The sequence below is a fragment of the Tamandua tetradactyla genome, chromosome 23 (genome assembly GCF_023851605.1).
Source record: "Tamandua tetradactyla isolate mTamTet1 chromosome 23, mTamTet1.pri, whole genome shotgun sequence".
In the NCBI taxonomy this organism is placed as follows: Eukaryota; Metazoa; Chordata; class Mammalia; order Pilosa; family Myrmecophagidae; genus Tamandua; species Tamandua tetradactyla.
This window is the reverse complement of record NC_135349.1, coordinates 19,417,601-19,489,689: the sequence shown is the minus strand read 5'-3', so window position 1 is coordinate 19,489,689 and position 72,089 is coordinate 19,417,601. Positions and strand designations below refer to the sequence as shown.

Below are 72,089 nucleotides of genomic sequence, written 5' to 3'. Positions count from 1 at the left end.
GGGGAAAAATTTTTCCATAATCTTCTTGACTACGACCTGGGCCGTTTCTCTCTTAGTTGGGTAGGCTTTAACCTATCCTGAAAAGGTGTCTATAAAAACTAGTAAGTATTTAAGTCCATATTTTGCAGGTTTAATTTCAGTAAAGTCGACTTCCCAGAACTGCCCAGGTCGAGTTCCCCTTAGTCTTTTTTTTTTTTTTTTTTTTTTTTTTTTAGGAGCTTTGGTGGGGTAGGCATTTACGATTTGACACGCCTGACACTCTCTGGCTACGTGATCTGCCAGTTCGTTCCTTTTTGAGGCTGCCAGAGGGTACAATTCCCTCTGGTTTTGCAGGAGCTGCTGTAGTTTCCCTGTCCCCAGGTGAGTGAGCTGGTGGACCTGCTGTATGTAAGCTAGGGCTTCCGACTCTCCTTGGGGTGTAACCTCAGATAGTGTCTCAGGGGGTTGCTGGTTTCCTTTGGTTATTAGGACCAAGTTTATAGGGTCCCTTAATGCTACCGCTTTTGCTTCTTTATCTGCTCGCCTATTACCCATGGTTACTGGTTCTGAGCCTCTTTGGTGGCTAGCACAGTGGACAATGGCTAGTTCTTTGTTTCAGCCCTGGCGGCCATGTTGCATGTTTCCGGCATCGCTGAGGGTGGATTTTATACATGCTATTTTAATTGTCCCCAACATTTCCTCCCTTTGTTTTTTTTTTTTTTTTTAAAGGATGGAGGAAGAATGCTGATCCAGCATTCTTTTGGCATTAACCTTTGCTGGGGGAAGTAGAGGCCTCATCCCCCAGGTTGTTTGTGGCTCTGTTTTTCTGGGGAGAGGAATTTTTGCAGAGTGAACCTCTATGCAAGATGAGGCATACTTCTCAAGGAGCTCGAAAATGGCCTTTAATTGTTTTGGCCCTCCTTTGCAGTGCTTTGCCTTGCACCCAGCGGTACCAATCATAGCATAAGCTAGAAGCATACTTTCGAGTTGTATGCTGCTCCCGTAGGAGTGGGGATTCTTACCCGAGAGGGTGGGTAGCAGTCAGATATTTTGGTTTCATACCTTGGTTAGCAAGATGAAGCCGGTGATAATGCACTTGAATGGGCCTGCTTAGGGCAGAATTAATTTGGTCCTTAATTAGCTGTATTATTCTTTTTTCTCTATTTTTTCCTCTATCTCTCTTTCTCTCCTTTGTTCTTTTTCCTCCTCTGTTTCTCTCTTATAAAACACTTTTTTAGCTTCTTTGACTAAATCTCACAAGGCTAGGTCCTGCAACCCGTCTAAGCACTGCAGCTTGCGTCTAATGTCTGGAGCTGATTGGCCGATAAAGGCCATGGCCACTGAGGCTCTTTGATCCTCTGATTGAGGGTCAAAGGGAGTATACCTACGGTATGCTTCCATTAGTTTTTTTTTTTAAAAAGACTGAGGGCGATTCGTCCGCTCCCTGAATAACCTCTCTTACCTTGGCCAAATTGGTGGGCCGGCGTGCGGCTGCTCGGAGACCCACTACTAGAGTCTGGCAATAGATGGACAGATGCTCCCTACCTTCAGAAGTGTTCGGGTCCCAATTAGGGTGGCGCAGCAGGAACCGATCGTTGATGACATGCTGGAGTTGGGTGGGTCTCCCGTCTTGTCCAGGAACTTGCTTCCTGGCTTCCAGTAGGATCCGATCTCGCTCCTCCATGGTGAAGAGAGTCCCCAGGAGTTGTTGACAGTCATCCCAAGTGGGCTGGTGAGAGAACATAAGGGATTCCACCAATCCAGTCAGCCTAGTGGGAGCCTCGGAAAAAGGAGGGTTATTATTTTTCCAGTTATAAGTCAGAGGAGGAAAAAGGGCCAGTATTGCAGAGAGGGCATTTCTCCTCCGTGTCTATCATCCACTGGAGGCCCGTACGGTCTGAGGGGGAGAGTGACCGCCACATCAGATGGGCTTTGTGCTCGTCTGCTTCGTGTAATATGTGCCGGTCCTGGTTCATCTGGGATCATCTGTTGGTGAACCTGAATGTAAGAGGGCGGAGAGAGAGAACTAGAGGAGGGAGAAGGTGAGCTAAGAGAAGGGGGGTCCTGTACTGGAGCTGAAGGGTAGGGAGGAGGGGAAGAAGGACCTGTGTCGAAGAGGAGTAGATCCAATTGGGATTCTGGTAAGACTGCAGGAGGCAAAGAAGGATAGAGTTTTGGAGCTTGAGAAGGACCCGGCTCCTTGATTGGAAGTACAGAGGGAGAGTCATGTTGACCAAGAGGAGTAAGAAACGGCTTTACCCATGGAGGTGGGTTTTCACACAGGTCCTACCACACCATGATGTAGGGCTGCTGGTCCGGGTGGCCATACGGGTCAGGGCAGAAGATGACTGACTTGACGGCCCAAATCAAGGGTAGATGAAAAGCTCCTTCACGAGGCCATTCCATGTTAAAAGAGGGCCACTCAGCCGAGCAGAAGGTCTGCCATTTGCCTTTTTTTACAATAAGAGATAGATTCTGACCTCTTTCCCTGACCTCAGACCAGTGTCTTAAGGTCAGAGAAAGTGGAGTCGACGTTCCCTGACCCATCTTTGGTAAAACAAAAACAATTCCTAACACACGAATACAGACAGACACACACAGAGCCGGCACACCATGTTTACACAGTTTCAGACACAGCTCAGACTGGCCTGATGACTTTGATCGAGTCTCCCCCCGTCAGAAGGGAAACAGAATCAGAGTCGGCCCTGTAGGAAGCCTCCAGGCGTCCCCGGAGGTCCCCCAATCCCGAGGCGTCCCTCGGGAGAGTGACCTGCAACCCCTGGACACGTCTGCCGGTTGCGGTCGGGGAGTGCTCACGCGACTCTCCGACAGTCACTGCCAGTCTGACAGACTAAGCGATCGCACCTCAGACAAAAAGGCCTCACTTACCCCGAGAGAAAGAGCTGTTGGAGCCTCCCCTTATGAAGAGCTGATCTCGGTGGAACCTCCAAATGTAAGAATGCGAGAATTCGAGAGTTTTGCCACGCAAAGGAAGACTCCAAGAGACGTTCTCTCATGCAACACGCAAGGGGTTTATTTACCACACATGCGTGGGGCTCACTGAACACGCAGGAACAGAGAGCCCCAAACCTGGGTTTTGGGAAGCCTTTTGAGGGCCAGGATAAGGGTGTGGGGTTTGAGGGTTGAACATTAGTTACAGGTTCTGCTTTATGCAGGAAGTAGATAACGAACATTTTGCAAGAAGCAGATAACAAACATTTTTCGCGCATGAGTCATGGGAGCTGCTTCTTGCAAGAAGCAGCTGTCTCGTGCAAAACTCCCTTACTCAACCTTCTCAGTTGCATTCTTAGATAAACTTTCTCCGGCAGTTACAACCTTGCATAACCAAGGCAGCAGAAAACCTTGCATAACAAAGGCAGCAGATAACCACCCCTGGGAAGTCCCGGGTTGTTTTAGCCTGATGGGGCCCATAACTCTTTTCTTTATAAAATCCTTCTTTACATAAGAAAAGTTAGCTACTGTTAAGTTTTATAAAATCCTTCTTTACAGAACAAAACAGATTCCACAAGTATATTTTTTCCTTGCATTCAGCCCTCAAATCTGATTTGCTCCCAAAATAAGCAGATTTATCAAAAATAAATGTAGTTTATATATATGTAGTTTATATAAGCACTGGGCAAAGCATTAAGATATTCGGCTTAAAGAAATTTAGGTATTTATATGATTTGAATATCATTTAGCTAGTAATAGAATTTTATCACAGATAATTACCAGCAAAGTTAAATTTGTTAGAATAATGTTAAATACTTAAAATACTTTAGTTAATGCATATTTGAAACATCAATATATAGTTTTTAACAAGAATTTTCAGTTTTAAAGTTCTGAAAATGTGTGTGTATATATATATATATAATATGAATAGGAGCTAAACTCATGGCCAGTTTCCAAATTGCTGTCTGTTAAGGATCTAATTTAACAAAAGGAGATGGGGTTGCCATTCCCATTCTGTGTCACAAGATTTTATTTGTAGCATTGGTATAAATTTCAATAGAATAATTTATTTTCTGACTCAGGTGTATATGAATTTTTATATAAAGATAGCTCATTAAGAACAAGCTCAGAAATTAATTTTTCTTTATCTTGCTCTGCTGAAGGTATGGTAAAGAAGCAATTTTTTAAATCAATTATAATAACAGAGCAGTTTTTAGGAATTATAACTGGTGTGGGCAAGCCAGATCGTATTGGCTCTATGGGTTGAATTACAGCATTAACTTTTATCAAATCAGTTAACATTCTCCACTGTCCTGATTTCTTTTTTATAATAAATACTGGAGAATTCCAGGGACTTGTAGTGGATGTCCCTGGAGTGTCTCCTCACTTTATGCTTTAAGAGTTCCCTTATTAAGTCCCTGTAGGGGAATTTCCCATGACTCTGACTCCAAAGCTTCCAGAAAGTTTTTTATTTTTTATTTTTTTATTTTATTTTTTGCATGGGTAGGCTACCTTCATTTTTAGCAGAGTCTTTTTTTTTTTATTTTATTTTTATTTTTATTTTTTATTAATGGAAAAAAAAAAAAGAAATTAACACAACATTTAGAAATCATACCATTCTACATATGCACTCAGTAATTCTTAACATCATCACATAGATGCATGATCATTGTTTCTTAGTACATTTGCATCGGTTTAGAGGAACTAGCAACACAACAGAAAAAGATATAAAATGTTAATATAAAGAAAAGAAATAAAAGTAGTAGTAATAGTAAAAAACAACAACAACAAACAAACCAACAAGCAAACAAAAACAAAAAAAAACCCTATAGCTCAGATGCAGCTTCATTCAGTATTTTAACATGATTACTTTACAATTAGGTATTATTGTGCTGTCCATTTTTGAGTTTTTGTATCTAGTCCTGTTGCACAGTCTGTATCCCTTCAGCTTCAATTACCCATTGTCTTACCCTGTTTCTAACTCCTGCTGAACTCTGTTACCAATGACATATTTCAAGTTTATTCTCGAATGTCTGTTCACATCAGTGGGACCATACAGCATTTGTCCTTTAGTTTTTGGCTGGATTCACTCAGCATAATATTCTCTAGGTCCATCCATGTTATTACATGGTTCATAAGTTTATCTTGTCTTAAAGCTGCATAATATTCCATCGTATGTATATACCACAGTTTGTTTAGCCACTCTTCTGTTGATGGAGATTTTGGCTGTTTCCATCTCTTTGCAATTGCAAACAACGCTGCTATAAACATTGGTGTGCAAATGGCCGTTTGTGTCTTTGCCCTTAAGTCCTTTGAGTAGATACCTAGCAATGGTATTGCTGGGTCGTATGGCAATTCTATATTCAGCTTTTTGAGGAACCGCCAAACTGCCTTCCACAGTGGTTGCACCCTTTGACATTCCCACCAACAGTGGATAAGTGTGCCTCTTTCTCCGCATCCTCTCCAGCACTTGTCATTTTCTGTTTTGTTGATAATGGCCATTCTGGTGGGTGTGAGATGATATCTCATTGTGGTTTTGATTTGCATTTCTCTAATGGCCAGGGACATTGAGCATCTCTTCATGTGCCTCTTGGCCATCCGTATTTCTTCTTCTCGTAGGTGTCTGTTTAAGTCTTTTTCCCATTTTGTAATTGGGTTGGCTGTCTTTTTGTTGTTGAGTTGAATAATCTCTTTATAAATTCTGGATACTAGACCTTTATCTGATATGTCATTTCCAAATATTGTCTCCCATTGTGTAGGCTGTCTTTCTACTTTCTTGATGAAGTTCTCTGATGCACAAAAGTGTTTAATTTTGAGGAGCTCCCATTTATTTATTTCCTTCTTCAGTGCTCTTGCTTTAGGTTTAAGGTCCATAAAACCACCTCCAGTTGTAAGATCCATAAGATATCTCCCAACATTTTCCTCTATCTGTTTTATGGTCTTAGACCTAATGTTTAGATCTTTGATCCATTTTGAGTTAACTTTTGTATAGGGTGTGAGAGATGGGTCTTTTTTCATTCTTTTGCATATGGATATCCAGTTCTCTAGGCACCATTTATTGAAGAGACTGCTCTGTCCCAGGTGAGTTGGCTTGACTGCCTTATCAAAGATCAAATGTCCATAGATGAGAGGGTCTATATCTGAGCACTCTATTAGATTCCATTGGTCGATATATCTATCTTTATGCCAATACCATGCTGTTTTGACCACTGTGGCTTCATAGTATGCCTTAAAGTCAGGCAGCGCGAGACCTCCAGCTTCGTTTTTTTTCCTCAAGATGTTTTTAGCAATTCGGGGCACCCTGCCCTTCCAGATAAATTTGCTTATTGGTTTTTCTATTTCTGAAAAATAAGTTGTTGGGATTTTGATTGGTATTGCATTGAATCTGTAAATCAATTTAGGTAGGATTGACATCTTAACTATATTTAGTCTTCCAATCCATGAACACGGTATGCCCTTCCATCTATTTAGGTCTTCTGTGATTTCTTTTAACAGTTTTTTGTAGTTTTCTTTATATAGGTTTTTTGTCTCTTTGGTTAAATTTATTCCTAGGTATTTTATTCTTTTAGTTGCGATTGTAAATGGGACTCGTTTCTTGATTTCCGCCTCAGCTTGCTCATTACTAGTGTATAGAAAAGCTACAGATTTTTGAATGTTGATCTTGTAGCCTGCTACTTTGCTGTACTCATTTATTAGCTCTAGTAATTTTGTTGTGGATTTTTCTGGGTTTTCTACATATAGTATCATATCGTCTGCAAACAGTGATAGTTTTACTTCTTCCTTTCCTATTTTGATGCCTTGTATTTCTTTTTCTTGCCTAATTGCTCTGGCTAGAACTTCCAACACAATGTTGAATAATAGTGGTGATAGTGGACATCCTTGTCTTGTTCCTGATCTTAGGGGGAAAGTTTTCAATTTTTCCCCATTGAGGATGATATTAGCTGTGGGTTTTTCATATATTCCCTCTATCATTTTAAGGAAGTTCCCTTGTATTCCTATCTTTTGAAGTGTTTTCAGCAGGAAAGGATGTTGAATCTTGTCAAATGCCTTCTCTGCATCAATTGAGATGATCATGTGATTTTTCTGCTTTGATTTGTTGATATGGTGTATTACATTAATTGATTTTCTTATGTTGAACCATCCTTGCATACCTGGGATGAATCCTACTTGGTCATGATGTATAATTCTTTTAATGTGTTGTTGGATACGATTTGCTAGAATTTTATTGAGGATTTTTGCATCTGTATTCATTAGAGAGATTGGTCTGTAGTTTTCTTTTTTTGTAATATCTTTGCCTGGTTTTGGTATGAGGGTGATGTTGGCTTCATAGAATGAATTAGGTAGTTTTCCCTCCACTTCGATTATGTTGAAGAGTTTGAGGAGAGTAGGTACTAATTCTTTCTGGAATGTTTGATAGAATTCACATGTGAAGCCGTCTGGTCCTGAACTTTTCTTTTTAGGGAGCTTTTGAATAACTAATTCAATCTCTTTACTTGTGATTGGTTTGTTGAGGTCGTCTATTTCTTCTTGAGTCAAAGTTGGTTGTTCATGTCTTTCCAGGAACCTGTCCATTTCTTCTAAATTGTTGTATTTATTAGCGTAAAGTTGTTCATAGTATCCTGTTATTACCTCCTTTATTTCTGTGAGGTCAGTAGTTATGTCTCCTCTTTCATTTCTAATCTTATTTATTTGCATCCTCTCTCTTCTTCTTTTTGTCAATCTTGCTAAGGGCCCATCAATCTTGTTGATTTTCTCATAGAACCAACTTCTGGTCTTATTGATTTTCTCTATTGTTTTCATGTTTTCAATTTCATTTATTTCTGCTCTAACCTTTGTTATTTCTTTCCTTTTGCTTGCTTTGGGATTAGTTTGCTGTTCTTTCTCCAGTTCTTCCAAGTGGACAGTTAATTCCTGCATTTTTGCCTTTTCTTCTTTTCTGATAAAGGCATTTAGGGCAATAAATTTCCCTCTTAGCACTGCCTTTGCTGCGTCCCATAAGTTTTGATATGTTGTATCTTCATTTTCATTTGCCTCTAGGTATTTACTAATTTCTCTTGCAATTTCTTCTTTGACCCACTTGTTGTTTAAGAGTGTGTTGTTGAGCCTCCATGTATTTATGAATTTTCTGGCCCTCCGCCTATTATTGATTTCCAACTTCATTCCTTTATGATCCGAGAAAGTGTTGTGTATGATTTCAATATTTTTAAATTTGTTAAGACTTGCTTTGTGACCCAGCATATGGTCTATCTTTGAGAATGATCCATGAGCACTTGAAAAAAAGGTGTATCCTGCTGTTGTGGGATGTAATGTCCTATAAATGTCTGTTAAGTCAAGTTCATTTATAGTAATATTCAGGTTCTCTATTTCTTTATTGATCCTCTGTGTAGATGTTCTGTCCATTGATGAGAGTGGTGAATTGAAGTCTCCAACTATTATGGTATATGTGTCTATTTCCCTCTTCAGTGTTTGCAGTGTATTCCTCACGTATTTTGGGGCATTCTGGTTCGGTGCGTAAATATTTATGATTGTTATGTCTTCTTGCTTAATTGTTCCTTTTAATAGTATATAGTGTCCTTCTTTGTCTCTTTTAACTGTTTTGCATTTGAAGTCTAATTTGTTGGATATTAGTATAGCCACTCCTGCTATTTTCTGGTTGTTGTTTGCATGAAATATCTTTTCCCAACCTTTCACTTTCAACCTATATTTATCTTTGGGTCTAAGATGTGTTTCCTGTAGACAGCATATAGAAGGATCCTGTTTTTTAATCCATTCTGCCAGTCTATGTCTTTTAATTGGGGAATTCAGTCCATTGACATTTAGAGTTATTACTGTTTGGATAATATTTTCCTCTACCATTTTGCCTTTTGTATTATATATATCATATCTCACTTTCCTTCTTTCTACACTTTTCTCCATGTCTCTCTCTTCTGTCTTTTTGTATCTGACTCTAGTGCTTCCTTTAGTATTTCTTGCAGAGCTGGTCTCTTGGTCACAAATTCTCTTAGTGACTTTTTGTCTGAGAATGTTTTAATTTCTCCCTCATTTTTGAAGGACAATTTTGCTGGATATAGGAGTCTTGGCTGGCAGTTTTTCTCTTTTAGTAACTTAAATATATCATCCCACTGTCTTCTAGCTTCCATGGTTTCTGCTGAGAAATCTACACATAGTCTTATTGGGTTTCCCTTGTATGTGACGGATTGTTTTTCTCTCACTGCCTTCAAGATCCTCTCTTTCTCTTTGACCTCTGACATTCTAACTAGTAAGTGTCTTGGGGAACGCCTATTTGTGTCTAATCTCTTTGGGGTGCACTGCACTTCTTGGATCTGTAATTTTAGGTCTTTCATAAGAGTTGGGAAATTTTCAGTGATAATTTCTTCCATTAGTTTTTCTCCTCCTTTTCCCTTCTCTTCTCCTTCTGGGATACCCACTACACGTATATTTGTATGGTTCACATTGTCCTTGAGTTCCCTGATACCTTGTTCAAATTTTTCCATTCTTTTCCGGATAGTTTCTGTTTCTTTTTGGAATTCAGATGTTTCATCCTCCAAATCACTAATTCTATCTTCTGTTTCTTTAAATCTGTCATTGTAGGTATCCATTGTTTTTTCCATCTTTTCTACTTTATCTTTCACTTCCATAAGTTCTGTGATTTGTTTTTTCAGTTTTTCTATTTCTTCTTTATGTTCAGCCCATGTCTTCTTCATGTCCTCCCTCAATTTATCGATTTCATTTTTGAAGAGGTTTTCCATTTCTGTTCGTATATTCAGCATTAGTTGTTTCAGATCCTGTATCTCATTTGAACTATTGGTTTCTTCGTTTGACTGGGCCATATGTTCAATTTTCTGAGCGTGATCCATTATCTTCTGCTGGCGTCTGGGCATTTAGTCAGATTTCCCCGGGTGTTCGACCCCACAGCTTGAAAGATTTTTCTGCGCAATCTCTGGGTTCTGTTCTTCCTATCCTGCCCAGTAGGTGGCGCTCGTGGCACACGCCTGTCTGTGGGTTCCACCAGCGAAAGTTGCTGTGGGTCCCTCAACTCTGGAAAACTCTCGCCGTAGGGGAGGTTCGGCAACCTAAGCGTCTTGGAAGAATGCCAGCCGGCCCGGGGTTCCAAACGTGGGGAGGGTCGCCGGCCGTCGCAGCACAGGAGAGCGTCCGGCCAAATTAGCCAGTCGGCGCGGGGCACCAAGCGTGGCGGGAGGGCACCAGCTGTCGCAGCCCGGGAGAGTACACTGTTCCCAGCCGACGGGGGAGTCACGTGTTTGGAAGGGATCCCCCGGTCACTGTTCTCCGCAGTCTGGGGGTTTCCGACCCAACTATCTCAGTTGTTCCGGGGGGCCTCGTGTGGTGGGGGCACCAGCCGCCGCGGCCTAAGGGGACCGCCTGTCCAATTCTACCAGCTGGCCCAGGAAGGTGGAAGGGAGGGACTCCGGTCGCTTGTCGTCCCACCCAGGAAAGCCCGTGCCCCTTGGTGATCTCACCGGAGTTGGTTCTCCCAGATAGTCAGCCATTCCAGGATGGGGTCCGCTGTCCCTTTGATCTCTGTCGTGGCTCCGGGAGCTGCTCTGTATTATCTCCACTCCCCCAGTAGCTGTTCTGGAGGAGGAAAGGTGAGGGCAGCAAGGCTGTCGAGGCTGGTGGTGGAGGAGCACGGTGAGGGCGGGGGAAGAGGGCACCGTGGTGGTTGGAGAGCAGCCAGAGCAGGAGGGGGAAGAGAGGGGAGAAGGAGGTCGGGCGACTCGGCTGCTGCGGGGCTTGGGCGCCGCGTGGCGGCCGGCGGAGAAAAAGAGGGGAGAAGGAGGTCGGGCGGCTCGGCTGCTGCGGGGCTTGGGCGCCACGTGGCGGGCCAGCGGAGAAAGAGAGGGGAGAAGGAGGTCGGGCGGCTCGGCTGCTGCGGGACTTGGGCACCGCGCGGCGGGTCGGCGGAGAAAGAGAGGGGAGAAGGAGGTCGGGTGGCTCGGCTGCTGCGGGGCGTGGGCGCCGCGCGGCGGGCCGGCGGAGAAAGAGAGGGGAGAAGGAGGTCGGGCGGCTCGGCTGCTGCGGGGCGTGGGCGCCGCGCGGCGGGCCGGCGGAGAAAAAAAAAAGAGCTTCCAGAAAGTTTTGTGTACTACTGTACTGTCCAATTTCCCTTTGGGTCCACTCCTTCCTAGTACTCACCTCGAGCCCCATGTTGGGCCCCATTTGTTGTGTTTCAATGTTCATCACAGAGCAAGGATGAGACCAGCGAGATGGATGCATAAAAGGAGTACAGAGGGCTACCACTCGCCCAGGCAAATAGCAGCCTCACTGTTAACTCCATGACCTTTTATTTTGGTTTCTTATACAAACAACAGCTGTGAGTACAAGCACAGAAACAAATGAGCCTTGAGACTTATTTTGTTACATTCTTTAAGCAAAATAGTCAGCCTTATTTACAGCCCAGTATGCAGAATTCCCTATTCTCAAGCAGTTCAAGGAACTATTTGCAGTTCCTTTACCTGAGGCACCTGCTTGCAGGTCATCCTCAGGTCAAGTTTGTCCTACTCTTAATTCCTTAACCCTTCAGGGTCTCTGGCATGACAGGTGAGAACACTGCCACTGAACTACCATTGCCCACCCTGTTGTCAAAGGCATTTTAAATGCAAAAATTCAGGATGCAAAATCAGAAGGAAAATTTCAAAAAGACACATGCAAAAAAAAAAGCTACCTTATTTTCTATAACTTTGGTGACATTAGTTTTCATACATACCCAAACACAGGAGGGTTGAGAGTTTCATTCAACTGTTATTCATAGCTGCCCATTGTACTTAACTCTTTCTTCTTCTTAAACTTTTATTCTAACATTGATTTTACAAGGTCTGACATCAAAGAGTAGTTCTAACAAAAACCTGGATTCTTTACTGTAATAAAAAATTATCAAAGATTTATTATCAGTTGAAGTTAATAAGGAAAAAAAACCTCAGAATTAGCTTTTTTATGACATAGTATTTTACTCATATGAGTCCCCAACAAAGCCTGTAACTTCTTTTTAGATATGAAATTAAGCAATCATTACTTGTGCCCTGGAGTCCCAGGCAGGGCTGTGATAAAATAATTTTCCCAACTACCTGACTCTTTCTATACTATATTATATATATATATATATTTTTTTTTCCTTTTGGAAAATATTTATTGAGTGACAACTTTCTGCTCATCTTCAATTTAAGTGCTGGGAACAAAGTAGCTAACAAGATGCACCAGGGGGTGACTTGCAAGGAGCTCTTGTTTCAGTGGTGAAAATGTACAACAAACAGAGTTTAAAAATTAGAACTTCATACAGAGTGAAAAATGATGATGGTGACATCACAGGAAGAAGAGATAGAGCACAAGGATGCTCAGAGAGGACTACTTCTTATGCTCTTTGTCCTTCCTTACATTGGTGCCCACTGAGGCTGGCAATGTTTCAGAGGCAGTCTTCATTTTATAAAAATCTATAATCTCTTCTTCTAAGTGTCTTCTCTCTTCCTCAAGCCTCATTGTCTCCTCTTGTTGGACTATTTTAAGGTGCTCAAAGTTGTCCCGGAGCTATGAAACAAATATGCAGTATGACTTAAAGCTAAGTGTGAAGCCAGAGGGACATGCTTTTATTTATTTATTTATTTATTTGGTTATTAAACAATCCTAGATAAACACAGCAGAGCTTGGTCTTAGTAACAGCCTCAAAAATTCATGTTTAGAAGCAAACAAACAAACAAAAAACCAAACAAAAATTCAACAGTTGGTGCTGTAATAAGGGGACACTTAAACGGAAAAAAGAATGAAATGTGACCCCTGCCTTACAGCATACAAAGAAAAAAAAAATCATGTTCAAAGTAAAAATGCAGATGCAGAGTTTCTTTGGTGATTTTATTTTAAATGAGTTCCCATCAAATTGTAGGCAATAAAACCTACAGCTGTGAACAAAACACGAATTTTAAAATATTTCCATTTTCCTAATGAGGTATATTTTCCCACATCACATTTTCTCAACCAAGTCTCTTCAAATTACGTTTGTTAATCCATTCCCACTAGAAATACATTCACGAAAACATTGCATGGATTATGAAAAGTTCTTGAGCTCTTAATTGGTAAAGACCTTTGAAAGTAAGTCTGACTTTTTTCTTAAGTGAAATTAGCAGAAAGAAATGAAACATTTCAGCGACCCTACTTGGTTACTAAAAATACAGATAGAGTAATTGTGTTTCTGTGTGCACAGGTCTCTCTTGATCTGTGTGTGCACAGGTGGGAGAGTATTCAGTGTGGTAGTACAGAAACTCTGACTATGAAAATGGCCATAGCTTCTTTAATAAAGTGGAGAGTGACCTATGCATAATTAATATTACCAAATTGATTATGTTTCAGAGGCCAATCATGGGGTGGATTACAAACTTGAGTAAAGTTGGAAACCAAAAACCTTTAGTAAAATAGCATAATGTGATTGTAACTTTATCTGTTTCACAGATTTTGATAACAATCTATATTCACTCCACCCAACAGTCAGTTAGTTTAAATGTATTGTCAGATACCCGATCAATTAATAAGCCATGTATCCTAGGGGTGTTAATAACTAATCTTTGCTCCTAAGGACACATACTAACTGACATGGTACCTGCTGCAACTTTGGTTGGTAGTGTTTTTGACGATATTATATGTACTGTTGTTCAATGACACTTTCTAATAAATCTATTTTTAGAGATTAGAAAGTAACCATAGGAGAAAATGCTTTTCTTTTTGTAAATAGATGACCTTAATCTGATAATGAGATCCCTGTGTCTTGTGCTTTCTCTTCTTGCCTGTACTGCCTAAAGGTCTGACTATAAGTTTTCTCATGTGGAGAAGTCAACTCAAAACAAGGCCCCCTGGGGCACCTCGGGGGAAGCCAGCTCCCATCGTTGTGGGTTACATGGCTCCTATCCTGTTCTTTCTGTTTGAATGGCTTGAATGCAGCAATATTTTTATTCTAAATTTCCTAGAATACATTTCAGAAGCAGGAAGGAGTTAGATATTGAATGAATAATTGATAGTCTTACATATAATGGAGACATTTTCATGCCTTAAAGATATGGTTTATTTGAGGAATAAATATATCTTCAATTTTCCTTATGTAAGATGGTATGTAAGAAACCTAAGTGCCACTTATGCCTTATTAACTCATCTAAAAAATATTAATAAAGGCATACAAAACACTGAATCATATTTAAACAATATTTCTTAGTATTTAGTTATTTAATCAGATAATATTTTCTCTATATAGATAGATTCATACATAAGAGAAAGTAAGGGATGTATACTTGCTCCACAAAAATATTAGCAAGTGTATTTTACATATCACAGCACTCATATAGAATTTTGTAATGTTTTGTGTTTGCAAAAATACCTTCATATTAGTGACTTTCAGTATTATACTGTCATTACTGTCTTTAAAATGTCATCATGCCTCTGTATGACACACTAGTTTTAAAGTCATCATCCTCATAGCCATTTCCTTACAACTACCTTCTCCAATATCTACATTAAAAATAACTAAAATTAGTTATTTTTATTAATTATCCTTTATTAATAGAGAATAAAGAGACATAATAACCCATTGTTTTATGTGATCTGTTATATCCTTATTTAAGGCCAAAAAGATGAAAATGACAACTTGGTTTCATTGGGGAATTTGATGTCTATAGGATATTAAATTATATTATGGAATTGCTATTATTTTTTTTACATGTGCTATAGATGTTGTGGGCATGTAGAAGATTGTCCTTGGCTGATAAACATGGAAGTACCTATGGATAAAGTGTCATACCACCTGCATCTTATTGTGCAATGATGCAGGAAAAAGAAGCTCCTGTGTATCATTGTGCTTCCACACACACAGATACATAAACAGGCACATACACAAATGCACATACGTAGAGACAGAGTAAATAAACCAAAATATTAATTCTTTTCTTTGGGGGGGGTGCACAGTCCAAAAATCGAACCCAGATCTCCTGCATGAAAGGTGAGCATTCTATCACTGAACCACCCCGTGCACCCAAAATATTAATTCTTGAATCTAGATGGAGAAATAGAGGTGTGCGCTCTACTCACACATTTTCTGCTTGAAAAATGAAAACTTGGAAAAAAGAGAGAGAACCAACCAATGCATGTGTGTAATTCTTGAGATATTGTTAGCATGCAGGAAAAGATAAAATCATATAAGCCTTGGAAGCCTAAAATGAAGACACTTATTTAGCTGAATAGTGCTTAGCTTTTATGTGTGTAAATAGAATTCCTTTTTCACAATTTGTCTGCAGTGTGTGTCCTGGAGAGATTCTAAATTAAAATCTGTATGCAAAGAACAATTTCCTTGTCTTCTTGTTTCCTGACTCTCTGTAATGGAGTTATAAAAGTCAGGAAAGTGCCTTGGGAAGGCTCAACATAGACACATCCTTTTTGAAGAGTTCCTAGCTCAGCCAATAAATCTTTCCTACAATTCTGGGAAGATCCTTTTACCTTCTGAGTCTCAGTTTCCTCTCCTGTTAAATGAAGGCATGGTATAGAAGAAAAATATCTTAATTTGCTAAAATGATCCACCAGACCACATCATACTTCATGATGAGATACTACAAATATTTCTAGTAAAGTCAATAAATAAATTAAAAAGCTTGTTGCCAATCCCCTTGGAAGTAACAATCTATGCAACAGGAACAGAAATGAAAAGATAAATATTGGTTACAAAAATATAGATGTGTCAGTAAATTGTAAACAATAGATTTATTGAAGCCAAAGAGATGAGATAATTGAAAACTGTTAGAACAAATAAAACTAAAAATGTTTTTAATCCCCTAAAATAACCAATTTTAATATACAAAGGAAAAACTTGTCCCATTTGTAATAGCAAGGATAATTTTTAAAATGGCAAGGATAAGCTTAGCAATACAAAAGTAAGATCTGTATGTATTCTAAGGAATTTGCTGAGGAACATAAAAATATATCCTGAGTAAACAGAGATAAGTACCATCTTCCTGGGGGGTAATTCACAATATTTGCAAAGGTGTAAATTCTCCCAAAATGCACCTATAAAGTCAGTACAATTTCAATAAAACCTCAACAGAACTTTTAGGGACCTTGATAATAGATCTAAACTTTATTTACAATATATGAAAGATGATAGTAACAATGAAAATTTGGCAACATTGGGGGATGGAAGGAGAGACTTGCCTTAACAAACTGTGTAACAAAATAAACTTCATAAAGCTATGGCTATTAAAACCCAGAAACACTGGAACAGAAAGAGAAAATACCATGAAACAGAATAGAGAATCCATTAATAAACCACCTATGGGAATTTAATATGGTTATATGATAAAATCACATTTCAATTCCACAGAAGAGATTGGACTCCTCAAAAAATATTTGTATGCTTGGCTATATTTTTTTAAGAAAATAGACAAAAGTAAATTCCATATAGTTAATGTAAAAAAAAAACCTATAAGTGTATCAGAAGAAAAAATAGGAATAAACATAACCTCCAGGTAAGGATGGCCTTCTGAGAGTAATACATAAAAAACTACAAAGGTTGTAAGGGACAGGATAATACAAGATAGTAAATTAGACTATACTATTTTGTTCCACAAAAGATGTTGTAAATAAAGCTAGAAGGCAGGAGACGAATTAGGAGAAATATTGCAAATATTTATAAAACAAAATAACACTCCATAAAAATTTAAAAATTACAAATTAATGTGAGGTCTAAAAGGAAAATACCATGAACAAATAGGCAATTCTCTGAAAAGAAATACAAGTGATAGGTTAAAATATAAACATAAAAAAATATCAATTTTCAAATATTTGAAAATTTTAAAGATTTAAGTTTGAATTTTGACTGATCCATCTGCTATCTGTGCTTGGAAAGTTTACTTTGTGAGCCTTTCCTTTCCTAGTCAGGCAGTCACAGTTGTTGTTTACTTACCACATTAAAAGCATTAAGTTGTTCTTTTTCTGAGCAAGTGTTCCCCCATGACCTTGTTCTATGTGGATGCCCTTAAAATTCTACTGGAATTGCAACTGCTTCTTTCTACAGGCATTATTAAAGCCTGTATAAGAATCTCTGCTACTCATCAATTTGCACAATCAATTTTAGGCTTTTGTTGGTTCTTCCTGAGGTTGTATGTATTTGAGGAATACAAAAACAAACAAACAAACAAAAAAACAACCTGATCTTCAGAAAGAGAAAATGAAGCAGATGACCACAGATTATAAAATGAGGTGGGGTAGGTTTCTTTTGTTTCTGGTTGTTTCCTAGCTTGGATTTATGTCATTATGAGACCCAGCTATACTTCCTATTCTTGGATGTCATGAGATACTCTTGCATAATTCTAAACTTACCATGAGATACTCAAGTATAATTCCAAACTTTTCCCTTCACATATAAGCTAATGGAATTCCTATTACTTAATGGTTCAACCACCCCTGACTGAGGTATCTGTTCCACAACACCTAATCAACACCGTGTTTCTATAGAAAAGCAAGTCCATGTTTCAATTTCCCTACTGTTTTGGTAGAATTATGTTTCCCCCAAAAGATACATTGAAGTTCTGATCCCCAGTACCTCAGAAATTGATCTTATTTGGAAAGCAGGTCATTACAGATGGAACTAGTTAAAGTGAGATCACACTAGAGTGGGTTGGGTCCTTAGTCTAATATGATGGAAGTCTTTGTAAAAAGATGAGTAGAGACACAGACAGACACAGAGAGAGAAGACAGCCATGTGAAGGCAGCGGCAGAGACTGAGTTGTGACACCACCCAGAACACCAGTGATCACCAGAAGCCAGGAGAGACATGGAATAGATTTCTCCCTATGCACTTCAGAACAAGCACAGCTCTTCTGATACCTGATTTCGGACTTCTGTTCTCCAGACCTGTGAGATGGTAAATTCTATTGGTTTAAACCACCCAGTTTTTGGTTCTTTGTTATGGTAGACTTAGGGAACTAAAGTACCTACTAAAACTAAAATTTTTTAAAACTAAAAACTGTGTATACTCAAGAGAGAAATTTATGTCCCAAATATATCTCCCCACCAAAACCTTATTTATGGCAAATAATTGAAAATACCAAAAGTCCTCTTTTTCCATTTTTTTGGGAAACAGAATGGAATGAAGTGAACAAGGAATTCACTTAATCCACCAACTAGAAGCCCTCTAATTAACCAAGACTTGTATTAGTCAATATTTACATAATTTTTGTAAAAGTGAAAGAAGTTTTCTAATGTAGTAGGGCATAACAGAGAGGAAATGGCTCTTCACAGAAGTTGATAGCTTGAGTTTGTTGCAAATTAAACCTTATGCATAAATTTCAAATTATAAAGGTGACAAAAGTAAGCACACTTTGTAAAAATGATTTTTACAAGTCACAAATTCTACAAGTGCTATAGAAAAAATAAAATTATAGACTATTTTTTTAAGCTTTTTTTTATTAATTAAAAAAAGAATTAACAAAACAATTAGAAATCATTCCAATCTACATGTACAATCAGTAATTCTTAATAACATCACATAGTTGCTTATTCATCATTTCTTAGTACATTTGCATCGATTTAGAAAAAGAAATAAAAAGACAACAGAATAAGAATTAAAACAATAATAGAAAGAAAAAAAACAAAAAAAACAAAAACAAAAAACCTATACCTCACATGCAGTTTCATTCAGTGTTTTAACATAATTGCATTACAATTGGGTAGTATTGTGCTGTCCATTTCTGAGTTTTTATATCCAGTCCCGTTGTACAGTCTGTATCCCTTCATCTCCAATTATCCCTTCTCTTTTTTTTTTTTTTTTTAATTAATGGAGAAAAAGAAATTAACCCAACATTTAGAGATCATACCATTCTACACATGCAATCATTAATTCTTAACATCATCACATAGATGCATGATCATCATTTCTTAGTACATTTGCATTGGTTTAGAAGAACTAGCAACATAACCGAAAAAGATATAGAATGTTAATATAGAGAAAAAAATAAAAGTAATAATAGTAAAATCAAAACAAAACAACACAAAACAAAACAAAAACCTATAGCTCAGATGCAGCTTCATTCAGTGTTTTAACATGATTACTTTACAATTAGGTATTATTGTGCTGTCCATTTTTGAGTTTTTGTATCTAGTCCTGTTGCACAGTCTGTATCCCTTCAGCTTCAATTACCCATTGTCTTACCCTGTTTCTAACTCCTGCTGAACTCTGTTACCAATGACATATTTCAAGTTTATTCTCGAATGTCCGTTCACATCAGTGGGACCATACAGTATTTGTCCTTTAGTTTTTGGCTGGATTCACTCAGCATAATATTCTCTAGGTCCATCCATGTTATTACATGGTTCATAAGTTTATCTTGTCTTAAAGCTGCATAATATTCCATCGTATGTATATACCACAGTTTGTTTAGCGACTCTTCTGTTGATGGAGATTTTGGCTGTTTCCATCTCTTTGCAATTGTAAATAATGCTGCTATAAACATTGGTGTGCAAATGTCCGTTTGTGTCTTTGCCCTTAAGTCCTTTGAGTAGATACCTAGCAATGGTATTGCTGGGTCGTATGGCAATTCTATATTCAGCTTTTTGAGGAACCGCCAAACTGCCTTCCACAGTGGTTGCACCCTTTGACATTCCCACCAACAGTGGATAAGTGTGCCTCTTTCTCCGCATCCTCTCCAGCACTTGTCATTTTCTGTTTTGTTGATAATGGCCATTCTGGTGGGTGTGAGATGATATCTCATTGTGGTTTTGATTTGCATTTCTCTAATGGCCAGGGACATTGAGCATCTCTTCATGTGCCTCTTGGCCATCCGTATTTCCTCTTCTGAGAGGTGTCTGTTCAAGTCTTTTTCCCATTTTGTAATTGGGTTGGCTGTCTTTTTGTTGTTGAGATGAACAATCTCTTTATAAATTCTGGATACTAGACCTTTATCTGATATATCATTTCCAAATATTGTCTCCCATTGTGAAGGCTGTCTTTCTACTTTCTTGATGAAGTTCTTTGATGCACAAAAGTGTTTAATTTTGAGGAGTTCCCATTTATTTATTTCCTTCTTCAGTGCTCTTGCTTTAGGTTTAAGGTCCATAAAACCGCCTCCAGTTGTAAGATCCATAAGATATCTCCCAACATTTTCCTCTAACTGTTTTATGGTCTTAGACCTAATGTTTAGATCTTTGATCCATTTTGAGTTAACTTTTGTATAGGGTGTGAGAGATGGGTCTTCTTTCATTCTTTTGCATATGGATATCCAGTTCTCTAGGCACCATTTATTGAAGAGACTGCTCTGTCCCAGGTGAGTTGGCTTGACTGCCTTATCAAAGATCAAATGTCCATAGATGAGAGGGTCTATATCTGAGCACTCTATTCGATTCCATTGGTCGATATATCTATCTTTATGCCAATACCATGCTGTTTGGACCACTGTGGCTTCATAATATGCCTTAAAGTCAGGCAGCGCGAGACCTCCAGCTTCGTTTTTTTTCCTCAAGATGTTTTTAGCAATTCGGGGCACCCTGCCCTTCCAGATAAATTTGCTTATTGGTTTTTCTATTTCTGAAAAATAAGTTGTTGGGATTTTGATTGGTATTGCATTGAATCTGTAAATCAATTTAGGTAGGATTGACATCTTAACTATATTTAGTCTTCCAATCCATGAACACGGTATGCCCTTCCATCTATTTAGGTCTTCTGTGATTTCTTTTAGCAGTTTTTTGTAGTTTTCTTTATATAGGTTTTTTGTCTCTTTAGTTAAATTTATTCCTAGGTATTTTATTCTTTTAGTTGCAATTGTAAATGGGATTCGTTTCTTGATTTCCCCCTCAGCTTGTTCATTACTAGTGTATAGAAATGCTACCGATTTTTGAATGTTGATCTTGTAACCTGCTACTTTGCTGTACTCATTTATTAGCTCTAGTAGTTTTGTTGTGGATTTTTCCGGGTTTTCGACGTATAGTATCATATCGTCTGCAAACAGTGATAGTTTTACTTCTTCCTTTCCAATTTTGATGCCTTGTATTTCTTTTTCTTGTCTAATTGCTCTGGCTAGAACCTCCAACACAATGTTGAATAATAGTGGTGATAGTGGACATCCTTGTCTTGTTCCTGATCTTAGGGGGAAAGTTTTCAATTTTTCCCCATTGAGGATGATATTAGCTGTGGGTTTTTCATATATTCCCTCTATCATTTTAAGGAAGTTCCCTTGTATTCCTATCTTTTGAAGTGTTTTCAACAGGAAAGGATGTTGAATCTTGTCGAATGCCTTCTCTGCATCAATTGAGATGATCATGTGATTTTTCTGCTTTGATTTGTTGATATGGTGTATTACATTAATTGATTTTCTTATGTTGAACCATCCTTGCATACCTGGGATGAATCCTACTTGGTCATGATGTATAATTCTTTTAATGTGTTGTTGGATACGATTTGCTAGAATTTTATTGAGGATTTTTGCATCTGTATTCATTAGAGAGATTGGTCTGTAGTTTTCTTTTTTTGTAATATCTTTGCCTGGTTTTGGTATGAGGGTGATGTTGGCTTCATAGAATGAATTAGGTAGTTTTCCCTCCACTTCGATTTTTTTGAAGAGTTTGAAGAGAATTGGTACTAATTCTTTCTGGAACGTTTGGTAGAATTCACATGTGAAGCCATCTGGTCCTGGACTTTTCTTTTTAGGAAGCTTTTGAATGACTAATTCAATTTCTTTACTTGTGATTGGTTTGTTGAGGTCATCTATGTCTTCTTGAGTCAAAGTTGGTTGTTCATGTCTTTCCAGGAACCCGTCCATTTCCTCTAAATTGTTGTATTTATTAGCGTAAAGTTGTTCATAGTATCCTGTTATTACCTCCTTTATTTCTGTGAGGTCAGTAGTTATGTCTCCTCTTCCATTTCTGATCTTATTTATTTGCATCCTCTCTCTTCTTCTTTTTGTCAATCTTGCTAAGGGCCCATCAATCTTATTGATTTTCTCATAGAACCAACTTCTGGCCTTATTGATTTTCTCTATTGTTTTCATGTTTTCAATTTCATTTATTTGTGCTCTAATCTTTGTTATTTCTTTCCTTTTGCTTGCTTTGGGGTTAGCTTGCTGTTCTTTCTCCAGTTCTTCCAAATGGATAGTTAATTCCTGAATTTTTGCCTTTTCTTCTTTTCTGATATAGGCATTTAGAGCAATAAATTTCCCTCTTAGCACTGCCTTTGCTGCGTCCCATAAGTTTTGATATGTTGTGTTTTCATTTTCATTCGCCTCGAGGTATTTGCTAATTTCTCTTGCAATTTCTTCTTTGACCCAGTCGTTGTTTAGGAGTGTGTTGTTGAGCCTCCACGTATTTGTGAATTTTCTGGCACTCTGCCTATTATTGATTTCCAACATCATTCCTTTATGGTCCGAGAAAGTGTTGTGTAAGATTTCAACCTTTTTAAATTTGTTAAGACTTGCTTTGTGACCCAGCATATGGTCTATCTTTGAGAATGATCCATGAGCACTTGAGAAAAAGGTGTATCCTGCTGTTGTGGGATGTAATGTCCTATAAATGTCTATTAAGTCTAGTTCATTTATAGTAATATTCAGATTCTCTATTTCTTTGTTGATCCTCTGTCTAGATGTTCTGTCCCTTGATGAGAGCGGTGAGTTGAAGTCTCCAACTATTATGGTATATGAGTCTATTTCCCTTTTCAGTGTTTGCAGTATATTCCTCACGTATTTTGGGGCATTCTGATTCGGTGCGTAAATATTTATGATTGTTATGTCTTCTTGTTTAATTGTTCCTTTTATTAGTAGATAGTGTCCTTCTTTGTCTCTTTTAACTGTTTTACATTTGAAGTCTAATTTGTTGGATATTAGTATAGCCACTCCTGCTCTTTTCTGGTTGTTATTTGCATGAAATATCTTTTCCCAACCTTTCACTTTCAACCTATGTTTATCTTTGGGTCTAAGATGTGTTTCCTGTAGACAGCATATAGAAGGATCCTGTTTTTTAATCCATTCTGCCAATCTATGTCTTTTGATTGGGGAATTCAGTCCATTGACATTTAGTGTTATTACTGTTTGGATAATATTTTCCTCTAACATTTTGCCTTTTGTATTATATATATCATATCTGATTTTCCTTCTTTCTACACTCTTTTCCATATCTCTCTCTTCTGTCTTTTTGTATCTGACTCTAGTGCTCCCTTTAGTATTTCTTGCAGAGCTGGTCTCTTGGTCACAAATTCTTTCAGTGACTTTTTGTCTGAGAATGTTTTAATTTCTCCCTCATTTTTGAAGGATAATTTTGCTGGATATAGGAGTCTTGGTTGGCAGTTTTTCTCTTTTAGTATTTTAAATATATCATCCCACTGTCTTCTAGCTTCCATGGTTTCTGCTGAGAAATCTACACAAAGTCTTATTGGGTTTCCCTTGTATGTAATGGATTGTTTTTCTCTTGCTGCTTTCAAGATCTTCTCTTTCTCTTTGACCTCTGACATTCTAACTAGTAAGTGTCTTGGAGAACGCCTATTTGGGTCTAATCTCTTTGGGGTGCGCTGCACTTCTTGGATCTGTAATTTTAGGTCTTTCATAAGAGTTGGGAAATTTTCAGTGATAATTTCTTCCATTAGTTTTTCTCCTCCTTTTCCCTTCTCTTCTCCTTCTGGGACACCCACAACACGTATATTTGTGCGGTTCATATTGTCCTTGAGTTCCCTGATACCCTGTTCAAATTTTTCCATTCTTTTCCCTATAGTTTCTGTTTCTTTTTGGAATTCAGATGTTCCATCCTCCAAATCACTAATTCTATCTTCTGTCTCTTTAAATCTATCATTGTAGCTATCCATTATTTTTTCTATGTTTGCTACTTTATCCTTCACTTCCATAAGTTCTGCGATTTGTTTTTTCAGTTTTTCTATTTCTTCTTTATGTTCAGCCCATGTCCTCTTCATGTCCTCCCTCAATTTATCGATTTCATTTTTGAAGAGGTTTTCCATTTCTGTTCGTATATTCAGCATTAGTTGTCTCAGCTCTTGTGTCTCATTTGAGCTATTGGTTTGTTCCTTTGACTGAGCCATATTCTCAATCTTTTGAGCGTGGACAGTTATCTTCTGCTGCTGGCGTCTGGGCATTTATTCAGATTTCTCTTGGTGTTGGACCCAGCAAGGTTGTAATATTTTTCTGTGAAATCTCTGGGTTCTGTTTTTCTTATCCTGCCCAGTAGGTGGCGCTCGTGGCACCCGTTTGTCTGCGGGTCCCACCAGTAAAAGGTGCTGTGGGATCTTAAACTTTGGAAAACTCTCGCCGTCCTGGGGGTTCGCTAGCCGAAGCGGCTTGAGCCGGCCCGGGGTCCGAATGCAGGGAGGGTTGCTGGTCGCCGCAGCCAGGGAAAGAGCCCGTCCGAATTTCCTAGTCGGCCCTGGGCAACAAGCGTGGCGGGAGGGCGCCAGCGGCAGCGGCCCGCCCGAGAGAGTGCACGTTCCCCGGGAGTCACGGGTTTGGAAGGGGCCTCCCCCACCCGTCACCGTTCTCCGCGGCCTGGGGGTTTCCGATCCAGTTCTCTCAGCTGGTCCGGGGGCTGCGCGTGGTGTGGGCGCCAGCCGTCTTTGTTTCAGGGGACCGCCTCTCCAATTCTCCCAGCCGGCCCGGGAAGGGGGAAGGGAGTAACTCCGGCCGCTTGCCACCCCGCCCGGTAAGGCCCGCGCGCCTCGGCGATCTCACCCGAGCTGCTTCTCTCAGCCAGCCAGCCGTTCCAGGATGGGGTACGCTGTCTTTTTTATCTCTGTTGTGGCTTTGGGCGCTTTCTGTATCGTTTCTACTCCCCTAGTAGGTGTCCTGGAGAAGAAACTAAGATCCGCGCGTCTTACTAAGCCGCCATCTTCCAGGAAGTCCCTAGACTATTTTTTTTTAACATGGGCAGGCACCAGGAATCAAACCTGGGTCTTCTGGCATGGCAGGTGAGCATTCTTGCCTGCTGAGCCACCATGGCCTGCCCAATTATAGACTATTTAAAGCTGTATTAAAAAAACATGTTTTATGGCCAGCTTTTGAACAATAGTAAGTAGCCTCCAAAAACATCTCAACTAAACACTTAATATTAAAGACCCCCAAATTAATGACACCTCCAAATGAATACAAAATTCATCAAAGTGCCAGTACTTGCCTCTTTTTCAGCATCTTTAAATGTAGTTTCCTTTTCCTTTACTCACTGCATAAACCTCTGTTTCAACTCTTCTTCCTCCCTCTGACACTGATCACAGAATTCTTGTCTTTTGGTTTCATAAATCTCTTGAAAACTAAAAATGGATTTTTATACTCTCATTAACATGTTAATATAAATAAACATGTATAAACAAAATTTTAAAAATCATGTGATGAAAAAACCAAGGTGTTATATTCAAAATGAATATACAGTATACAGTAGAGTAAATAGAGTATATATAAAGAGTAGAATTTTGGAGCATTTTTATTAGTGTTTTTCCTTTCTAATAACTTTCTATTATATCACACACCTTCACATCTTTTGATAATACAATTTAGGGAAACATCTTTATTCTGAAGTTAATTTTAAATAAAGCAGGGTATCTTTCAAAGTGTCATTTAAAATAGCTGGTTTAATTTTGGTTGTCTTCAGAGAACCATAACTCATACAACTGGGTCATGTAGCATAAATTCTATTCTTTAATCTGGCTAACCACTCTTGCTCTCAAACTCTCTTCTCACTTGGCTCCCATAACATTACGTTGTTGATTTTCCTCTTTCCTCCATCCAATCCTCTCAATATCCTTTGCCAATTTGGAGTGGTCTTTGCCTATCTTCTTCCTGAGTCTCTATCTCATTAAAATACAAAAATAAAACAAAATAGTCTTTTTCTCTCCAGACACATATTTCAGCAGGTACTGAAATAAATGAGACCTTGTATTAATCCCCCTATTAACTCTCTCCATCTAAGTCTGAAGATGATTAAAAACCTTAAACTCAGGATGCAAGGAATAAATTTGTTCTCATTTCCAAATGATTCCATCCCATGGCTGAGGGGGAGCTCAGCTCTAAATGACATTGGGTTGTCTTAGCGAGATCCCCACTCACCTGACTGGCTGGTTGTCTGGACTCACATCTGTGAAGCCCATTTTGATGCAGTTTATATGTCGAGTATGGGTCTGCTCTTTCAAGTCTCCCATATTTGTATGAAGGCGCATATCCAGGAGTTTCACAAAGTCACAATGATTTTCATTTCCCACTTATCAGAAAAATAATAAAGCCACAACACTCTTTATCAATTCCTAGCACTCAGTATTCTTGAATGAATGCATGTAAGAAAAGCACATTTAAAATAACAAATTGCTAATAATTAAAATGGATTAATAATTAATCCATTAATAATTCTCTTAACCATGCAATTATGGTTGTACTGTACATACCAATTATAAGTACAGTTCATTTACATACCAGGACATTTTCTTTAAATTTATTATCTAGTGACTATATAGGAGATAGTAAAATGTTATATTAGTATAGGTTATAAGTTTTCATTAATAATTAGGTTAGTATTTACAAACTGTCCCCAAGATATATCACAGAGTTCCAAGAGTATGTAATATAATTTCATCATAGTAAATAATTTAATTAAAGCAAATACTTTCATTAAAGTAAGTTCTGCCAATACAAAGCCCTTAATAAATGTATGCAATTTAGTTATCAAATTCTATGTATACAATCCATATTTATGAAACTGCATCAGTCAATATTCAAAATCAATGAAAAAATTCACTTGGCTTTCTTCTATGTTTGTCATGTATAGAAGACAAAGAACAATATACTGTTGTATTGTACATGCATATTGTGACCAAATAATACATATATATACTATTCATACAGAGAATTTTTTAAAGTGTGTTTTCTAAATTAAAAATGTTAATATGTTAATTAAAAAAAAACCAACAGCAACTGGAAACCAGTATAGGTAGAAATAATCCATTCCCCATTAATATAGTATTACAGCATAAAAACAGACATTAAGTCATTGTCTATCATAACATTTACTTATTGTAATTTTAGATAAATAATATAAATGTCAAGGGTATAACTTACCTTTGGTTAAAGGTAAATTACACTTCTCATTTTAGAAATAGTTGGTCATTCTTTTCTTCTGGTGACCAGTTAAATATGCTTTATAAATTGAGTAGTAATTATTTTATGGAGCATATTTAAACACTAATATTTATGCTCCAATTTTACTGAAAAATCCTTTTGATCAAAATGTTTCCTAAACTTCTGAATGTCGTGGCTTACAGAGAGAGAGAAAATGTGCACATGGCACACTGGGCTTCTGCATAACTTTTGTGGATTTTAGCTTAAAGCAGCATCTGTCAAACTCTTATAAGAATGAATCATAATCAAACAAAGCATTAGCTTATTTGGAAACAATCTGTGCTCCTTGTTACTAACTGTTAATGTACAGTTTAGCAAGAGTTACTTAGCTCAGGTTAAAGTCCTTTTGTGAGGCTCTGAGACCACAACAAGCTCTATTTATCAAAATCATTCCCAACTCTGCTCACATCCATCATATTTACCTTGTAAAACTCCCCAAGGGTACTGGCGGCCTCTGACCATTCTTTTTCCAACTTTTACTTCATCCATACTCCATACCACAGCAAAGGGTAAATACCCCTGGAAAGAAAAAGTAATATTAATTGCATTCTTTAGTACTAATATGGCTTATGATTTTATTATTATTTGTTCTGGAAATAGGAGAGGCAAGACTATCATACTAAACTTATTAAATGAGAGATCTGCCCTGCCTCTGTGGAGACATGGCAGTGATTATGAGCTAACTGGCTCCTGCATTCATCAATGTCTGGCCATGCACATGCTTGAAAACTGTCTTCTGAACAGAGCTAAAAGTAAAGCATCTTGCTATGGGGAATATATAGACGAAATTTTTTAGTAGACATATTATTTCCCTTCTGTTATCTTTTCTCTCAAACAAGAAGATAATGTTGAATAAACAATATGTCCTCTAAAATACACTAGCAAACAGTACTGTACTAAGTCCTAATGAATTCTAAATACAATTTAGAACATTGAGAGGTCATTCTGGGCAGGGAAGTCATGGGGAGTCTGCAGAATGAGATGCAACCCAAGTGGATGTGGCAGGATCATAAGCAAAGTAGGGAGGGCAAACTTAGGTAAGGAAAAGGCTTTAGACAGGGTATAGAAGCAGGGACAAAGTCAACCGCTTTGTCTGTCTGAACAGAAGTGTTGATATAAAGGAAATAACTAAAGTTAAAATGATTAAACATTATGTTAAATATTTATATTCAGCAATTAACAACAGCATATTAAAATAATTATACTCCATAACCACTGGAGTTTATCCCAGGAATACAAGGTTGATTTAACACCAGAAGTCAGTTAACATAAAATATCATATCAATGGAATAAAAGCAAAATCACAGGACCATCTCAATAGATGCAAAAAAAGCCTCTCACAAAATGCAACACCCTTTCATGATAAAAACACTCAACAAACTAGGAATAGAAGAGGACTTCTTCAACCTGATTAAGTATATCTAGAAAAAACCTAGCTAACATCAGAGTATGGTGGAAGACTGGATGCTTTCCTTCCTAAGATAAAGATCAAAATAAGAATGTCCATTCTCACCATTTCTATTTAACATTTCTATGTGACATTGCAATTTTGAGGTTCTAGCCAGGGCAAACAGGCAAGAGAAAGAAAAGAAAATGTATACATAATGTTTTTAGCAGCATGATTCATAGCATCTAAAAGGCAGAAATAATACAAATGTTCATCAACTGACAAATGGCTATGCAAAATTTGGTTTGTCAATACAAAGCAATATTATTCAACCATAAGAAGAATGAAGTACTGATACATGTGACAATACAGAATAACCTTGGAAATATTCAAGGTGAAAGAAGCCATTCATGAAAGACCACAAAGTATAGATCCTATTCATCTGAAATGTCCAGAACAGGGAAATCTATAGAGACAGAAATTAGATTAGTGATTATCTAGGGCTGAGGAGAGGGTGGAGGGTTAGAAGTAGAAATAGCTAAAAAGGATGGGGTTTCTTTTTGAGGCAATTAAAATGTTATAAAATTAATTGTGGCCCACATGTGAATATACTGAATAACATTGAATTGTGTATATTTCAAATGGACTAATCATATGGCATATGAAATACATCTTGAAAAAAGCTGTTACAAAAGAATTCTCAGCAAATGTTTTTCAAAATCAAGAAAATAAAACATATTCCCATACTAGACATCAAAAAGAATATAACTTTGCTTACAGATTTTGGGCAGATACTAGTGACAATATATTACTAACATTGTCACTTGTAAGCTGCATTTTCATTTCCACATGTAAAACAGAATTGGTATTCAACAGTTAGAAGCTCACATTCATTGAAGAGTTCACCTGAGCAGTAGTTTCATCATCTGTTGAGAACTGGTATATTTGGATGCCATTGCTGACCAATTCATTCATTATCTTACTTTTAAACATCTGTAAATCATTTTTAGAGACTGTATCTGCCTTGGCAATCAGTGGTATAATGTTGACCTATTAAGAAGGAAGACAAACAAAGTCTCATTATGGAGGATTGTCAATCTTGTAATTCACCTTATAATCCCTCACAATAAATTTTGTAATTAAATAATTACTGACCACCACTCATAAAAATGCCTTCCTTTAAAATAGTTTTCCCAAATCATCGGTGCTTTTTGAGGTTTAACCTTTTATCAGAATTAGGGTTTAGAACTCTCAGCCTTCTTCCTCTTGTTCTAAAAAATCTCTTAGACTTCCAACACATCTTGAGTAAATAAAATGTAAGCAGTACAGTGAAGTAGTCTAACTCATTATCAATTTGATATCTTATTAAACTGAATGCTAAAAAGTCAAAATGTGGTATTATTACTCAAAACCATAGAATAGAGGTATTTTGTCCTTCGACCTGTCATTCATGCACACCACATTGTTCCAAAAAATCCATCATAATCAATGCTCCATTTTCAAAGACACTTTTTCTACCTAAATATCCTTGCAGATAGATTTGCTTTTTTCCAAAGACTCCCTAAAAATAATATGGCCTGTTTTTTTGTACCATACTCTAAAGGTTGAATTATGTATTTGTGTGTATATTTACAGCATGAGTGTATGTATGTGTGAACAACACCTTACTAACCAATATGTTCATTTGTAAAAAGAAATTATTTCCACATTAAGTGTTTGAAGTTGAATTTTGTCCATACCCCCTTTTTGTCTAGTTCTACAATCTGATCACTCCTGTCCTCAAACATCTACATCTTAAAAATTAAACTTTGTAGAACCTACCCAGGCTAAAAAAAATATTAAAAGTTGTGGAAAACAGAGCAAATTCCAAAATATGTTTTATTCCTGTTAAAAGAAGATACCTTACAAAATTATAGGACACAAAGTCAACCTCTGTAATTAAAAAGGAATATCTAGAAATGGGTTTTGGATAGATTGCTTTTGTTTGAGAAACCTAGGCTTCTCAAAGTACATTAAAAAAACACTTGGGCAAGTCTGATGTTTCAATATTGTAAATGTAGATGTTTATAATTTTCTTATGTTAGTATCTTATTTCAGAGCTTTCACAGTCAAGAGCATACAACTGCTAAGGTAGATTCAAGCCTAACCTAAGTGTTTTGGGATTTATGGGAAAAGATATCCTCCAATAAAGGGAAATCATTAACACATAATAAGTAGAAACTTACCATGTTAATAACATCTCAGGTATTCAGATTTGAGGAACAAAGTGCAATGTTGTAAGAACAGAGAAATGGGAAGAGAAGACAGCAGATGTACTGCAAGGCAGACTGCTTCTCACTTCCATAAGTAAGGCTCCTTGTGATAATTAGGGATTTTGTATTTCCAGAAAATCACTTAAAGGTAACAGCTGCCCAGAAAATTAAAAATAAGAACTCTACATGCTTGACTATTGAATGTAGTATCAGTTAGGAAATTGAGGTAGCTCTTAATTTTAACTAGAAAGCTAAGTTCTTTCAACTACTTGATGATATCTGAGATAAATTACAAAGTTTCTTTCAGGTTTAAACAATACACAGTGAGAGGCAGGACTTCTTTGATAAAGGCAAAGAAACTTTAGAACTAAATAAAGTTGAGAACTTTTTTTCACAAGGGCTGAGTATAGAAAAGAATCTGATGATATGGCAGTTACTTTCACATGTATCCTGGCTCTTTATTGAAAAAATATATATAGTCTTCAGGTTTTTATGTGAAATAATTTCAGACTTATAGAAGAGTTGTATGAATCCTATAGAGGAAAAAAGTGAGGCTTCATAACTTGCCAAAAGTCACAGAGCTAGAAAGCCATAAGGCCAGGTTTTGAAAGGAGACAGGTTGACCTACAACTTTTTTTTAACTACCCAGGCATTTAACCCCAGAAAGCTCAAGGCATTTTCCCAAAGTCACAGAAATCAAATATTCAAAAATCTATTTACAATAACAGCAAACCTTGTGATCTCTCTCTATGTAAAGATATACATAAAGTATATACATTACTTCTGTATTGCTATGACTATAAAGTTGCATGTTCTGATTTTCACATGCATTTAATAGAATGACATTCCATACAATCAAACCAAACTATGACAAAGCTGCTAAGAATTAGAAAAGTTAATCAGATGAGCTGTTCTCATATGAGTTTCATCAAGATTTTGCTAAGCTTTGGGAGATTAAGTAGCCTGTTGAAAAAAATCTGTATATGTCTCAAACCTTGTATAAAGGGACCCTGCTTTCCACACAGGAAACAGCAACTGCCTTTGAACCCTTGCATTCTGAATCTTTCCTGATAGGGCCCACAGCTAAGATTATGAAAAATTCCCATTTCATATCCTCAGTGGTACCAAGCAAATGTGTATGGGAATAGTTTAGTGTAAGAAAGTAGTTTTTAACAACTTTTAAAGAAAGAAACCAGCAACCCCCCCAAATTGAAGTGAGCTAATTTGAGAGAATATACACTCTCACAAACACACATTCTTGATTCAGAAATTTTAAATAAGGTTTTCTTAGTAAAATGAAAACATACTTTACGAAATATATATACTGAGCACTAGACTTTAACATCTTCCTTTCACACAGTAGAAATTCACAATGAATTCAGCTGCAAAAATATGTCCAAATGAACCATGATCTGCCTTACCAGTCAAACACGCACAAAAAATGAACTAAATTTTGATTAAACATTTAAAAAATGTTTAAAAATTAAACATTTTTAATGCTTTTTCACTTGCATCTCATCATTCAAACTCATCACTTTTTTTTTTTTTTTTTTTTTAAAGAGAGAGGGAGGAAAGGAAGGAAAGACAGAGAAGGAAGGAAGGATGGAAGGAAGGAAGGGAGGAAGAAAGGGAAACATCTTTAAACATTTTCTTGTTTTATTATATTTTGTTTGTTTGTTTGTTTTTTTACATGGGCTGGGGCCGGGAATCGAACCGGGGTCCTCCGGCATGGCAGGCAAGCACTCTTGCCCGCTGAGCCACCGCGGCCCGCCTCAAACTCATCACTTTTAAGTTAACTTTCTCTGAAAAATAAGCTAAGTTTGAAATTTAACAAATGTGTTAGAGATTAACCAAAAAATAGGATATATCCCCATATTATAGGATAACAGGTATCTATATGCAAATGCCTTCAAGATATGTCATTATTTCAAAATAAACATTAAATTTTGAAATTATTGATGGACTTACCAACTGCACCTTATTGTTAATGATCTTCAAGGTCAATAGATCAAGTGGCTTCAAGGAATGTCCTGTGGGTGAAATGAAGTAGAGGCACACACAGATGCGAGAATCATGGTACTCAAAGAAAGAATGTTTAATCTTCAGTCCTTCTTGGAGATAGGTCTCAAATTGAGCATCAATGTAATCAACTATGGGTTGGTAGCTAAAAAGATGATTATTTAAACTTTTACAATGACAGAATAATAAAATCTGAAGTCTGTATTTTCACCATTTAACAAAAAGTCAAAATCCACCTAAACAATTTGTTACAGTGAAAAAAAGGTAACGTGTATAACATCATACAAAGATAACAATTCAAAATCATCAATAAGACCTGTGCATTACACCGTTGACAGAAATGACAAAACAATCTATCAATTCCATGCAATCCCAATCAGAAACCCAATTTAATATGTTCAATTATGTGAAAGTGCAAAGGACCAGGAATACCCAAGACATATTGAAGAAAACTAAGGAAGACATACTTTTTCAAGTATCAAGTCTTGTTATGAATCTAAAATAATTAATGCAGTTTGACATTAGCACAGAGATAGATAAAGAGACCAAAGAACAAGGGAATTTTGGGGGGGTGGCATGGAATAGAAGTTTTCTGTCATGGGAGAGATTATGGGTACACAATTACAGGCATTTTTCAAAACCCAAAGATACAGACACCACAAAAAAGTGAATTTTTACTATATATAAAATTTGAAAAGAACTACCTAAATAAATAAGTTGTATAGACCTGTGGAAGGTTTAATTATGTACCTCGATGTAAGACATGCTATTAATTTTAATCCACATTCCCATGAGTATGAACTCATATGTAAATAGGACCTTTTGAAGATGGTATTTTTACTTAAGGAATGGCCCAAGTGAATCAGGGTGTGTCTTAGTCCGTGTTACTGGAGTCCTTTATAAACTGAAGAAATTGTAGAAGGTCAGAGAAGGCCACACAGGAGAAGATGCAAGTTAGCAGAAACTGGAAGTCCAACAACAGGAGAGAGAGAGATGGTGATGAGCCAGAGACAGAAAGGCAAGCCAAGGATACCCAAGGATTGTGGAAAGCTAGCACTGGAATGTTACAGAATCTGGGGAGAAAGCATGACTTTACTGAGGTCTCAATTTTGGATGTCTAGCCTTTCAAACCATGAGTCAATAAATTCTAGTTGTTAAGCCAAACCATTGTATGGTATTTGCCATAGAATCCTTCCAAACCAACACAAAATCCAATGAAGGAGGCAGAGAAAGGGAAAGCTTTTTCAGGGTTCTATAGATTAAGTGTATTTAGATGCCATTTAGGAAATGGAAAAGATACCAGTAAGGTGTATACTTTAGTTCATAATTGAACAAGTACCCCCAAAAGCTTGCTTAGGGTAAGAACAGAAGACCTGACAATCATGATCAAAGAGATTAAGATAAATCATTGTCTCCACACTGGCTGAAGTGAGAACAGGTACCAATTATTTTGATATCAACCTTTGGTGAAATGCACTTTTGTCAAATTAAAATGGGGAAAGATCTGGAATTTTATAACTCTAATGAAAGTAAAATGAAAGAAAATCTATCATCTTTAAAAATACCAAATGGACTATGGGAGAAATCCAAAATGTAATAGAAACTGTAAAAAGGAATCCAATGCTATTACAAATAAATAATATAACACAATGAAAGGAGTGGGGAAGGAAAGAATCTACTAATTATGGAAAATGTTATTTTAACAAATATTGAAATGCTAAGAACAAAAAGAACTATACAAAAATATGGTATTCTAGTTAGTAAATTTATTTCTCACATAGGATGGACTAGCAATTTTAAAACTACTTTATGTGATTAAATGAGAATTAAATGAATAAGTAAATATATTGCAGATGTGGGAAGCCTCTCTCATTGTTGGGTAAAGAAATTACAATCAAGGAAAGGGGGAGGTCTAGAATGAACTTTATAAGCACTGTATTGAAATGAAAGATTTTAAAATATAATCAAGTTTTCAAATATAAGTAGATTTAGAAATAAATTATATATATATATATGGGTTATAATACATACATTATTTCTAACCTCTGTCTGCTGAGAGGGCCCAAAAGTTTGACAACCCACTACATTTCATAAATGCCCTTCATAATTTTGAGGCAGTTTCCTTGTATTCCCAGTTTTCTGAGATTGTTTTTTTTTACTTTTAAAGAGTGTTGGTTTTTGTCAAATGACTATGTATCAAATTGGATGACCTGTTTTTTTACCCTTCATTCTCTTAATGTGGTGTATCACATTTATTTTCTTATGTTTAATCATCCTTCCATTCCTGGGATAAATCTGCCTTGGTATGATTATACACCTTTTAATATGATGTTGCATTCAGTTTGCTAGTATTATGGTCAGGATTTTAATCTGATGGTGGTTTGTAAGATTTTTTTTCTTACATTCTATTTACCTGGCTTTGATAACAGGGTAATGCTGGTCTCAGATAATGAATTAAGAAGCATTGCTTCCTCTTTTAATTTTTGGATGAGTTTGAGAGGGATTAGTATTCTTCTTTAAATGCTTGGGAGAGTCAGTCATGCCATCTAAAACTACACTTTTCTTTACTGGGAGGTTTTTATTACTAATTCAATATCTTTAGTTGCTATGGTTATGTTGAAATTTTCTATTTTTAAAATCAGTTTAGGTACTCTGTTTCTAGAAATTAATCCATTTAATTTGGGTTATCCAATTTGTTGGCATACAATTATTCATAGAATGCTCTTATAATTATGCTCTGTAAGAATGGTAATAATGCCCCACTTTCATTTCTGAGTTTAGAAATTTACATCTCTTCTTTTTTCTGAGTAAGTCTCCTAGAGGTATGTTAATTTTGTCAATTTTTTAAAAAACAAATTCTGGTTTGTTGATTTCCTTTCCTGTGTTTCTATTCCTTATTCCATTTATATTCACTTCAATCTTTATAATTACCCCATGTATTAGTTAGGATTCTCAAGAGAAACAGAATCAACAGGGAACACTTGCAAATATAAAATTTATAAAAGTGTCTCACGTGACCACAGGAATGCAGAGTTCAAAATCCACAGGGCAAGCTGTGAAGCTGATGACTCTGATGGAGAGTCTGGATGAAATCCATAGGAGAGGCTCACCAGCCGAAGCAGGAATGGGGCCTGTCTCCTCTGAGTCCTCCTTAAAAGGCTTCACGTGATTAGATTTAGCATCACTAATTGTAGAAGACACTCCCCTTTGGCTGATTACAAATGGAATCAGCTGTGGATGCAGCTGACATGATCATGACCTAATCCTATGAAATGTCCTCATTGCAACAGACAGGCCAGTACTTGCCCAATCAGATAAATAGCTACCACAACTTGGCCAAGTTGACACATGTCCCTAACCATGACAGTCCACCCCTTGTCAACTTGGCACCTATATATATATACATCACCTTAAACCATACTTAATTTCCAAATGAAAACAAATAAGCACACTTTTTTTTCTTTTACATGACAATACTCAACTGTCCTGCATATAACTGGAAACACATTAAATCTCTCCAGAATAGGGTGCAAATCCTTAGGCAATATTCATTCTTAAACTTGATATCTTACAACTTAAACAATATAACATGAACAAAACAGCATTACAGTCCTCGTTTCTGTAACTGATCATGTGGTCAAAGTTCATATTTATCACTACCTTCTTCCACTACCCATTCCATGTTCTCTTTACCCTCAGCAAGCACTTCAGTTGGCCGTGGTTCTTTGACTGGTGGGGTGACCCAAACCTTCATTCCTGAAGTTTCAGAGCCATTAGTAGTCCTGCTTGGATTGTGTTGTTACAGTTTCCATTGATTTTAATCACAGGGCATGGTAGTACTAATAGACGCCCTAGGGGATCTTGTATATTCCAGGAAAACTCTTCTTTACCTCCATTGTGTAGTTGCAGTCCTATTTCTTTCTCATAGTCAGGGTCAACTACTCCAGAAAATAATGTAATCCCCTTCTTGGCTTGTTCAAGAGGCATAAGTAGTCCAAAGTGACCAGATGGCAATCTTAACTTCCAGTTCAGTGGTATCATTGTTGTTTCTCCTGGAGAAAGCACACCCTGCTTTGGAACTAAAACCTGTAGACCAGCGGAACTCAGGGTAGCAGGGACAGGGAGCAAAAATTTTCCTAGTGGATCACTACAGGTAATAGTGAGTGGTACCACACCCATTTCAACCCCTTGGTTCCTGGACCCATGGATCCTGGCTATGGGAGAAACAGCATCATACAGCAGATGTTGATTCAGAGCACATACATCTTCCTGGAGAACATTACCCCAGGCTTTCAAGTTTTTGCCACCTAGTTGGCACTGTAATTGAGTTTTCAAAAGCCCATTCCACCGTTCTATCAATCCAGCTACTTCTGGATGATGGGGAACATGGTAAGACCAGAGAATTCCATGAGCATGTGCCCATTCCCGCACTTCATTTGCTGTGAAGTGTGTTCCTTGATCCGAAGCAATGCTATGCGGAATACCATGAGGATGGATAAGGCATTCTGTAAGCCCATGGATGGTAGTTTTGGAAAGCAAACCCATATCCAGAGTATGTGTCTATTCCAGTTAGAACAAATTACTGCCCCTTCCATGAAGGGAGTGGTCCAATGTAATCAACCTGCCACCATGTAGCTGGCTGGTCACCTAGGGGAATGGTGCCATATCAGGGGCTGAGTGTGGGTCTCTGCTGCTGGCAGATTGAGCACTCAGCAGTGGCTATAGCCAGATCAGCCTTGGTGAGTGGAAGTCCATGTTGCTGAGCCCATGTATAACCTTCATCCCTACCACCATGACCACACTGTTCATGAGCCCATTGGGCAATGACAGGAGTTTCTGGGGAAAGAGGCTGACTGGTATCCACAGAATGGGTCATCTTATCCACTTGATTATTAAAATCTTCCCCTGCTGAAGTCACCCTCTGGTGTGCATTCACATGGGACACAAATATCTTCATGTTTTTAGCCCACTCAGAAAGGTCTATCCACATACTTCTTCCCCAGACCTCTTTGTCACCAATTTTCCAATTATGGTCTTTCCAAGTCCCTGACCATCCAGCCAAACCATTAGCAACAACCCATGAGCCAGTATATAAATGCATCTCTGGCCAGTTTTCCTTCCAAGCAAAATGAACAACCAGATGCACTGCTCGAAGTTCTGCCCACTGGGAGGATTTCCCCTCACCACTGTCCTACATGAACACCTCAGAAAGGGGTTGTAGTGCTGCAGCTGTCCACTTTCGGGTGGTACCTGCATACCGTGCTGAACCATCTGTAAACCAGGTCCGAGTTTTCTCTTGCTCAGTCAATTCACTGTAAGGAACTCCCCAAGAGGCCATAGCTCTGGTCTGGGAAAGAGAAGATAATGTGGCAGGAGTGGAAACCATGGGCATTTGTGCCACTTCTTCATGTAACTTACTTATGCCTTCAGGAACTGCTCTGGCTATATCTCGTATATACCATTTCCATTTTACAACAGAGTGTTGCTGTGCATGCCCAACTTTATGGCTTTGTGGGTCAGAAAACACCCAACTCATGATAGGCAACTCAGGTCTCATGGTAACTTGGTGTCCCATGGTTAAAGGTTCAGTCTCTCCTAAGGCCCAGTAGCAGGCCAAAAGTTGTTTCTCAAAAGGAGAGTAGTTATCTGCAGAAGATGGTAAGGCTTTGCTCCAAAATCCTAAGGGTCTGCATTGTGATTCTCCTATAGGGACCTGCCAAAGTCTCCAGACAGCTCCTCTATTTGCCACTGACACTTCCAGCACCATTGGATCTGCTGGATCATATGGCCCAAGTGGCAGAGAGCTTGTACAGCAGCCTGGACCTGTCACAGAGCCTACTCTTGTTCAGGTCCCCACTCAAAATTAGCAGCTTTTCTGGTCACTTGATAAATGGGCCTGAGTAGCATACCAAAATGAGGAATATGTTGTCACCAAAATCCCCAAAAAACCAACGAGGTGCTATGCCTCTTTTTTGGTTGTAGGAGGGGCCAGATGCAGCAACTTATCCTTCAACTTAGAAGGGATATCTTGACATGCCCCACACCACTGGACACCTAGAAATTTTACTGAGGTGGAAGGCCCCTGTATTTTTGTTGGATTTATCTCCCATCCTCTGACACGCAAATGCCTTACAAGTAAATCTAGAGTAGTTGCTACTTCTAGCTCACTAGGTCCAATCAACATGATATCATCAATATAATGGACCAGTGTGATGTCTTGTGGGAGGCAGAAACAATCAAGGTCTCTGAGAACAAGATTATGACATAGGGCTGGAGGGTTGACATACCCCTGAGGTAAGACAGTGAAAGTATATTGCTGACCTTGCCAGCTGAAAGCAAACTGTTTCTGGTGGTCCTTACTAATAGCTATTGAGAAAAAAGCATTTGCCATATCAATAGTTGCATACCAGGTACCAGGGGATGTATTGATTTGCTTAAGCAATGATACTACATCTAGAACAGCAGCTGCAATTGGAGTTACCACCTGGTTGAGTTTATGATAATCCACTGTCTCTCTCCAAGACCCATCTGTTTTCTGCACAGGCCAAATAGGAGAGTTGAATGGGGATGTGGTGGGAATCACCACCCCTGCATCTTTCAAGTCCTTAAGAGTGGCAGTAATCTCTGCAATCCCTCCAGGAATATGGTATTGTTTCTGATTTACTATTTTGCTTGGTAGGGGCAGTTCTAGTGGCTTCCACTTGGCCTTTCCCACCATAATAGCCCTCACTGCACAAGTTAGAGAACCAACGTGGGGATTCTGCCAGTTGCTCAGTATGTCTATGCCAATTATACATTTCAGAACTGGGGAAATAACTACAGGATGGGTCCGGGGACCCACTGGACCCACTGTGAGATGAACCTGAGCTAAAACTCCATTGATCACCTGGCCTCCATAAGCCCCTACTCTGACTGGTGGTCCAGAGTGACGTGTTGGGTCCCCTGGAATTAATGTCACTTCTGAACCAGTATCTCATAATCCCTGAAATATCAATCATTTCCTTTACCCCAGTGCACAGTTACCCTGGTAAAAGGCCGTTGGTCTCCTTGGGGAAGACTTGGAGGAAGGTTAACAGTATAAATTTTTGGCAGTGTAACAGGTTTCTCCCCCAAAGGGACCTGGCCTCCCCTTCATTCAAGGAGCTCAGGGTCTGTAAACTGTTTCAAGTCTGGAAACTGATTAAAGGGCCGTGACTCTGTGTTTTTGTAATTCAGGTTAAACTTCTGTTCATTTGACCTAGAACTCTTTTGTTTATGTAGACTGCCCTTCTATTGTATTTCTAGGTACCCCATGATTTACTAGCCAATGCCACAAATCTCTGCATGTCATATAATTTTGACACCTCCTTTGAGTTTGCTATTATAATAGCCATGTCTACCCTGTCTTTGGTGATTAAGTGCTGCCACCTGGCTTCTGCCAACTGGAATCCTTAAACACAACTAAGGGATCCTATCATTCCCATTGTGGTTAAGGATTCCAGCTCAGTGACAGCAGTTCCTACAGTAATTTCTGACCTGCAGAGAAGTGCAACCACAGAGCTCTTTAGGGATGATGGTGCTAGTCTCACAAATTTATTTCTCACTGTTCTGGTAAAAGGTGCATCCTCTGGACATTCCTGGGGTGTAAGAGCAGGTTTTGCATGATAAATCCACTCTAACATTCCAATCTCTCTAAGCCTCTGGATCTCCTCATCTACATTATACCAGGACAGTTCTGGCATTTCAACCTCAGGTAATGTTGGCCACCTTTTGATCCATGTTTCACCTAGCCACCCAAACAAGCTGTTAACACCTTTTCTAACTGCTCAAGCTATAACATTGAATGCAGAATCTCTGCTTAGTGGGCCCATATCAGTAAATTCAGCCTGATCCAGCCTTATATTCCTCCAACCATTATCCCACACTCTTAAAATCCATTGCCACACATATTCCCCTGATTTCTGTCTATATAAATTGGAAAACTCACACAGTTCTTTTGGAGTATAACGTACCTCCTCATGTGTGATACTTTGTACCTCACCTTTAGGAGCCTGTTGGGACTTTAGTCTAGCTGTAGGTCTGGAAGAAACGAGGGGTGGGGGGGTGGGTCATGAAAACAATTAGAAATATCTTCCAAGCCATTTGCTTCAGGGCCTTCATTTGCAGTTTCATCTGGTGAAACAGGATTAATCACTCTAGGACTAATCCCTTCAGGAAGAGGTTGGGTGGCCAATTCCTCAAGGTAGGCTGGAGGTGGGGTGGCTATGTCCTCAGGGTAGACTATTACAGGGTTATCTAGAGAAGACTCAGCATAGCCTAGGGTTTCAACCTCATCCCCAACATCATTATCAATCCATATGTCACCATCCCATTTTTCAGGGTCCCACTCCTTTCCAATCAATGCCCTCACTTTAATGGCAGATACCAGGCAAGACTGAGATTTCAGTTTATGTTGTAAAGTTGCTACTCTAACAATAAGACTCTGAGTTTGATTTTCAGAGATCTCAAGTCTACGGCTACAGGAAATAAGATTTTCCTTCAGAATACTCATATAAACTTCTACATCTTTCACATGGCACTTAAGCTTCTCATTTGAAGCTTTAAGCCCATCCCTTTCACTCCTTAATGTAGCCAGTGTATCTAACAACAACCAACCAACATCTCTATAACTCTTATTTCTACAAAACTCTGTAAAGGTGTCAAAAACATTATCCCCCAGAGTCTGGCTTCGTGCAAGCGAAGCATTAGGAGAATCAAATGATGATATTTTGACTATCTGCTTTGCCAACTCACTCCATGGATTGGGAGTGTCATTCTGATTATGGGAATCAGAGTCCTTAGTGTCTCTGAGTCCAGTCATAGTAGAAAACCATTCATAAAAACCCATTTTTAAGATTCTGTTTCTTAAGAACCACTGCCAGTACCAGATGTATTAGTTAGGGTTCTCTAGAGAAACAGAACCAACAGGGAACACTTGCAAATATAAAATTTATAAAATGTCTCACGTGACTGCAGGAATGCAGAGTCCAAAATCCACAGGGCAAGCTGTGAAGCTGATGACTCTGATGGAACGTCTGGATGAACTCCACAGGAGAGGCTCACCAGCCGAAGCAGGAATGGGGCCTGTTTCCTCTGAGTCGTCCTTAAAAGGCTTCACGTGATTAGATTTAGCATCACTAATTGTAGAAGACACTCCCCTTTGGCTGATTGCAAATGGAATCAGCTGTGGATGCAGCTGACATGATCATGACCTAATCCTATGAAATGTCCTCATTGCAACAGACAGGCCAGTACTTGCCCAATCAGATAAATAGCTACCACAACTTGGCCAAGTTGACACGTGTCCCTAACCATGACACCCCCTTATGCTAACTTTGGGTTTAGTTTGCTTTTATTTTCTAGCTCCTTAAGGTGCAAAATTAGATTATTGATTTGAGAACATTCTTCTTTTAAGGTTGTCTTTAACCAGTGATATGCTGGTGTATGTTTAAAAAAATAGCTCTCTGGAAGGAAAGAAAAACTGATCTGTAGGATTTGCTGATTTCTGTGGTATGAATATTCCTACCTTGGCTGATTTCATGCTACTCACATGACATCATCGAATGGCAGACCTGGGAAGAAAGGAGCACAGCTGGCTCTCCTGAACTGGTATGAGCTCCTCCAGCATCTAGTGCCTCTCACTAACATAATGTATCTAATACAAGCCAATATATGAAAAATATATTCTCTCTAAAGCTAAGATTAGGTAGCTAGGTAAATTCCATATAATAATAAATATGCTTTCATTTCAAAAAGGAGTAAGAACCTAAAGCTGTTGCTACACACAGTTCATTCCCCTCTTTCACAGAGAGTTTAAACCTGTTTTAGGAGCTATAAAAAGTCTTCATAATATGAGACCAGAAATAAGAGAATTAGGTAAAACAAACAGAAACTACATGGACAAACTTTTGCTATAATTGGTTAATACAAAATCTTATGCATAAATTGACAATTGAAGTCAAATATGCCAGTTTCAAGGAATTGGCTTTTGTGATTGTAGAAGTCAGCAAGTCCAAAATCTGTAGGGTATGTCAGCAGGCTGGAATCTCAGAAGGAGTTTATTTTGCATTCTTAGGGCTGAATTTCTTCTTCCTCAGGAAACCTCAGTTTTTGCTCTTAAGACCTTCAAGTGATTGGATGAGGCCCAATCAAATTAACAAGGTTTAATCTCTTTTATTTAAAGTCAGCTGATTGTAGATATTAATCACACCTACTAAATATCTTCACAATGACATATAGATTAATATTTGGCCAATCAACTGGGTACCAGATTCTAGTCAAGTTGACATATAAAATTAACCATTGCAATTGCTTAATTAGGAAAAAATAAAATCTGAGAGGAAGGAGAGAATTTGAAAGAAGGAACCATGATTAAAAAAAAAATAAGAATAATAAGATGGCTATATATATATATATATATTTGCTTTGAAGAATACTATGCTTTAATCCATGGAGAAAGAAGACAAAATCCTTGAAATAAGAAAGCCTTTTAGAATTAAAATGAGAAAACACTAACCTGGCTTCTTTGTTTATTTGATCACTATATCCCACTGTTTTCACAACAGTCAATTTCAATTGAACATTGCTTTTGAGGAGTTCATCTGTCTGAATTTTAAGTCCAACATTTGAATAAAAATGTGAGGATTTGTTGTCTTTAAAATTAGTATTAAGCAACATGTCAATCAGTGTTGATTTTCCAATTCCAATTTCCCCTATAATGAACATAAATATATCATAATAGGGGCATATGATGGCTGAGAAGAAATAACACTCTGAACACCTAGAATGATTTAAAGGGTTCCAAATACTTCAAAAACTGAGATGTTTTTTGAAAGAACACATGCTAATACTGATTCCCCAGTCATTAGAATAATGCAGAAAGAAAGTATACACTATATCAGCATTCTGAAGAGCACTGAAATGCTAAAGAAAGATGAGAAAGTTTAATACAGCTAAAAAGATTGAAACAGATACAAACTTGCAGATATGGTGTCAAATTAATTGCATCAGTGTGGTTCTGATTAAGGCAAGGTGAAATGAACATGGGAGGACATAAAGTCATAATTCAGATAGGAGTTTGGCACTTACCCACACAGAGGATATTAAAAGAGAATCCTTGTTGAATAGATCTGTTCACCAACTGATGTGGTAAACATTCAAAACCAAAATGGCCTAGCAGATTTAAACAATGGCTATTTTCTTCTTTTTGCTAAAAAAAAGACAAATAAAGGTTTAAATTAGAAAGGAAAATTAAGATATTTGAAAGGACAATGGTTATTATTTATCAAAGAGATTAAAATTTGGTTACCATGACTCAGACAAGAAGCAAATGAATAAGTAAAGTTATTAGAAAAGAATCTTGTCCAAACCTGAAAATAACATTTCTTATACCTTTTGTATACTGTAAATCCCATAAGGCACATAGACTTTGCTATAATTGTTATAAACAAGGTGACTTTTTTGTTACACTTAAAGTGATCGTTTCAACATAAAATGTAATAAGGAAAAGGAAACAGCATAAGAAAACTTACTTTACAATAATAAATGATTTTTCCACAGGAAAAATAGAAAAAAAACCAACAATGGTGATTCATGTTCAACTGTAAGAGAGACTTTAGCACCCAGCACATCATCCTTTGTTTTGCTCAGTTCCTGGTATAGTGTTGCTGCTCCATAGACAGGCAAGAAGGGAAGGAGAGAGGGGGAAGGAGCAGGAGAGACAGATGGAGAGAAGAGAAGGGAGAAAGGGAGAGAGAGAGGGAGGAAAAAAGGAACAGAGGGAAAGTACCCAGGCTTATAACAGAGCTGAAGATAACATCTTGTGGGAAACTGAAGATTATGTGAGAAAATTGAAGATTTGGACTGTAGGAGTAGCATTTTAGAGGAGTAGAGCAGATATCTGAAAATTCATGAAGACTGTCAATGGAAATGGACTACATTTATTTTATGGAGCTCAAGGCAATGGTAAAAGGGCAGGTTGAAAAGGGCTAATTTTATACAATATTCAAAAAGGATGTTTTCATTATATAAACTATCCAAATATTAATAAGCCTTGGTTCTAATATAGGAGTGATGAAAAAACAAGTATTCTCACACATTGGTTGTGGAAATGTAAAGTGGCATGTTTTTATAAATTATAAAAGCAATTTTATTATTACTATCAAATTTGTAAATGCATATACTTTCTGATTCTGAATTTCATTTCTAGAAAAATATCCAAACATGCATGTGAAAAGGTAAGTAGAAGGATGTTAAATGCAGCACTGTGTGGAATAGCAAAAAATGAAACAAAAAGGGGACTGGGTATTAAAGGATAGTACATTCATTTTCACAAAAGTACAGGGCTCAATAAGAATAAGGTTGGGAGGCATGTATGGATATGAAGAGCTGTCCAAAGATATGCTATTTGTGGTAAAATGGTAGGTCAAGAGGAGAGTTTTCTCTTTCTTATTGTCTGAATTTTCTTTAAATGGTATGATAATGTAAGTGTTAACATTTAAAAGAGAAAAGAAACTGTAAATTATCAATTTGTGAAAGAGTTCTCAAAAAGCTTGAAGGGTTCCCAAAAAAGTTTTTAAAGGATTTGTAGCAAACATTTGTATATCAGATTAGAGTCTGACTAATTGGCTTTTGGGGTCCCTTCTAATTCTAAAATTGTATGAATTTAATGTCATGTGAGCAATGGAGTGGTCATGACTTAATGCAGAATTGGAGCTAAAAATAACATAGAATAAACATAGGCCACTGGTTTGGTCACCAAAATGTGACTTTGACAGTAGTTTCAGAAAAGCAAGGAAGATGAAAGACAAATTGAGTGTGATTTCAGTGGTGTGGCTAATGGAGAAACAGAGGTGAAATAGGTCATTTCATCCAGAGGCATAACAGTGAGAGGGTGTTCAGAGAAACAATGCAGTTAGGTGGATCAAACTAAAAGATAGCAAAACTGTAGTGCCCTAACCATGTTTGGAAAAATATGAAACAAGAGAACTCCCATAATTTAATATTGTTTAATACCTATATATATATACTTGAACTTTTCTTCCACAAAAATCTTTAAATTCTCATAATGTAAATTTTAATATGAATTACTGTAAGTTTTCTCTAGTATAGAGGCCCCTTTTAAAATGGAGCTTGGAAAAATCAACTCAAAATAGATCAAAGGTCTAAAATAAGAATGAAAGCTATAAAACTCCCAGAAGAAAACACAAGGAAGGAACTTTAGACCCCATGTTAGGCAATGATTTCTTAGCTCTCAATTTGAAAACATAAGCAACAAAACAAAAAATAGGTAAATGAGACTTCATCAAAATGAAAAACTTTTGTGCATCAAAGGACTTCCTCATGAAAGTAAAAGCCAACCTACAGAAAGAGAGAAAACATTTGAGCACCACATATCCAATAAGGGTTTAATACTCAGACTATAAAAGAAATCCTACAACCCATCAACAAAAGACAAATAACCCAATTTAAAAATGAGCAAAAGACTTGAATAGACATTCTCCAAATAAGATATGCAAATGGCCAAAAAAGCACACAGAAAGATGTTCAACATCATTAGCCATTAGGGAAATGTAAATCAAAACCACCATGAGACAGCATTTCACACCTACTAGAATGGCTACTATAAAAAATGGAACAAACAAATGTTGGAGAAGATGTGGAGAAAAAAGTACATTCATTCATTGTTGATGGGAGGGTAAAATTATGTAGCCACTGTGGAAACAGTTTGGTGACTCTTCAGAAACTTAAATACAGAATTACCATATGACCTGGGGATAGTATTTCTAGGCATATACTCCAAGGAATAGAAATCAGGGATTCAAATAGATATTTGCTCACTGATGTTCATAGTGGCATTATTCATAAAAAATGAATTCTATCAACCAATGAACAAAATGTGGTATTTACCTATAATTTTCAGCCATGAAAAAGAATGAAGCTCTGATTCATACAATAATGTGGATGAACCTTGAAGATATTGTGTTGAGTGAAATAATCCACACACAAAAGGACAAATATTGTATGATCTCAACCATATGAAATAACTAGAAATCATAGAATAAAAAACTACAATACAGGTGAGTGTGGGTGGGGTGGGGATAGGGAATGGGGATTAATGCTTGATTGGTACAGAATTTCTGTTTCAGGTAACAGAAAGTTTTTGGTGCTGGAGGTTGCATGACATAGTAATGGTAGGCCAGTACTGTGAATGTAATTAACACATTGGATTGTGTATTGAATGTGGTTAAAAGAGAAAATGTTAGGTTGCATGCATGTTATTAGAATAAGAATTTTTAAAACACTATAGGATTCTAGAATGCTAACAGTGAATCCTAATGTAAACAATGTACTATTGTTTTTTCTGCCATGTCAGGCCAAAAAAAGCTGAAAAGAAAGATATAAAAACTTTACAAAAATTACCCTAAAAGGTTACATTCCTACAATATAATAGTGACCAATGAGAGATATTAATATAGACATTACTCCAAATTTTAGAATTTAGTCCACATTATCATCTTGTGTTTAAAATTGTGGCTGTAGGGTGGCCACAGTGGCTCAGCAGGCAGAGTTCTCACCTGCCATGCTAGAGACCCAGGTTGGATTCCTGGTGGCTGCCCTTGCAAAAAAATAATTGTGGCTGTATTGCTAAATAGCCTTCTACTATAACAAATAGTATATAATATTCAACTTATAATGTACAGTAACACACAATCATAAATATACAAAAAACATCTTAAGAAGGTAAAATCAACTGTACAAAGAGCATTTTCTAACATAGAGTGTTGTGTTCTATGCTATGGTATTTTAGTCTAGGCTATATAAAAGTCCTTTATTTATTTAGCAGAACCTTAATGGCAGACATAGCTGTGAAAATCAATCTTTAATTACAATCAACAACGATAAACATTTAAACCATTGAAAAGGAATTGCTCCTTCACTTCTCATACTTGTCCTTTCTCAGAATTGGAGGTAGGTTACTATAAATTCAAGGGTTTCTATCTCTGCATAACTGCTGGCTTTTTGGCAAGTCTGCTGCTTCGAAACAGGTTAATGTGGAGAGGCAAAATACAGCAGAGCCATCAACTGGGGATGAACTTTGCAGGGAACAATTCTGGGTGAAGGCAATGAGTCTGCAGAAGAGGTGCAAACATCCCATGCACGATCAAGGTTGAAGGCAGAGCAGGCTGCTACCTATGGCCAGCTACTGCTTGTGCATGTGCTGTTTCTGATGTGGCCTGCCTCTTCTCCCTACAAGTCCATCTTTGTGACCTTTTCTTAGAACAAGATAAAATGGGCAAAGGCTAAAATCACCTTCAAAGAGTATCACAATACACTCAAGAGTACCTTGGCTAAGCAACTCCTTTAATCAGGTAAGACCTGTTTCTGATAACCCAGATCCAGTGAGATTGGCAGAACTCATCATGGAGGTAAGGAAGTACCTCCTTCACTGTGGCTGATGAGACACTCAGATATCTTGTCCATGGGTCACTATGGTAAGGAAACAACCTTAGTGAGGGGTGAGATGGTGTCATGGTCAGGTTCATGTGTCAACTTGGCCAAGTGGTGGTACCTGTTTTTCTGGTTGTTGGGCAAGTGCTGGTCTGTCTGTTGCAATGAGGACATTTCATAGAATTAGATCATGGTCATGTCAGCTGCATCCACAACTGATTCCTTTTGTAATCAGCCAAGGAGAGTGTCTTCTGCAATGAGTGATGCCCAACCTAATCATTGGAAGCCTTTTAAGGAGGATTCAGAAGAGACAGGCTCTCTTCCTGCTTTGACTGGGAAGCCTCTCCTGTGGAGTTCATCCAGACCCTCCATAAGAATCATCGGCTTCACAGCCTACCCTGTGGATTTTGGACTCTGCGTTCCCATGGTCATGTGAGACACTGTTATAAATTTTATATTTGCGAGTGTTCCCTGTTGATTCTATATCTCTAGAGAACCCTAACTAATACAAATGGTCTTTCCCCAAAGATAGTAGGTATTTCCAAATCCATCATTCTAGGAGAAGCTGCTTCCTGAACCTCAGACAAGAGGCTTAGATGATGAACTGTTAGTTGTGCTGGTTTGAAGCTATATGTACCCAGGAAAAACATGTTCTATTCCTGTGGTGTGAACCCATTGTAAGTAGGTGTATCCCACTTCAATCAGGATTGGTCTTAATCCTATTATTGGAGTCCTTTATAAGTGGAGTGAAATTCAGATCTAACAAAAGCCACAGAGGGAGCAGCCTGAAGCTGAACATCAATGGAACCAAGCAGAGAAGGGACAGACCAGGAGACACTGCCATGTGAGAGAAAAGCCAAGGACCAAGGACAACAGCAGCCAGTCCCAGAACTTCTTCACAGTCTTTGGAGGAGAAAACATTGCCGCAATGATGGCTTGATTTGGGCTTTCTTATAGCTTCAAAATTGTGAATGAATAAACTCCCATTCTTTAACCTGACCCAATTCATGGCATTTGCTGGCGCAGCCTAGGAAACTAAAATATCAGTTCAGAAGGGAAAGGAAATCCCTTTCTCTCTTGGGCCCGGACCAAGTAGTGTTTACATGTGGGCCCTCTCCTGGGATGGAACAGTCATACTGAGACAGAACTGGACAGGAAAATTCCTGGAAAAGAGCTGACCTGACCTGGGTCAGGAAGGTATATTCCAAGAGCATCGGCATATATTTACCAATGGAAATTACTCTCTGAGTTATTTCATTTCATTATCCCTCTCTTCTTAATTATTACTGCATGGTTCTTAACCAAGTGACAATGATGAACTGAACTGAGTTCCTTTCTTGATAAATTTCTTAGATGAGTGAATAAATAGAATGGGGCATATACAGACACCAGAAAGTTAGCTAAGAGACACTCTCATGGCATCCAAATGGATGAGATGAGAATGTGTTGTTTGGATAATAAATTAATTAAAGTGTATTTGAAAGGGAAAATCCATGTGGTACTCTAAAGGGCCCCCTTTGATCCACTTTTAGTAATGGTTTAGGAATCTTGCTTAATAGACACAGTGAGATTGGAAGAAAGGCAAAATTAACCAGACCACTGAAATAGAGCAATGTGGCAGTCCTTTAGGGGACTGATATGGATTGACTCATATTCCCTAAAAGCCATGTTCAAGTCTAACCCCTGGTCTTGTGGAAGTGAACACACCTGTAAATAGGATCTCTGAAAATTTTATTTAAGTGAGGCCAAACTGAATCAGAGTGGGTCTTAAGCCAATATAACTACAGTCCTGATAAGGAGAGAAAATCTAGACCAAGACATAGATAACTGAGTAGGAGACAGATGGCATAATGCAGGTTGAGTTATAGCTTACAATCTAGGACCCCTTAAAATGAGCCTTATTGTACATTATGTAGTCCTCAATTATCAATTTCCCAGTCACTCCCGACTTTGTATCCCTTGGAAACCTCTGCCCTTGAATTCAATTCTCAAAGTTTGCTCATTATGGTTCATTTATATTAGTGATACCATACAATGTTTTGTCCTTCAATTCTGGCTTATTTTATTCAACATAATGTTTTCAAGGTTCATACACCTAGTTACAAACGTCATGACTTAATTCCTTCCTGCAGCCACTCAATATTCTGTCATATATATATACCCAGTTCACCTTCTGTTTCTCAAGTGAAGTACCCTTTGGCCACCTTTATCCATTGGCAATCATGAGTAATGCCACCATAAAGACCTGTGTGGAAATGTTTATTCATGTTGATGTTTTCACTTCTTTCAAGCATATACCTAATAATGGGTTTGCAGGATCATATAGTAACCCTTTTCTTAGCCCCCTGTGGAGCCACCACACTGCCCTTCAGAAGGGCTGCACCACTTCCCTACCAACAATGGATAGGCCTTTCTCACTTCGTCTTCTTCACTTGTATCTTACTGTTTACTTTTTAAACAGTTTTATTCACAAAACATAAAATCCATCCTAACCATATAATCAATGGCCCCTGGTCCAATCCTAGAGTTATGTATTCACCACCACAATCTAAATAAGAACATTTCCATTTCCTCCACAAGGATGAAAACGAGGGAAATAATAATGAGAAACAATGATAATAACAAGAATCTCATACCCCTCCCTAATATTCCCTCTTATTGACATTTAGCTTTCATATATTGCCTTTGTTACAGTTCATGAAAGAATATTGTAATGTTAGAGTTAACTATAACCCTGGTTTGCATTGACTATATATTTTCCATATATCATCCCATTTTGTAAACCTTGCAATGGTGACATTAATTTTTTTCTCCTCGTGTAAAAACTTCCTTATATTTGTATATTTAATCACCTTCCTTGACCACACTGGCTTATCCTCTGTTTTCTCCTGTGTCATGCATTTCTCTAACCTTCCTATTTCAACCTTACTCACACTCAGCTTTCTTTATTGTACTTACAATATTGTGCCTCCAGCACAAAGTATTGTCCTATCCATTTCTGAATGTTTACAATCAATCACGTTGAACATTCTCAACTCCATGAGCATCAAATAATGAATCTCTACTATTTTTCTACTTCTTGCCTGTGTACTCAATTTAATTTTCAGTGTTTGTTTAGTATAGTTACTTCATACAAGTGAGACCATACAATCTTTGTCCTTCTGTTTCTGCCTCTTTTCACGTAACATAATGTCCTCAAGGTTCATCCACATTAATGCATGTGTCATGACTTTATTCCATCTTACAGCTGCATAATACCTCACTGTATGTATATACCAGTTGCTTCTTCCACTTGACCATTAGTGGACATCTAGGCTGTTTCCATCTCCTGGCAATCATGAATAATGTCATTATATACATTAGTGTGAAATGTCCATTCATGTCGTGCTTTCAATTATTTCAAGTATATACCAACTAATGGAATTGCTGGATCACACGCCATTCTATATTTACCTTCCTGAGGAACCACCAAACTTCCTTCTAAAGTGACTGCACACTAGTACATTGCAACCAGTACTGAATAAGTGTATATATTTCCCCACATCCTCTCCAGCACTTGTAATTTATGAGGTTTTTTTAAATGGCATTCTAGTAGGTATGAGATGATACTCATGGTTATTTTAATTTGCATTTCCGCAATAGCTAATGAGGTTGAGCATCTTTTCACATGTTTTGAGCCATTTGTATTTCCTCTTTAGAAAAGTGCCTATCCATGTCTTTTGCCCATTTTTAAATTGGGTTGTTTTTTTTTTCTTATTGTTGATTTGTAGTATCTCTTTATATATTCTGAAGAATAAACCTTTATCTGATGTGTTTTCCAATATTATCTGATATTTCATAGGTTGCTTTTTACTTTCCTGACAAGTCCTTTGATGGGTAAAAGTGTTCAATTTAGAGGAGATTCCAGTTGTCAATTTCTTCCTTCATTGCTCATACTTTGGCTTAAGATCTAGGAAACCACCTTTTGCTAAGATCTTTAAGATATTTCTAAATATTTTCTGCTAAAATTTCTATGATCTTAGCTCTAATTTTTATGCCTTCAATCCACTTTGAGTTATTTTTGGTATAATATATGAGATGGGATCCTCTTTTATTCTTTTGGTTATGGATTTCCAGTTCTCCAAGCACCACTCATTGAAGGGGCTGCTCTGTCCCAACTGAGCCAACTTAATGACCTTATCAAAATCAATTGTCCATAGATGAGGAAGTCTATTTCTGAATACTCAATTCGATTCCATTCATCAGTTTATCTATCTTTATGCCAATACCATGCTTTTTTTTTTTTTTTTTTACCATGCTAGCTTTTTAATATGGTTTAAAGTCTGGTAGTATGAAATCTCCCATTTTATTTTTCTCCCTCATTCTATTTTGAGCTATTCAGGGCACTCTGCCCTGCGAAATAAATTTGGTTATTGATTTATCTATTTCTGCAAAGTAATTTGTTGGGATTCCTTTGGTTTGTTAATGTTGCTAGAATGCAATATACAGAAATGGAACAGTTTTTCAAAAGGGAATTTTAAGTTGTAAGTTTACAATTCTAAGGCCATAAAATATCCACATAAGGGCATCTAGAGAAAGACACCTTGATTCAAGAAAGACCAATGTCTGTCACATGAAAACTGATTTGGTTGGCATATACTGGCCATTGTTTCCAGTTCCATTACTTCCAGCTTTTAATTCCAGTGGTTTCTTCTCTGAGCACTTGTGAGGCTTTACTTGGCTCCTCTGGGACAAAACTCTCGGTTCTAGCATGCTTACCATCACATTCAAAAGCAGATAGTGTTATCTGCTAGGCCCTGCATCTCCAAACATCTGTGTCTAGGTGTTTGTTCACTCTGTTTGCATCACAAACACCTCCTAATGTCTGTAGCTCTGTTGCTGCTGAAACAACTGGTTTTTTTCCCAAATGTTGCTAATTAAAGGACTCCAAAAACTTGTCAAAACCCCCTTCAGTGGGCTGACTCATATCTTCATCTTATCAGAGGCCACACTCACAATTGAATGTGTCTCATCTCCATGGAGTAATCTAATCAAAGGGCCACACCCAAAGTTGTGAGTCAATCTTCATGAAACAATCTAATGTACACTTATCACCCTATAATATTGAATCAAGATTAAAGGACATGGCTTTTCTGGGGTACACAGCACATTCAAACCAGCATATTACACCCTCTGAATCCCCAAAAGATATCATCTTTACATACACAAAATGCAATCCTTCCATTACAATATCACAAAATCCTTAAACTGTTTCAATAACAATACAAATACATCACAAAATTCAGAAACAGTACAAAATTTCATCAAAGTCAATTGCAGACATGGTCAATCCTAAAACATAATTCTACTCTGGCTGTTGACCTGTGAACCTCACAACAAGGTATCTACTTCTAATACACAAATAGGAATAGCCATAGGATAAATATTGTAAGTTTCATAGGGAGAGATTGAAAGGTAAATGGTGGTCACTGAACCAAAACAGTTCTGAAAATCTTCAGGACAATCTCCAATGGATGTTAAAGTCTAAGAGTAATTTATAGAACAATTTCTTATTGTCTAGATTTCGGAGAGCAGTAATTCCATCCTCTCTAAGGGCTTACACAGCAGCCCAGTTCTCTCCAAACCCTGGCGCAAGGGTTGCACCCTCTCCAAACATCAGGGCAGTGCCCAGGATCTCTGCCATCTCTGGGGCACATGCTCAATATTTCCAGAACAATGGGACCATCTACAGGCTCCTCTCAATCCCACAATCTCCAAGGTCTGAGGCACCAAAATTGTTCCTGAAATCAAGGTACAAAGCCTACCCTCTGCCTTCGGGACAAGCTCACCCATACCATGTGGATGAATGGGTCTTTCCTCCTGGACTGAGATTTCTGGGCTTCAGACCTTAGCTTCCATAGAGGTGCCTTTGAAGTCATTTTTTTCTTCAATCTTTCCCTTTTCTGGCCCTTTAGTCCAGTCTGACAATGATTCAATTTATACAGATCTAACAAGTAACTTGTTGGTTTTCCATGCAGTATACAGCAATCATATCCATCAGATGATAGGGCTTTCCATATCCTTTCTGGATAACACCCTCTCCAATTTACCTCATCCTGTAATGCCTTACTACTGTCATGTTTCATTAATTCTTTCCATGGGGCTCTATTATTTGGGGTCTCACTTTCTGGAATCCTTTAATTTTTCTAACCATCAATTTTGAATTTCTTTGTATCCAAGGGTTCAGTTCTCAACTTATCTCTTTACTTTCACAATTTACTCTAAGCTGTATGGAGCAACACAGGCAGAAATTTCCACATTTAGTTTGTAAATCTCTTCTGCTAAATGTCCAAGTTCATCACTCTCAAATTCTGTCTTCCATCCAGTACCAACAATTAATTTTGCTAAATTATCTGCCAATTGAAAACAAGAGTTGACTTCTTTCCAGTTTGCAATGACACATTTGTCATTTCTGTCTAAAGCCTCATCAGAGTTATCTTTAAAATCCACATTTATATTAAGAGTCTCAGCAAAGCATTCTAGGCCTTCTCTATCAAGGGCCTCACAACTCATCCAGAATTTTCCCATTATCCATTTAAAAAGCCATTCCAACATGTTTGGTATTTGCAATCTGCAGCACCCCAATTCTCTGGTACCAAAATCTGTTTAGCTTTGTTGATGCTACTGAATGCAATATACCAGAATGGGACAGATTTTTAAAAAGGGAATTTTTAAAGTTGCAAGTTTACAGTTCTAAGGCCATAAAAATGTCCAAACTAAAACATCCAGATCAAGATAACTTCACTTAAGAAACATATGACAGGCATCTTCTGGTCTTTGTTCTTAGTTCTGCTGCTTCCAGTTTCTGATTCCAGTGGTTTCTTCTCTAAGCATCTATGAGCCATCACCTGGCTCTCCAGGGCAAAATTATGTGTTCTGGCTTGTGTAACATCACATGGGAAGGCACAGGGTGACCTCTTCTGGGCTTCACATCTCCAAATGTTCATATATATGTGTTTACTTTTTCTGTAAGCAGTCTAAGCAAATCCAAATATCTGGGTCTCTGTCAGCTCTGAAGCAATTGTGTTTTCTACAAAATGTCTCGCCTTTTTAAAGTAGTCCAGTAAACTAATCAAGACCCACCTTGAATGAATTGAATCATATATCCATCTAACAAAAAAGACACATGCACAATTGGGTGTGTCACATCTTCCTAAAGTAATCTAAGCAAAGGGTTGCACTCACAGTTGAATAGCTCTATCTCCATGGAAACAATTTAATGTACATTTTCCACCTTATAATATTGAACTATAATTAAAGGGCATTGCTCTCCTTAGGCGCACAACACTTTTAAACCACTGATTTTCTTGGGTTCACAACACTTTGAAACAAGCACAGGAGTTTAATTGACATTGCATAGAATTTATAAATCATTTTGGGTAGAATTGACATCTTTACTATATTTAATCTTTCAATCCATGAACATGGTATGTACTTCAACTTGTTTATATCTTCCTTGATTCCTTCTGGCAGTGTTTGCAGTTTTCTGTGTATAGCTCTTTTACGTTATTGGTTAGATGTTGTGGTAGTTAGATTCAGTTGTCAACTTGGCCAGGAGAATGTACATAGTTTTGTTGCTGTGGATAAGAGCCAATGGTATGTGAACCTCATGTGTTGTTAATTGCATCTGCACTCGGCTAGGAGGCATGCCTGCTGCAATGAATGATGTTTGACTTAATTGGCTGGTGCTTATATGAGAGAGCACAATGTAGCACAGCCTAAGCAGCTGGGCATTCCTCATCTCAGCACTCGCAGCTCAGCCCAGGCCTTGGGAGATGCAGAAAGAAGTCACCCTGGGGAACGTTGTTGGAACCCAGGGTACTGGAGAGAAGGACAGCAGAGAACATCCTGTGCCTTCCCACATAAGAAAGAACCTCAGTGAAAAGTTAGCTGCCTTTGCTCTGAAGAACTAGCAAAATAAATTCCCTTTTATTAAAAACCAATCCGTCTCTGGTGTGTTGCATTCTTGCAGCTAGCAAACCAGCACAGATGTATTCCTAAATGCTTTATTCTTTTGGATGCTATTGTAAATGGATATTTCTCTTGATTTCCTCCTCCAATTGCTCATTACTAATGTATAGAAACACATTGCTAGGTGCACAAGGGTAGTTCCATGGTAGAATTCTCACCTGCATGCAGGTGACCCAGGTTTGATTCCCAATCACATGCATTTCCCCAAAACAAACAAACAAAGGAGTAAAAAGCAAGCAAAAATTTCAACAAATGGTGCTGCAAAAAAAAGGGATACTCATATGGAAAAAGAATGAAATGTGACCCCCGCCATACAGCACACAAAAATTAAAGAATCACATTATTGATTTTTGTGTTTGATCTTGTATTTTATCCTACCATTTAACAGTACTTAGCTCTAGCAGCATTGGTGTAGATTTTTCAGGATTTTCTACAGATAAGATCATGTTATCTGCAAACAAAGTTTTACTTGTTCTTTTCCAATTTGGATATCTCTTTAAATGCAATTTTATTGAGATGTATTCACATACCTTATAATCATCCAAAGTGTATATATTAGTCACGCTTCTCTAGAGAAACAGAACCAACAGGAGATATCTATAAAAATGAGATATATAAAAGTGTCTCCAGCTTCCACTGGGTATGCAAAATATGAAATCCGTAGGGGAAGGCTGTGAACTGGCAACTCCAATGAGGGTCATCAATGAACTCTCAAGCAGAAGCTGGCTGGCTGAAGGGGAGAGAGATTTTTTCTTTTGAATCCTTAAAAGCCACTGGGTGATTTAAGTGTCACTCACTGCAGTAATCTCCCTAGTTGACTGAAGGTTTGTCTTCTGTGGACACAAACACTGTGTTCAGAATTTAAGTCTATGAAATGTCCTCACAGCGAGATATAGGCCAGTGCTTGTCTGACCAGACAACAGGGCATCAACACCGGCCTAGTTGACACATGAACTTAACCATTACAGCCCACCCTTTGTTAATTTGGCAGCTGAATTAGCTTTGGTTCTTTAGAGAGGTAGAATCTACAGGAGATATTTGTGAATATAAAATTAATAAAAGTGTCTCATGTAATCATGGGGATGTAGAGTCCAAGGTCTATGGAGCAGGCTGCATACTGGCAACTCCAATGAAGGTCCTCAACAAATTCTCAGGAAAGGCTAGCTGGGCACCCCTGAGGGTGTAAAGGTCCAAGATCTGTAGGACTGGCCATAAGCTGGTGTCTCCAATGAAGGTCTTCATGAACTCTCAGGAGAGGTTGGCCTGCTGAAGCAGAAAGAGTGATCCTCTTCTGAATCCTTCTTAAAAAGGCTTCCAGTGATTAGAAAAAAAAAAACTTCCTCTGTTAAATTTGCCCACTGGTCTGTATTCACATGGGACACAAATATCTTCTAGTTCTTTGTCCACACAGGTTTATCCACCAAACTCTTCACCAGACCACTTTATCTCAAATTTTCCAGTCAAACTCCTTCCACATCCCTGACCATCCAGCCAGACCATTAGCAACATCCGATGAGTCAGTATACAAATACAATGCATGTCAATTCTCTTTCCAAGCAAAATGAACAACCAGGTGCACTTCTCAGTGGTCTGCCCACTGGGAGGATTTCCTTTAACCATTGTCATTTAGGGACATCCCAAAAAGGTGATGCAATGCCATACCTGTCCACATTCAGGTGGTACACACATATCATGCAGAAACATCTGTAAACCAGACCCAAGTTTCCTCTTCCTCAATCAACTGACTGTTAAGGAACTCCTGAAGAGGCCACAATTCTGGGCTGGGAAAGAGGAGGTGGCAGGAGTGGGGGCCATGGGCACTGGGACCACTTCCTTGCCTAATTTTCATATGCCTTCAGGACCTATGCAGGTGTTATCTCATATATACCATTCCATTTTATGATGGAGCGCTATTGTGCATACCAAAATTATGGATTCAGGGTTCAGACAACACCCAGTTCATGATATGAAAATCAGGTCTCATGCTAATTTGGATAACCATGGTTAAGTGCCCCTTCTCTAATGAGCCCCAGTACAGGCCAAAAGCTGTTTCTCACCAGGAGAGTAATTGTCTGCAGAGGATGGAAAGGTTTACTCCAAAATCCTAAGGGCCTGCATTGTGATTCACCTACAGTGGCCTGTCAAAAACTCCAGTCAGCAACTGTATTTGCCACTGACACTTGCAGCACCATTGAATCTGCTGGATCATATAGTCCAAGTGGCAGAGCAGCTTGTACAATAGCCTAGACCTGATGCAGAGCTTCCTCTTGTTCAGTTTCCCACTCAAAACTAGCAACTTTACTACTCACTCAGTTAATGGGTCAGATCAATACACCCAAATGGGAAATTTGTTGTCTCCAAATCCACAGAGAGCAGCTGGGTATTTTGCCTCTTTTTTGATCATAGAAGGGGCCAGTTGCAAGAGCTTACCCTTCACTTTACAAGGGATATTTCAATTTGTTCCACACCACTGGATGCCTAGAAATTTCACTGAAGTTGAAGAGCCCTGGATTTTTGTTGGATTCATCTCCAATGCCCTAACATGAAAATGCCTTACCAAGAAGTCTAGGGTAGTTACTACTTCTTGCTCACTAGGTTCAATCGACACGGTATCATCAAAACAATGGACCAATGTGATGTCTTGTGGAAGGAAGAAATGATCAAAATCCCTACAGACAAGATTATGACAGGGATGGAGAGCTGATATTGTGCAAAGGGGTAGAACAGTAAAAGTACATTGCTAACCTTGCCAGATGAAATCAAACAGTTTCTGGTTGGCCTCACTAAGAGCAATTGAATAAAAAGCATTTGCCAGATCAATGGCTGCATACCAGGGACAAGGGGATGTATTGATTTCATCAAGCACTGATCTCACATATGGAAAATCAGCTGCAATTGGAGTTACCACTTGGTTATGGTTGTAATAATCCACTGTCATCCTCCCAAATCCATCTGTTTTCTGCACAGGCCAAGTAGGAGAGTTGAAAGAGGATGTGGTGGGATTCATCACCCCTGCATCCTTCAAGTCCTTAATAGTGAAACTAACCTCTGCAATCCCACCAGGAATCTGGCATTGTTTCTGATTTACTATTTTTCTAGGGAGGGGAACTTCTAGTCCCTTTCAATTGGCCTTTCCTAACAATAGCCCCCTACCCCATGAAATGAGAGTCAATGTAGGAACTCTTCCAGTTGCTCAGTATCTCTATTCCAATTATGCATTCTAGAACTGGAGAAATAATTACAGAATAGGTCCAGACACACACTGGAGCTCTGTGAGATGGACCTGGGCTAAAATTCCATTGATCACCTGACCTCTTTAAAACACCACTCTGATTGGTGGACCAGAGTGACGTTTTGAGTCTCCTGGAATTATTGTCACTTCTGAACCAGTGTCTAAAAGTCTCCAAAATATCTGACCTGTTCCTTTTCCCCAATGCACAATTACCCTGATAAAAGGCCACATGTCTCCTTGGGGAAGTTTGGGACAAAGATTAACAATGTATATTTGTGGCAGTGTAACAGTGGCCTTCCACAAAATCATGAGGCATTCCTTTCATTCTATCTCAATCTGTGTAATGAGTAAGGGACAGTTACTCCTGTTTTATAACTCAAGTTAGACTTTACTTTACTTAACCTAGACTTGTTCTTTTTATACAAGGCAAACACACATCCATTGTACTTCTAGGTACCCCATGATCTACTAGCCAATGGCTAAGTTCTCTGTTAGAGTATTTTGACTGCTGCTTTGACTCTGCTCTCCATTATAGATAGCCCTGCCCACCTTGCCTTTGATAACTAAGTGGAACCACATAGCTTCTACCAACTCAGTATCTGATCATCCCCATTTTGTTTAATGATTCCATCTTAGTGACAGCAGTTCCCACAGTATTAACTAACCTAGAGAGAATGGTGGCTACAGATCTCTTCAGCAATGATGGAACTAGTCTCACAAATTTATTCCACACAGTTGTGGTGAAAGATGTGTCCTCTGGACGTTCCCTGGGCGTGTGAGCAGGGCTTCCATGATAAATCTGCTCTAACTTTCCAATCTCACTAATCCTTGGATACCATCATCCACATTATACCAGGGCAGTTCCCACATTTCAGGCTGAGATAATATCAGCCACTTGTGATCCATGTTTCAGCCAACCATCCAAACAAATGTTAATACACTTTCTAACCACTGAAGCTAGAACACTGAATCCAGAATCTCTGTTTAGTGGGACTGTATCATTAATTCATCGTGATCCAGCTTTGTATTCCTTCCATCATTATCTCATATGTTTAATATACATTCTCACACACATTCTTCTGATTTCTGCCTATTCAAATTGGCCTATAAGATTTATTTCCTTAAGGGGGAGTGCTTCCACCAGGACAAATTACAATGATTCCATTGAACTGGAATCTAAGATTGCCACCTGGTCACTTTGGGCTACTGATGCCCCTGTATCAACAAGCCAAGAAGGGGATTACTTTCCTGGCTGGGGTGATTGACCCTATCAGGGGGACATAGAAATACAACCATATGATGGAGGTAAGCAAGATTTTTCCTGGAATATAAGAGATCCCCTTGGGCTTCTCTCAGTACTACTATGCCCTGTGATTAAAATCAATGGAAAACTGCAACAACCCAATCCAGGCAGGACTACCAATGGCCCTGAATCTACAGGAATGAAGGTTTGATTCACACCACCAGGCAAAGAACCATGGACAGCTGAAGATAAATGGAACATGCAATGGTTAGTGGAAGATGATAGTGATAAATATCAACTATAATCACATAATCAGTTACAGAAACGAGAAGTATATTGTTATTTTGTTCATGTTATATCATTTAAGTTGTAAAATATCAAGTTTAAGAGTCACTATTACCCAGGGACTTGAACCCCATACTGGATAGATGTAATGCACTTCCCGTTGTATGTGCGATAGGTGAATATTGTTAGGTGAGGAAAAAATGTGTCTGCTATTGTTTTCTATTTAGAAATTAAGTATACTTTAAGGTGATGCATGTAGCTGCCAAGTTGACAATGGGTGGACTGTCATGGTCAGCTTCCTGTGTCAACTTGCCCAGGTGGTGGTGCCCAGTTGTCTGGTCAGGTATTTGTGGCCTGTCTGTTGATATGATGACATTTCATGGACTTAAATCAGGATCATGCAGGCTGCACCCACAGCTGATTGCATTTGCAATCAGCTAAGGGGAGTGTCTTATTCAATGAGTGATGCTTAATCTAATCACTGGCAATGTTTTAAGGAGGGTTCTGAAGAGAAAATCATTCTCCCTGCTTCAGCCTGCCAGCTTCTTCTCAGAGTTCATTGAAGACCTTCATTAGAGTTGACTGTTTGTGGCCTGCCCTACAGATATTGGGTCTTATATCTCCATGGTTGCCCAACAAGCCTCTCCTGAGAGTTCATTGTGGAACTTCATTGGAGTTGACAGCTTGCAGCCTGCCCTACAGACATTGGAGTCTACATCCCCATGGTTATGTGAGACACTTTCATAAATTTTATAGTTCCAAATATCTCCTGCTGATTCTGTTTCTCTAGAGAACCTTAGCTAAGACAGGTGGTTAAGATTTACATATGTTAATTGCAAAAGTATTTATATCCGCATGTTTTCCTGAAATCAGGAAAATATTTAGCATTTAAGTCATTACTATAGCAATGCAGATATTTGTAAGAACCTTCTACTTGATATTTTGAGAACATTCACAGTTTTGACAGCTGACCAAATGGTATCTAAGTTAGTGTTTAATACTTAGAATTTAAGAACTTTGTCATCTGAATTTGTGGATGTTTTTCCTTGTTGCCTTAATTTCACATTAGTTATGATACTTACTGTGCAAATACAGGCTTTACAATGATTATATAAATACTTTGTTTAAATATGTCTATGGTTAAAGCTAACTAAGATGTCCATTTTTTGGTGGTTATAAGTGTATTATTTGTTCTCTTAAAATAAAATAAAATAAATTTTAAAAAGGACAGTGTGAGAGAAAATCCTCACCAGTGTCAGAACTTAGAGCCGTGCACCTGGTTGTTCATTTTGTTTAGAAGGAGAACATGCCAGAGGTGCATTTATGTACTGACTCATGGGTTGTTGCTAATGGTTTGGCTGGATGGTCCGGTACTTGAAAAGAGCATGAATGGAAAACTGGTGACAAAGAGGTCTGGGGAAGAGGCATGTGGATAGATATTTTGAGTGGGCAAATAACTTGAAACTATTTGTGTCCCACGTGAATGCTCACAGCTGGGTGACTTCAGCAAAGGAAGGTATTAATAATCAAGTGAATAAGATGGTCCATCTTGTAGATACAAGTCATCAGCTTTCCTCAGGTACTCTTGCCATTGCTTAATTGGCTCATGAACAAAGTGGACTTGGTGGTAAGGAGGTTGTGTATGGGCTCAGCAACATAGACTTCCACTCACCAAGACAGACCTGACTGCAGCCACTGCTGAGATTTCAGTCTGTCAGCAGCAGAAACCCACACTATACATCTCACTATTCACCAAGATGTTCAGCCTGCTACCTGGTGGCAGGTTGATTACATTGGACTATGCATATTATAGAAGGGGAAGTGATTTGTTCTTACTGGAATAGACACATACTCCATATATGTGTTTGTATTCCCTGCATGCAATGCTTCTGCAACAACTGCCATACATGAACTTACAGAATGCCTTATGCACAGTTATGGTATTTCACACAGCACTGGTCCTTCAGCCAGGACTTCAGAACTCTCCTGTGGAGTTCATCCGGTTGCTTCACCAAAGCTGCCAGTTTCACAGCCTACCCTATGGCTTTTGGACTTTTCCATTCCCATGGTTGTGTGAGACACATTTATGAATCTCATGTTTGCCGATCCCTCCTACTGGTTCAGTTTCTCTATAGAAACCTAATTAACACATCATGCATCTGCCTTCACCAGATCTTTTCCCTCCACCTTTTACCCTCAGACACGTTCAGCCCATCGTTGGGATTCCTGAACATTGCTAACATAAGGATGATGGATCAGATCCCCTTAAAAATATAGTCTAAACCTTACATGCAGACTTGGAGTTGATGACAATTTTGTGAACTGATGAGCAGGTCTTTTGAAGAGGGATTGCTTGAGGAGATATCAGGGAGCTAGTTAGTAGAAAACAAACACAGTCTTTATCTTTTCCCTTTGGAATGGTAAAGAGAAAATCAACTCTTCCTCTTCAGATGAGTTGTGCTGGTTATCAATTCATTGCCTTTCAGGTGTGGATTTACACTTTGCTCTGTGTAAATAGATCTAAGTTCCTTAAATGCTTTGAATTTGTCATCTGGCTTGGAAATTTTATCAGTGAAAGACACACAAAGACATTGCAGGAGGAATAAAGTTTTCCTTCTAGGTTCCTGTGTGTTCACTTGGCAGGCTCCTGCAGCTCTTCTTTCTTTTCCAGTGTTTGAATTCTGCACTGCAGGGTGGTTGGCAGTCCCAAACAGCTGTCCAGGATTTTCTGTCAACAACTGCCTAATACTACCTAATTGTAATGTAATTATGTTAAAACACTGGATGAAGCTGCATCTGAGCTATAGTTTTATATATATATTTTTTGTATTTTTTATTTTTATTTTTTCTCTATATTATTTTATTTCTTTTTCTGTTGTCTTGCTATTTCTTTTTCTAAATTGATGCAAATGTACTAAGAAATGATGATCATACATCTATGTGATGATATTAAGAATTAGTGATTGCATATGTAGAATGGAATGATTTTTAAATGTTGTTAGTTAATTTTTTTTAATTAATAAAAAAAAAAAGATAAGAATGGACAGGGAGGAAACTTAAACACCTGCTGCCAAGTGAAAGAAGCCAGTCTGTAAAGGGTACATACTGGATGATTCCAATTAAATGACATTCTGGAAAAGACAAAATCATAGATATTGTAAAATATCAGTGGCTACCAGGGGTTCAAGGAAAAGGTGTGGAGGTTGAATTATGTAGAGCACAGGGAATTATTTAGGGTTGGGAAGCTATTCTGCATGATGCTGTAATGATGTATACATGATATTATACATTTCTCAAAATTTATGAAACAATGCATAGAAAGAGTGAACCCTAATTCAAACTATCAACTTTAGTTACTAATACAGTGATATTGATTAATCCATCATAATAAATATGCCATACTATTACAAGATATTAATAATAGAGGAAAATTTGTACAGAACAGGGGAGAGGGAGTTTATAGGAATTCTCTGTACTTCCTGCCAAATTTTTCTATAAACCTAAAACTGTTGTAAAAAATAAAGCTTAACAAAAATTTAATAGTAAAATAATCAACAGTTTTCCTATGTACAAGCAAATCTCAGAAGACATAATGGAAGAAAATATCATCTACAATATAGAAGTATAGACAAACATAGAGTTTTTATCTATGATACTTGAAAATATCCAATATCTATAAAAATAATATTGCAAAATAATACAAATGTCTCAAAAGTGGACTAAATTGAAGACTCACTGTTAACATCATTTATCACAAAATTAAATTAAGAATTTAATTTAATCCCAATAAATAAACCATCAAAATGTCTTTTAAAATTTCTAAGTTTATTCTAGGTTTTATATGAAAACTCATTGTTTTATTAGTCTAAACAATATTGAAATAAATATGATGTTGCCATTAAATAGAAAACTCCACACCATTATTTGCAAAACAACTTATATAGTATGCACACATGCTTGTGGATTCTTTTAAAAATGTGGAAGGATGCCTATGAAACTGTTTAGAGAAATTGTTTCCAAAGAGATATATGGGACAATTAGGGGAAAGGACACTCTTTTACTCTACTAGTATTTTTTAACTATGTATGTATTACTTTCTTTTTCCTTTTTTTTACATGGGTGGGCACCAGGAAGCAAACCCGGGTCTGCGATATGACAGGCGAGAATTCTGCCATTGAGCCACCATCGCACCACCCTGTATTACTTTTACTATAAAATTACTAATTAATGAAATAAAATAAACAGTGTACAGTTTCCGAAAAAAAAAGAATCACACGTTATCAATTTATCCCATTATTAGTAATGTTAACTTTGATCACTCAGTTAGAGTAGAATCTGCCAAGTTCTTCCATTAAAGTTAATCAATAAAAAGTACTTTTGACTTCCGGAGAAGATGGCGGCTTAGTAAGACGCGCGGGTCTTAGTTCCTCCTCCAGAAAAGCAACTAAAGAAACAGAAACAATACAAAACAGCTCCCGGAGTCACGACAGAGACCAAAAAAGACAGTGTACCCCATTCTGGAATGGCTTAACGGGTAGGGAGAATCCACTGCTGTGAGATACCCGAGGGGTGCACGTTTTCCCGGCTGGGGTGGCTGGCGTCTGGGGTCCCCTCCACGCACGTGGCTCCCTGGTCTGACTGGGAACATTGGATAGCGGGGCCCTCCCATCACGCTTGGCGTCTCGGGCCAGCTGGGCAATTTGGACCGGCACTCCCCCAAGCCACGGCCAGCGACCCCCGCCTCCACGCACGGTTTCCCGGGCCGACTGCCCTGCAGACAAACGACCGCCACGAGCGCCACCTACTGGGCAGGAAAAGAAAAACAGAGCCCAGAGATTCCACAGAAAAACCTTTCAACCAGCTGGGTCCCACACCCAGGGAGATCTGATCAAATGCCCAGACACCAGCAGAAAATAATGGATGACACTCGGAAAATTGAAGATATGGCCCAATCAAAGGAACAAACCAATAGTTCAAATGAGATACAGGAGCTGAGACAACTAATGCTGAATATACGAACAGAAATGGAAAAACTCTTCAAAAACCAAATCAATAAATTGAGGGAGGACATGAAGAAGATATGGGCTGAACAAAAAGAAGAAATAGAAAATCTGAAAAAACAAATCACAGAACTTGTGGGAGTGAAGGACAAAGAAGAAAAAATGGAAAAAACAATGGATACCTACAATGGTAGATCTAAAGAGACAGAAGCTACAATTAGTGAACTGGAGGATGGAACAACTGAATTCCAAAAGAAACAGAAACTATAGGGAAAAGAATGGAAAAACTTGAGCAGGGAATCAGGGAACTGAATGACAATATGAAGCGCACAAATATACGTGTTGTGGGTGTCCCAGAAGGAGAAGAGAAGGGAAAAGGAGGAGAAAAACTAATGGAAGAAATTATCACTGAAAATTTCCCAACTCTTATGAAAGACCTAAATATACAGATCCAAGAAGTGCAGCGCACCCCAAAGAGAATAGACCCAAATAGGCGTTCTCCAAGACATTTACTAGTTAGAATGTCAGAGGTCAAAGAGAAAGAGAGGATCTTGAAAGCAGCAAGAGAAAAACAATCTGTCACATACAAGGGAAACCCAATAAGACTATGTGTAGATTTCTCAGCAGAAACCATGGAAGCTAGAAGACAGTGGGATGATATATTTAAATCACTAAAAGAGAAAAACTGCCAACCAAGACTCCTATATCCAGCAAAATTGTCCTTCAAAAATGAAGGAGAAATTAAAACATTTATAGACAAAAAGTCACTGAGAGAATTTGTGACCAAGAGACCAGCTCTGCAAGAAATACTAATGGGAGCACTAGAGTCAGATACGAAAAGACAGAAGAGAGAGGTATGGAGTAAAGTGTAGAAAGAAGGAAAATCAGATATGATATATATAATACAAAAGCCAAAATGGTAGAGGAAAATATTATCCAAACAGTAATAACACTAAAAGTTAATGGACTGAATTTCCCAATCAAAAGACATAGAATGGCAGAATGGATTACGACCCAGCAATACCACTGCTAGGTATCTACTCAAAGGACTTAAGGGCAAAGACACAGATGGACATTTGCACACCAGTGTTTATAGCAGCATTATCTACAACTTCAAAGAGATGGAAACAGCCAAAATGCCCATCAACAGACGAGTGGCTGAACAAACTGTGGCGTATACCTACGATGGAATATTATGCAGCTTTAAGACAGACTAAACTTATGAAGCATGTAATAACATAGATGGACCTAGAGAACATTATGCTGAATGAGTCTAGCCAAAAACTAAAGGACAAATACTGTATGGTCCCACTGATGTGAACCGACATTCGAGAATCAGCTTGGACTATATCATTGGTAACAGAGACCAGCAGGAGTTAGAAACAGGGTAAGATAATGGGTAATTGGAGCTGAAGGGATACAGACTGTGCAACAGGACTAGATACAAAAACTCAAAAATGGACAGCACAATAATACCTAAGTGTAATGTAACTAGGTTGGAACACTGAATGAAGCTGCACCTGAAATATGGTTTTTTGTTTGTTTGTTTGTGTGTTTGTATCTTTTGTTTTTGTTTTTTTCTTTTTCCTTTTTATATATATATATATTATTAGTATTATTATTTTAATTCTCTTCTCTATATTAACATTCTATATCTTTTTCTGCTGTTTTGCTAGTTCTTTTCCTAAATCGATGCAAATGTACTAAGAAATGATGATCATACATCTATGTGATGATACTAAGAATTACTGAGTGCATGTGTAGAATGGAATGATTTCTAAATGTTGTGTTAATTTCTTTTCTTTTTTTGATTAATAAAAAAATTAAAAAAAAAAACAAAAAAAAAACAAAAAGAAAAAAAGGGCAGAAAAAAAAAAAAGTACTTTTTAGGGGTGCTTCAGTGGTAGAATGCTTGCTTTTCATGTGGGAGACACAGGTTCGATTTCCGGATCAGGCACCCAAAAACGAAAAGGTACTGCGTGAGGAGATTTGTGAGACTACGTAAATATCCTGTTTCTTATCATATTGTCCAACTCAAATTGTTGCCAAGTAATGTAAGTGCATCATTTCCTCTACTTGGTTCAAATTCTACTGTGAGGAATAGGTTTTTATTCTCCGTTTGCTCATTCATTCATTGATATCATGACAGATACATGAATTCTTACTTTATCCAGTACATTACAATACATTACTCTCATCATTTATTTGATGCTGAAATTTTCCCAGATTTGCGAATCTCTTCAAGATAACTTCTGTGTCCTTTTGACATGTCCTCATCCCTTTTTATAAAAAAGCAGTTTTCATGTGATATGTTCACATGGTATAGAATACATCCAAAATCATCCAAAGTATACAATCAGTAGTTTTTAATATAATCACAAAATTGTGCATTCATCACCACAATCAATTTTAGTACAATTTCAGTCCTCAAAAAAAGAAATACCAATACTCTGTCCACAGTCCTAGATAACCATTAGTCAAATACTATTCCCTAGGATTATTTATATTTACATTTTATATGAATGGAATCATTTGTATAAAATGATAAATTTTATAAATTTGCATTTAATATTTAGCCCTCTGAAAAGAAAAAGCCCATACACTATCCACCTGCAGCCCTAGGTAACTACCAGTTAAAATCTGTCTCTCTAGGACTATTCTCTGTTTCTTTTACATGGTCAGGCATTGGTAGCCGAACCCAGGTCTGCAACATGGCAGGCGAGAATTCTCCCACTTAGGCACCATGGCACACTCTCTAGGACTATTAATATTCATATTTTATACAAATGGGATCAAGAATATGTAGCACCTTATGTCTGATTTCTTTCACTCAGCATAATCATCTTTTAATGATATTTTTAATTCAACAAGTTGTAGGTTTACATAAAAGTCATGTAAAAAAATACAATATTCCCATATCCCCCCTACTTTTGACACTTTACATTGGTTTGGTACCTTTGTTATAATTGATGAAGGAATATTAAAATATTACTATTAACTAAGCCTATTGTTTACATTAGGTATATTTTCCCATATACTAACTTCTTATTAATACCTTTTAATAGTTACATACTTTTGCTATAATTCATGAATGACCATTCTTATACTTGTACCATGAAGCACAATTTTTGCCACAACTGGCCTACTATGTTATATAGTCACAGTTTTTCTGTCCAACTTATTTTCTAGTAACAAACATGATCCAAAATTTCCTTGTTCAACCATATTCACAAGCATAATTCACCATCTCTTTAGAGCTCTTGTACGGCCAATCTAGTAATGACAAAGTCTCTCTGTTTCCTTTTGTCTGGGAATGTCTTAATGTCTCCCCATGTTTATTTTTTTAGCTGAATGTAATGTACTTTTTATTATGCTATAATATGCATTAAATTTTCCAGTATAATAATTTTAAAGTGTACAATTCAATGACATTAAGTGTATTGTGATATTCAGCAACCATCATCTACCACCACTTGGTACAAGAACTTTTTGCATTCCCCAAAATAAAGTCTATCTTTGTAGATTGACCTGTGTGAGGACTCTCCTTCAGAGCTTACCTATACAAAGTTTAAAGACCAGCTCTGAGAAAACCTGTAGGGGCCATGTTAATCCTTTCTGTATATTTGTCTTTATTCAGAGGTGCACATGTGGCACTAGGAATTGCCCAATTCCACAAATATGCGTGTTTACCCTTCCCTAGGAGACAGTTTCCTCCTAATTCCAATCACTGCACTGTGTATCCCACAGACAAAAATCTCTTGCCCCAGGCAGCACTTGACTGCTCTCCCACAGTATTCTGTAGTGGAGTTCTATGAACTGCCTTCTACATGTAGGGCAAGTTCTGGAATGACAAGTCCCTCAGGTCACCACCAGGCAGACCCAGCCAACACACATGCTCCCAGCATGTGCATGAGAGTCACTCATCTCCCTCTGAAACAAAAACCATGGATAAGCATAAGGAGTATTGGTGGCTCCATGCCAAGCCAGTGAGGGACAGTGGAGGGGACTGCCTGGCAAAACAAGTTCCTCCCACTTTTAAAAAGCTTTCTTCATTGAGGACTGGCCTTGTTATTGGCCCTGCAGTCTTTTAACTGATCCTTGGAACTTTGATAAAGGTACTTCTGCCAGTACTACTTGGTTGTTCAAAGTTTGGAGGGGAGCCTACCCAACACAATTGCAGAGTGTGGGGTTTTCCTTCTCTTTCAGGCCTCTCTCTTGTCTGGGATTTTGTTTGTTAGGTGTTTTGAAGTTACCCTTTTACAAGAGTTTGGTTGTCCTCTGTTACTCAAAAGACAGATCTCCCTCTACTGGTAGAACCCAGTGATGGAGCCCTAATTACAGTTAATGATGATGCTGCCAAGCTCAAAAGTTCCTAGTCAAAGTCCACACAGAGTCATCCAGATACAGGAGCAGACAGGAAGGACAGAATTCAGGCCTCCTGAGACCAACCACTACCTCCTCCTTCCTGGGATTGTGGACTTGAAGGCCAGAATCACAGAGTTTTAGCCAGAACTGTGGAAATGGCCACTGTAAATACAACTCCAAATTCTACTCATCATAAATACAGGTGGCCCTGTTGGGATGACCAATGAAGACCAAGGAGCAGAGGAAGCACAGGATAAGGAAGATGAATAGGATGTAGCTCAGAGTCTGGATGTTGCCCATGACTATAGGGGAATTTCTGTGTTGCACAAAAAATGCCCAGGACTGCAGCAGTGAGGAGGGAGAAGAACAGAGCTGGGAAGGCCAGAGCTGCCTCCAACAATCTCCATAACCCAGGAAGGACATGGCCCTCAGCAATCTCTGAAGTAGTTAGGTATGGAGAGTCTCAGATCCAAATCTGTTGAGAAATCCTGGTGACAACTAACACATAAAGATTCATGATTAGAACTCATTTCATAGACTGTTGTGTGATGTTTGGTACAGTTACCATTACTACACCAAGGTTCTCACTGTGAAAATGTAGAATAGTTGCCCATAATGCTGATGCTTGAAGTGAGAGAATATAAAGACAAGACTTCTGAGTAACAAGATGAAATAGGGATACCAAGGATGAAGAACTGGGCTCTGAAGCTTTCTGGTGCCTATTGTAAATGGCCTGGGTTCTCAAGCCACACTGCATAGATTCACCTCGGATTTGTAGGTTCCATAATTCTCATCTTTGTTGAGTAATTTAATGCCTTTAAAAAACACTTTATACATCCCTAAATGGGCAGAAAACAATATCTGCTTATGGGCATCTTATGAAAAATTATATAAATAGCATAGAAAGTGCATAACAGAATGAATTAAATGCAGACAGATCACCATCATTATCCTATTTGCCCTGAACTTCCAGATGTCTTCCTCACTTTTATCCATCTATCAGTAACCTCTGCTTCCTCCTTAACTACTCCTCTTTTCTCTAACCATTCTCAATAAGCTGTCATCTGGTTTTTCCTGAGCTGAAGGATGACAGATCAGATCCCTTTAAAAACAAAGTTTAAACCTAATACCCAGACTTGGAGCTAATGACAGTTCTGTGAACTGAGCAGTTCACAGAACTGAGCCATTGTACAAAGGAAGGTGGGCTCAAGGAGATATCAGAGAACCAGTTAGAAGAAAACAAGCACAAGTCTTTATCTTTGTAGCTTTCACCTTGATCTATTGAATGGTAAAGGGGAAATCTACAGCTCCTTCCTAGACTAGTTGTTCTGACAATTTATTGCCTCTCAGCTACAGATGCACCCTTCATTCTGCATAAATGGAATGAGCCCTTAAAATGCTTTGCCTTTGTCATTTGGCATGGAAGTTTTGTCAGTGGGAGGCACACAAAAGCAAGGCTAGAGGAAAAGGGTTTATTTTGAGGTTCATGTATGCTCACATGGCAGGCTCCTGCAGCTCTTCTTGCTTTTCCAGTGTGCACATTCTGCAGTGCACGGTGGTCAGCAGCCCCAGAGAGCCAGCCATGGTCTTCCTTCACCAACTGCTTCTTTAGAGGCTTTGTAGCACATTTCTGGTGAAACACCTTTCTAGGAAAAGCTTTACCAAGCATCTTTTAGGGCAGAAATTGAGAAGTTCACAAGCGTAGCTCACCAATGACTTCTCTGCCACTCAGTGAACAACAGCAGTTAAGCGCCCCACCCCATTGAGGCCTG

General features: G+C 38.1%; 1 protein-coding gene across 1 annotated transcript; it reads right to left on the bottom strand.

The window, feature by feature from the left end:
* Positions 1-12,294: 12,294 nt before the first annotated feature.
* On the bottom strand, positions 12,295-45,103 carry LOC143666690 (septin-14-like). Its single transcript, XM_077140294.1, is given in 9 exon segments — positions 12,295-12,474; positions 25,069-25,201; positions 25,995-26,145; positions 27,479-27,575; positions 29,332-29,493; positions 32,673-32,859; positions 43,249-43,444; positions 43,821-43,941; positions 45,053-45,103. Coding segments are annotated over 9 exon segments (1,278 nt in total).
* Between the last annotated feature and the right edge of the window lie 26,986 nt (positions 45,104-72,089).